This window comes from Gymnodraco acuticeps, unplaced genomic scaffold (genome assembly GCF_902827175.1).
Source record: "Gymnodraco acuticeps unplaced genomic scaffold, fGymAcu1.1, whole genome shotgun sequence".
Lineage (NCBI taxonomy): Eukaryota > Metazoa > Chordata > Actinopteri > Perciformes > Bathydraconidae > Gymnodraco > Gymnodraco acuticeps.
Genome location: NW_022990792.1, coordinates 192812 through 264331, shown reverse-complemented (window position 1 = coordinate 264331; position 71520 = coordinate 192812). Strand labels below are relative to the sequence as shown.

The 71520-nt window shown below is 41.0% G+C and overlaps 7 protein-coding genes across 8 annotated transcripts; 3 read left to right on the top strand and 4 right to left on the bottom strand.

The window, feature by feature from the left end:
- The first annotated feature begins 534 nt into the window (after positions 1 to 534).
- On the top strand, positions 535 to 991 carry LOC117557086 (histone H2B 1.2-like). The gene has a single exon (XM_034232768.1). It carries the CDS (start codon positions 543 to 545, stop codon positions 921 to 923), a length of 381 nt encoding a protein of 126 aa, XP_034088659.1. The 5' UTR covers positions 535 to 542; the 3' UTR covers positions 924 to 991.
- Positions 992 to 18549: 17558 nt separating this feature from the next.
- Positions 18550 to 24127, top strand: LOC117557083. Its single transcript, XM_034232765.1, has 6 exons — positions 18550 to 18830; positions 22347 to 22429; positions 22997 to 23131; positions 23325 to 23459; positions 23833 to 23901; positions 24014 to 24127. The coding sequence occupies exons 1-6, from the start codon at positions 18587 to 18589 to the stop codon at positions 24125 to 24127; spliced, it is 780 nt and encodes a 259-aa protein (XP_034088656.1). The 5' UTR covers positions 18550 to 18586.
- An 11627-nt stretch (positions 24128 to 35754) lies between these two features.
- LOC117557082 (histone H1.10-like) lies at positions 35755 to 36337 on the bottom strand. Its single transcript, XM_034232764.1, is given in 2 exon segments — positions 35755 to 36015; positions 36017 to 36337. Coding segments are annotated over 2 exon segments (582 nt in total).
- A 2334-nt stretch (positions 36338 to 38671) lies between these two features.
- Positions 38672 to 46152, bottom strand: LOC117557081 (histone H3-like centromeric protein CSE4). Its single transcript, XM_034232762.1, is given in 4 exon segments — positions 38672 to 39542; positions 40510 to 40842; positions 45836 to 46052; positions 46054 to 46152. Coding segments are annotated over 4 exon segments (1068 nt in total). The 3' UTR covers positions 38672 to 39123.
- On the bottom strand, positions 39883 to 40861 carry LOC117557076 (histone H2B 1.2-like). Its single transcript, XM_034232758.1, has one exon. The coding sequence runs from the start codon at positions 40850 to 40852 to the stop codon at positions 40472 to 40474; it is 381 nt and encodes a 126-aa protein (XP_034088649.1). The 5' UTR covers positions 40853 to 40861; the 3' UTR covers positions 39883 to 40471.
- A 2013-nt stretch (positions 46153 to 48165) lies between the features above and the next one.
- On the top strand, positions 48166 to 60030 carry LOC117557075. Its single transcript, XM_034232757.1, has 5 exons — positions 48166 to 48216; positions 57721 to 57911; positions 58681 to 58822; positions 59062 to 59189; positions 59637 to 60030. The coding sequence occupies exons 2-5, from the start codon at positions 57882 to 57884 to the stop codon at positions 59946 to 59948; spliced, it is 612 nt and encodes a 203-aa protein (XP_034088648.1). The 5' UTR covers positions 48166 to 48216; positions 57721 to 57881; the 3' UTR covers positions 59949 to 60030.
- Positions 52397 to 60618, bottom strand: LOC117557074 (low choriolytic enzyme-like). Of its 2 annotated transcripts, XM_034232754.1 has the most exons (11): positions 60602 to 60618; positions 56552 to 56644; positions 56367 to 56451; positions 56208 to 56232; positions 56068 to 56118; positions 55555 to 55692; positions 55329 to 55446; positions 54489 to 54667; positions 53775 to 53856; positions 53344 to 53471; positions 52397 to 53182 (listed from the first exon to the last, which is right to left on the bottom strand). In XM_034232754.1, coding segments are annotated over exons 3-11 (777 nt in total). In that variant the 5' UTR covers positions 56421 to 56451; positions 56552 to 56644; positions 60602 to 60618; the 3' UTR covers positions 52397 to 53180. The 2 variants fall into 2 exon arrangements, with proteins under 2 accessions (XP_034088645.1, XP_034088647.1); XM_034232756.1 differs by lacking the exon at positions 60602 to 60618 and having other exon boundaries at positions 56068 to 56115; positions 56552 to 56809.
- Positions 60619 to 71520: the final 10902 nt, after the last annotated feature.

Genomic DNA, 71520 nt, shown 5'->3' with positions numbered 1-71520 from the left:
CAGCTGTGTACATGAATAATAATAAACTGCTGCAGAAGAGAGAAATAAAGTTCCTTTATTTGTGATTATATTCTATAAAATATGAAATCACAAACTTTTTATCTGGGTTTCCAAACAGTCTGTAAACCATCACATCAACTTGATGTCAGTCTTTCAGTTTGTGTGAACAGAGAGATCGAAATACTGATTCCTACAATCCAGAGGAATACAAATATATATATATATACAAATGTGTATATAAATCTATTCATGTTTTCACGATGCTCATATTGCTGCTAATATAGATGTGTAATAGACTTTAATACTTGTCACTTTAAGCGTATATCAGGGTCCTTACCAATATATAAAAAGTTACCTGAAAATTAAAAAACGATGTTTTCTATTCTCCAAAACTATGCTCAAAGGGTGATTTGCTTTGCGCATGCTCAGTACCCAACCAATCCCTTGCGAGCAACAGCGCAGGGATATTTGCATACGGTGGATATAAATAGACCGCTCTGCCTTCAGTTCTCGCTATCTCTATCAGACCTCAACGTGTAGTCATGCCTGCAGACGCACCCCCCGTCAAAGCGGCCAAGAAGGGCTCCAAGAAAGCCGTCGCTAAGACCGCCAGCAAGACCGGCAAGAAGAGGAGGAAGTCCAGGAAGGAGAGCTACGCCATCTACGTGTACAAAGTGATGAAGCAGGTGCACCCCGACACCGGCATCTCCTCCAAGGCCATGGGCATCATGAACTGCTTCGTGAGCGACATCTTTGAGCGCATCGCCGGGGAGGCCTCCCGTCTGGCTCACTACAACAAGCGCTCCACCATCACCTCCAGGGAGATCCAGACCGCTGTCCGCCTGCTGCTGCCCGGAGAGCTGGCCAAGCACGCCGTGTCTGAGGGCACCAAGGCCGTGACCAAGTACACCAGCTCCAAGTAAACCCTGATAGACCGACAACACAACGGCTCTTTTGAGAGCCACCCAACCCATCCAGAGAGCTCCTCCTGATTTACTGAAACTACCAGAAATGAAATTAACTTATTACACTAATGTTGCTCACTTGTATACAGAGTGCTTGGAAGGAGCCACCCACCACTCGATCAACTATAAGATCCCTTCCTGTTCTAATATTAAGGTTTTCTAGAAAGGAAACCCTTTATCAAATGGGCCTTGTGCTTTGTTTACAGTCATAAAGCTCAGAGGAGAAGTCCCATCTCAGTATATCTAAATATTATTCACATGGCATCCTAAATATATAGTTTCCATTCATGCCCATTGTTTACAACTCTCAAATACTAAAAAAACAATCCAAGTACATTCTGAAATATAATCAAGTACTCTCACAAATGTGAATATTTACTAAAATCCTGCATTTATATAAAAAGTTATCAAAAAATTAATTGTTAAATTTCACAACAATCTCACCAAGTCTTAAAAGACGGGCTCAAATTAAACTTTAATTATGTAAGATAGTTGATGAAATTCACGTTATTTCTCATTACATTTGGGAAGCCAACACTGTGGAAAACTATTCCATTACATTTAACTTTTATTCAAAGTTAAGTTCACTTCAGAAAATCTGTTTTGAGAACAAACTAATAGTTTAAAATAGGAACTTTCCCTCCGACTGAAAAACAGTGGGATAGAGATTTAAAGGGTGAGTTGGAGTTCAACCTTTCATTTGGTTGGTTTAAACTTATTAACTCAGATATTATTATTGTGAAGGTAATCGCGCCAAGAACCATTCCTATAACAATCTGACAACAGAACATTTCATATCAACTTCCATTCCTGTAAAGCTATAAACGGTACTAAAATAATAAAAGGCCATAATATAGTTTGTTACTATGCCAATAAATAAAGTTCATAATGTTGTGATGAAGGCAAAGTGACCAAACAGATCATTATGGATTACTTGACTGTATTTTGCTTTAGTTCAATAGTTCTACCACCAAGAAGGTTTGATGCCTCAGTCACATAAGAAGGCAACTTTTAGAGTCAACAATGTCCATAAAGAATGTATATATATGTATATTTTCAAATTCAAAGTAAACTTTAATGTCAATCCTACTCAGCTTGTGTTTACAGACAGAGAGATCAAAATGACGTTTCCAACAATCCTGAATAAGAAAATAAAATTATACAATACAGATATGTATAAAATATGTATATCCTAAACACAATCAACAGACACATTTACACATATGCACACATTAAGATAGCATTAATTAATAATTCACGGTATTTACTTTGGGGCTTTCCCAAGTGTTCAAAGCGCCTTACAAACATATTAGACATGAATCCAGATGACTGAGGACAATACCCACAGGACACACGCTGCCAGAATCCACCGTGGTGTCTGATATATTGAATTAAAATACTCATCTTGGTTAACAGAAGGAACGGTGAACAAAAAGATGAAATGTGAAATACTTCTTTGTAAGTTAGTGTCCTGTTTTAGAGATATTACGTTTTATATAGTGTACACCTCTCAAGCAGTCTGACCGGCAGTGTTTAGATATTCACTGCGGACCTAAGAGAGGACGGACAGCGGGAAGGCTGCGAGGCGGGGCCAAGGCTGCAGCCTCCACATCATCCTCCAACACATTTAGTTTATTTTAGATATTGTTTATCTAATTCGCGCAGGCTTTATACTAAAGGTTTGATGATTAGAGGTTCCTTAATATGTAATAAAACCCCGAATAACATTTACAATTGAAAAAAGACAAGAAGACAGAAAATATATAATGTGTAAATACTGTATAGCCCACAGTTAATGCTTTTGACATGTCAACAGTTGCACACGGTATACACAGACCCTGAGTTAAGTTATTGTTATGAACTTGTTGCACATATTAAACCTGGAACTAACAAAGATTAAATGATTGCCTATAAAAACAACATTAAACATTAAATAATCAATTGCATTCATTTCTTATGGCTCTATCTGCAGCTTTTCCAGAGTCATTTCTTATGAGTACATTTCCCACAGGCCAACAACAGCTTCAACAAAACTATTCCCCTCACAGAGAAACCAAACATGGCCTGTTGTCCTGAGAGAGAAAGTGCAGAAGGAAGCATCCATTGAACTCAGTGTGCTGCTCTGTGATGCTAGTTCAGATACTTGGCATCTCATCTCGGGTGCAAGGTCATCAATGTTTGGGCTCAGGCTCTGAGCGGAGGAGACCCTCAGGATGGAGTGAAGGTGTGAGAGCGATATACCGGAGGGCCAGATCTAATAGTTATTAGAGATTATCCTGCGGGCCGAAATTAAATCCACCAAGGACCTGATTTGGCCCCCGGGCCTTGAGTTTGTATATTTAAGCTCTTACAAAAATAAAATGGCGTTGGTGAATTCATTATAATTTCGTTTCAGCAATTCTTGTTTAGTTGATAGTGATTTTTGACCCATTGTATTTTATTGACAGCATAAATAACAGATATACGGTGTATTTATTCTGCAGCTCAGAAAGTCAGATCGACGGAAACTGTACACAAAGATATGGTTTGTCTCACATCAGAGAGTTAGTTACTGAACTAGGGGGATCTGAATCTAACTAGACATGAATGATGAGTTAAATACAAGAGACATAACAGATGAAGAGGTGACCTGTGTGCAATGAAGCGTCTCGTGAGATCTGTAGAAATACACCTGTAGAAGGATGGAGCAAGTAGGAGCCAAGGTCCCTCCAGTGCTATTTACCGGCATGACAACAGGATCAAGTCTTGTAAAGAAATGGTCAAATGCACCTGCATGTTATTCAAACTCTGAGCTGACATTTCTCTTTGATTGCTTCCAGCAAAAACACTGAATGGGTATCCACTGAAATTAAGTCTGAGGGAAACCTGTGCTCAAAGTGCTTTAGTGCCGACTAAGTAACGTTTATCTATATATGATTGTAGGAATCGGTATTTCGATCTCTCTGTTCACACAAACTGAAAGACTGACATCAAGTTGATGTGATGGTTTACAGACTGTTTGGAAACCCAGATAAAAAGTTTGTGATTTCATATTTTATAGAATATAATCACAAATAAAGGAACTTTATTTCTCTCTTCTGCAGCAGTTCATTATTATTCATGTACACAGCTGTTTATTTCATGTTTAACTGCTTTAATATAATATTTACAGTTATTACATTATTTAACAATGATGTAAAAACACCACCAGGAGAAAGTGGAGTATGTGAGGCTCCAAGGACAGAGGGGGTTGTTCTCACATCCTGCACTAACCGAGTCCACTGAGACAAGTGTGTGATATTGGCTATAAATACACTTTGACACACTTGAGTCATGATGAGGCTCACTGCAGTCACATGTGTGGCAACCAAGCGGCAAACTCTGGGGAACAGCCAGGAAGCCAATACGGAAGTGCCACACACTGCAGTTCATATATTGGCCGCTAGGGACTGGCTGCAGAAAGGAGCAATTTCCATAGACCCCCATGTTAAAATGCCCAACTTTACAGCAGAAATAAACATGTTTCTACCCCTGGCTCCATACATTTTGTTATCGATATAGTTAGATTCCACCTTCATGATTATGGATCTGTGAGTGAATTGTTTTCTAACACGACCCTTTTATTTATATTAGGTCTTAAAGTGTTTGCATAAATTAGGGCGTGGTCACATTGAGTGACGGCTCTGTCAAGTGCCTGCCTGCCACTGTTATGATAATAATAATAATAATAAATGGTATTTATATAGCGCCTTTCAAAGGACCCAAGGTCGCTGTACATGGTGGACAAACAAAACAAACAGACAATCAACGGGCAAACCAAAGAAATAAATAAAGGAAGCCGGGGGACCAGAAAAGGGCTAGGGCCCGAAGGCCAAGGTGAACAGGTGTGTTTTTAGTGATGATTTGGAGATGTCCAGGGAGGCAGCATTACGGATCTCGGCAGGGAGTGCATTCCAGAGGGTGGGGGCCGCAAAACTGAATGCCCTGTCAGCAACTGTTCGGAGGCGAGAGCGGGGGATGGAGAGCAGGCCCGTGTCTGAGGACCGCAGACTCCGAGAAGGGGTGTAGGGATGGAGGAGGTCCGATAAGTACTGGGGGGCGAGGGTATGGAGGGACTTGTACGTGAGGATGAGTGTTTTGTATTGAATCCGGGACTTGACCGGCAGCCAATGTAGGTGGATGAGGGTGGGGGTGATATGGTGCCATGGCCGTGAAGCTAGATACAGGGACTCAGCCTGCTCAGTTCATCCAGGAAACACAACTTGAAGCCGGCCGTGGTTGTTTGTTCTTCATGCTTATATATCGGACTATTGTGACTCGCTCTGCGGTTAAAACAGACGGTGCATGCATGCGGTTTTGCGGTAAGTGAAAATCGAGTATTTATTTATGTGTTAATGATTTTAATCAGCTACGTAATAAATGTTAAGGCTTGGTTTAGTGTGTAAGCGAGTGGTAGCTACATCGGTGCTAACGATGCTAATCGTAGCCTCCAAGTTAAAATCATAGACTGTATATATAAAGGTTAAAACGAAATAGATAAGTGTTAAGTGGGATAATACTGTTGCACAAACGGCTTCTGTTTGAGGTTGATAAAATAAGGTTGCATCCTTGTAACTTAGAGATATTTTATTATGTAGGTAGAACTGTATGCATCTAAGGTTAATTTAAATTGGCTATGCTCAAGTATGTAGACAAGCTAACGTCGAAGTAGTGTAGACTGTAAAAAAAAAACTCATAAAAAAACGGTCAAAGTACTGGCAGCAGCGGCTGCCAAACAAAAACCCTTAAATAAAAGTAAAATACTTTAACTGAAATAAAGTGAAAAAGCCATTAATTTACGGGAATTGTCCTTTAAGATTTTACAGGACAATACTGTACTTTTACAGATGTATCTCCTCTTTTTACAGTCAACAACCTTTAATAAAAGTACAGCACTAATACTTTAACGTGCAAATACTCTAATTTTACAGATTTATCTCCTCTTTTTACAGTCAATAACCTTTAATAAAAGTACAGCACTAATACTTCTACGGGTAAAAAAATCGTAAAAAAACGGTCAAATGACTGGCAGCAGCGGCTGCCAAACAAAAACCATAAAATTAAAGTAAAAATACTTTAACTGAAATAAAGTGCAAAAGCAATTAATATACAGAAATTGTCCTTAAAGATTTTAGTGGAAACTTTACTCTCTTTTCAAAATCCATTGTCTTAAAATGTTACATTCAAATAACTTAAACAAAGTTCTGATGAGAAAAACTTTTTATTAGATTTGTATGATCAAACTCTAAAATAAATACAGAACCTAAAGTTCTACAGCTAGAATACTGTTATTTTACAGCTTTTTTCTAACATTTTCCAATCAAACAGGTTCAATAAAATGACATCACAAAATGTTCAGTAGGAAACAATTACTCTGAAAATTTTAAATATAAAAATATTTGTAGAATTATAGTACAAATAATGAATACAGCATTTAATATTTAAACACCATACTTATAAACAGTAGAAACAAAAAGTAAGTTTAATTTTTTAAGAGTACTTTGAAACATTCTCAACTGAAAATAACAGAAATTGCAAAATGGCGACATATGTTCACATTGTCCATTTGAAGGAGCAGTGTGCAGGATTTAGTACGTCTAACAATGGGGATGTAGGTTCCAACCAATGGATAACTTGTTCACTCACCCTCCTATCCCAAGTTTGTAGGAGAATGAATATTGGCTGCAAAAAACTTGAGGCCCAATCATGTTTCCTCTGTCCATTCTGCGCTGCTGTAGACGTGGCAGTGCAACCTAGAGGACAAACAGATCAGAATCAGTAATGGGTTTATTGCCAGGTTACGAGGAATTTTACTAGGTTCATGGTGCAAACATACAAATAAAACATCTAAATAAAAAAAAAGTACACATCCAACTATATTAAGAACACTGTAATAAAAATATAATAAGATCGCAATAAAATAAAGCAGTAATTTACATCGAAATAGAATGAAATAAATTATAGAATATAAAATATGTGCAGTAAGCAATATTTAAACATTGCATTATTTACCATCCTGTGATCTCCAATATGTAATGCATAGAGTCTGCGTTGTGGCTGAGGTAAAGTGTGGGGGGGGGGCCTTGTTGAGGTGGAGAGAGGTTTTGGTCCTGATGGAGAGAGGTTCTGGTCCTGATGGAGAGAGGTTCTGGTCCTGATGGAGAGAGGTTTTGGTCCTGATGGAGAGAGGTTTTGGTCCTGATGGAGAGAGGTTCTGGTCCTGATGGAGAGAGGTTTTGGTCCTGATGGAGAGAGGTTCTGGTCCTGATGGAGAAAGGTGTTGGTCCTGATGGAGAGATGTGTTGGTCCTGATGGACCAACATCAGGTGTTGGTCCTGATGGAGAGGTTTTGGTCCTGATGGAGAGAGGTTCTGGTCCTGCTGGAGAGAGGTTTTGGTCCTGATGGAGCACAGCCTCCTGCCAGAGGGGAGGGGGGTGAACAGTTTGTGTCCAGGGTGGGAGGGGTCGGCCACTATCTTCCCGTCTCAGGGTTCTGGAGGCGTGCAGGTCGTGGAGGGATGGCAGACTGCAGCCGATCACCTTCTCTGCAGAGCGGAGGACCCGCTGCAGCCTGCCCTTATCCTTGGCTGTAGCTGCAGCGTACCAGATGGTGATGGAGGAGGAGAGGATGGACTCGATGATGGAGGTGTAGAAGTTCACCATCATCGTCTTTGGCAGGTTGAATTTCTTCAGCTGCCTCAGGAAGAACATCCTCGGCTGTGCTTTTTTGATGAGGGGACTAATGTTCTGCTCCCATTTGAGGTCCTGGGCGATGATGGTGCACAGGAAGCGGAAAGACTCCACAGCGTTTACTGGGGAGTCACACAGAGTGGTATACAGGTGGTTTCCCCCACACCAGGTCACCAGATGGTCCATCTCCCACCTGTAGGCAGACTCGTCCCCACCAGAGATGAGTCCGATGAGGGTGGTGTCGTCTGAACTTCAGGAGCTTGAGAGACTGGTGACTGGAGGTGCAGCTGTTGGTGTACAGGGAGAAGAGCAGAGGGGAAAGAACGCAGCCTTGAGGGGAACTGGTGCTGATGGTCCGGGGGTCAGAGACGTGTTTCCCCAGCCTCACGTGCTGCTTCCTGTCACACAGGAAGTCTGTGATCCACCTGCAGGTGGAGTCGGGCACGTGCAGCTGGGAGAGCTTGTCCTGCAGCAGAGCTGGGAAGATGGTGTTGAAGGCGGAGCTGAAGTCCACAAACAGGATCCTGGCGTAGGTTCCTGCTGTGTCCAGGTGCTGGAGGAGGAAGTGAAGTGATAACTATTAGTAAACCATAATGATGTATGTTATTATCAGCAGCTGCCAATAGATCCCCTAAATCTTGTATGATGTACCTTTGAAGCGCACACACACACACCAGTAGGGATGGGTATCGTTAGGATTGTATCAATACCGGTACTGCTTATCGGTATTTTTCGATACTCTTATCGATACTTTTCAATAATTTGGTGTTCAAAATTATAGACATGAATACAAGATGTGAAGATTAAACAGTCATTGTATTGTAATTTTCTTGCAGAAATAACTGTATAACTTATACATTAGCTTCTTTTCCTTAAAATGGTACATATAATTCAATCTATATTTTCATCTTCAGTTGATGAAATCTTCATTATAAGATTTGAGCATTTTGTAACCCAGTGAGGAAATTCAAGACCAGTAAATATTGATTGATTAAACACTAAATAAAATGTTAGTGTTTTCTTCAAACTCAGACTCTCTGCTGCGGCTGTACCTCAAAGACAAAACAATTGTCTGATGACCTTTGTTGAACAAGGTCTGATTGTCCTGTACATGTACAATGTGGGGTATTTTTAAATACTTTACTAAACCACATTCAATATTATTTTAGACACAAGTTAGTTATTACTCACATATCAAAGTCTTTTCATCTGCATGATGGAAGAATAGCTGGGTGCTGCTTGGAGAGACTGATGAGGGACACAGGCTGGCTTCAGCAGCTTTCCACACAAAGCCATCACATCATCTCTTCCATAGTCCTCACTGTCCACTGGTGCTCTGTCAAAAGAGTGAACATCACAGCTGTCATGTTAACCCTTCAGGGTTTCCCACACATAGACTATACTTGGGCGGGCCGCCCAGGTATATTAACGGCCGCCCAAGTATATTTCGCGACCCATTTAGGTTTATTTTATTTTTTATTAAAAAAATTATTTTATTTTTTTAATAATTATTATTATTTATTTTTTTATTCGTCCGTGACCACGACGCCATCTGCGATCGATTAACTTGTGGACAATGATCCCTCGCTCCCTTGCTCTGATCTCGCCTCCTTCTGGCCTGTTAAGTGGCCTGCCTCACACAGGGTGACTGGCTGTCCACATGATGTGGCCTGCCGACATGATCAAATCAAAGCCCTTGATTGGTCTCTGTGTGTCATTCAAGCTCGGGATAACCTCAGCTCAGGTGAGGTAAAGGACTCTCTGAGTGTTTAGATAGTTAACTTGGTCTAAGTTCTCAGTGGGTCTCAAACGGTGTGGTCACCATTTATGTAAACACATATTTCCATTTGAGAGGGTAGTGATTGGTCTAATGCAGGGGTCGGCAACCCGCGGCCCACGGGCCGCATGCGGCCCTTTAAGCCCTCTGCTCTGGCTCCCTTGAGCTTAGACAAAAATAAGAAGGACATCAAATAAAAGTATTTGTAGGACTATTTATATTTTCTTGCACGGTTGAAAATGTTTCGTATCTTGTATTTTGAGGTGATACTGTGACACATAAATAAAAAACAAAACGGTTTTAATTAGGTCAACTAAAATATGCGTCACATCCTGCTACGGTCCCGCGCGAGCGCCTTTTCTTGGAGGCGAATAACCTGACCCCCGGCTCGATGAGCGAACTATGGATAAATCAAAGAAAAGTATCAGAGGAACACAGGATTTAATTCTGTGTGGACAGAGTTATCTGCTTTCACAGCAAACGATGCTGGTTTACCGGTATGTTTGATATGTAGAGAGAAGTTGTCAACGGTGCTGCAGCCTTTACGTATCGAGGAACAACACGGGAGAGGAAGACAGCTGACGATCTTCAGTCATCATTCAATCGGGTATGTAATTTATTTCAGAAAACACTTTTTGTTATATTCCATGGAACGTCCCAATAGCAATGAATATATTAAATGCTTTGACAATAAATACATACAAAAATGTATCTGTGGAAGCCGTAGCGCTGTAAAAAGCACGACCAATCATTTGAGCCGGCCCGGCTAAAGTAACTGGATGGCCTACCTGCCTGTCAGCCTTCCATCTGTGCACAAACTTATCTCGTGCCCTCATTGGTCATGTGCGTGTTCGTGTGTGTTGGAGGAGGGACTCTAAGAAAGTCTGAAGGAAGAGGCATATTTTTTCCGGTTGTGTACTTTCAAATTCTAGCGCACTCGAGCTGGTTTCTCCATTCTTACCTACCCTACCTTTAACTCTTTTTAGGGTGCAGCTATATGTTTTATTTATTTCAAAGTGGGCCCATTTTAATAATATTTTTTTATCCTTCAAATGTGCAGAGGACTCCCCAAGTGCTGTGTTTAATTTATTTTAAAGTAGGCCTGTGTATTCTTTTTAATTCTCCTTATTACATTTCATTTGTTAGACGCTTTTATCCAAAGCGACTTACATACAATCAGTACTGTGGACAAACCCCACAGGAGCAATTTCGGGTGAAGTGTCTTGCCCAGGGACACAACGACATGCTGACGCAGTGGGACTCGAACTTGCTACCCTGTGATTCGAAGTCCAGCACACTACCCACTGAGCCACAGCCTCCCAAGAGTTATTTGTTTCTTATTAGAGGTTAACAGTTTTATATCATGTAATAAATAGCCTAATAAATGCAAAAAAACTGTAGTTTTTGTCTGATATAACAATAAAAAACTATGAAATATGTTTTGCGGCTCCAGACAAAAAAATGTTTTGGAAAAAGGAGCAAAATGGCTCTTTTGGTCAAAAAGGTTGCAGACCCCTGGTCTAATGGATAGTGAGGTGGGCTGAAGATTGGAAGGCTGTGAGTTCAAATCCCGCCAGGAACACCAACACTAGTGTGCCCTTGAGTAAGGCACTTAGCCCTGAGTTACTCCAGGGAGAATGTCCCTGTAATCGGTCATTATAAGTTGCTTTGGATAAAAGCGTCAGCTAAATGAAATGTAATGTGATTAGTAAAATATGCATGAATAAATAAATAAAAAGTTAACTAGGTGAAAAAAGGTAAGATACACTTTTAAAACTTGTTGAGAGAAAACTAGTCTTTGCTGCTGCCTCAAAGAGGATTTGAGGTCGACCCCCACTACAAATCACATGGATAGGTTCCTAAATACATTTATAAATACATTTATCTTTTTAAATAGTAACCCATTTCCATATGTTCATGTGTGGGTAGTAGATTTAAACTATAGGGCTATCATTATAGGCCCTGCCTGTACCTGTTCGCTCTGCCATCGCGTGAAGGGTCTGCTAACAAGCGACCAACAGAAAGGTTAATGTTAATGTTGTTGCACGTCACGTCACCTCAACCCCCCGCTACCACCACCCCCCCCAAGTATATTTCAGATCTGTGGGAAACACTGGCAGTTAATGGACCAGCACCAGAGGCGTTCCCATACACACAGGCGTTGGAGCTGTTCTTCATGAAATCCCAGAAGGATGAAGTGCTCTGACAAACAGCGCCATCTTTGCGCAAAATGATTATACCGGAATGAAAAGTCAATAAAGAAACATGTTGTTAAAACCTTTTTTTCTTTTTTTTTCGGGCACCCTCCCCCCCCCCCCCACCCGCTGCAACCACCCGCCCAAGTATATTTCAGATCTGTGGGAAACACTGCCCTTTGTTACACAACATACAACCAACATGCCAAAAGTATGGATGGGTATCGTTTGAAATGTATCGATTCTGATTCCGGTTCTGCTTATCGATTCCGGTTCTTATCGATTCCCCGTTTCGATTCCAAAACTGTAAAAGAAAGAGGTCAAACGTTTAGATAACAAAAATATCTTTATTCTTTTAAGCTGTAACTGACATTTTTACAAATAAAAAATATACGTGCAATACAAATGTATTGCACGTATAACTGTGCTTTATTTTAACTGAGCTATGCCTGTGGCCAGCTATTAACAGGCAAACGCTAATTTATTTTACAATCGGGCTTTACATATTAACAGGTGGCTGCTAACGTTAGCTTACAGCTTATTGCAGTGCTGCCCCCACTGATACACGGTGCCTTGTCTTTTTCTTTTTTAGTGTAGTGGAGCCTCACTTTAGAGCGTTTACCGCGATCCATCTTTGGTGTTATGAAGTGACTGAGCTCGTGAACTGTCTACGGGAGGGCGGGGAGAGCCTCGCTGTGCGGCAACTGTGGACCTCTGTCGCCTGTCAGCGCAAGTTACATGATGCCGTTAAAAAAAATTAAGGGCGGTGCCGGCCGTCAGGCGAACCGTGCCGTTCTGTGATTCTCCAGAACTCACAGATGGCCAGTCCGCCCTTACCCTGTATTCCACCGGGTCACCGCGGCGCAGATGGACCTGGTGGAATTAGGGATGCCAGAAACTGACCATGATCAAAATCGAAAATCGGACAGCCCTGGCGAATAATAATCGATTATTCGACCCCCCCACCGGGGGGGGGGGGGGGGCGGGAGAGAAAAAAAAGGGCTGCTGTTAACGTCGGTCTGTACAACGGAATTGTGCCAAAACTACGCCAACCGGCTGCGGAGGGAGACTCCCCGCCCGTTCTAATTGATGAACTAAAATAGTTTATGCCAAGTGTGATAAAAATGCAAAAGAATAAAGATACTTTAATAATAATTGTGTTACAAATTATTATTTTAGCAGAGATTTGGACCAAGCATGTATGATGTAGTAATACAACAACTATTTTAGTTCATACACTGTTACATTAGCTAGTCATGTTAGCTTGTAATATATAGAGCAGAGCTAACTAGCAAATTAGCCGAACGTTAGCGGTTAGCTGTTTATGCTATGCTAGCTGTTGGCTACTGAACATTAACAAACTGGATTCCGCTGTAAGAAAGGTGTGAAACTTTACATTAAACTTGGCGACAACACTGTGACACCCCGCTGCATGTTTATGTGTAATTCTCCCGTGTTGGAGACGAGAGGGTGGGGGGGGCAGCACTGCAATAAGCTGTAAGCTAACGTTAGCAGCCGCATGTTAACCTGTAAAGCCCGATTGTCCCACCGGTCGCAACATCTTGCAAGAAACAGCATCTCGGGGCTTCTTAACATTTAAAAACCTATTAATGATGCTTACCCACGGGAAGAAACTTATGGGAAGAAACTCAGCTAACTGACGATATTAACCATTTTTACCTAAACGAACCACAAGTCTAACACCAAGCAAATCAGCACTTAGCGAAAACAGCTAACGGGGCTAACTTTAGCTTTAGCACATAACTGGCAAAAGCGATCTTTTCTACTTCATGCTATCTGCACAAACGTATCATATGAAAGCTGAGATTCCACAGATTCCCTTAACGTATATGTCTTATCACTGAAAACTCACTGAACTAGAAGAAGAAACGTAACCGTAAATAAAAAAGTAAACTTTCACAAACTAAGGATTATCTAAATACATGTAAAACTCCATTACAGTTGCAGGACTCACCTGATCTTAAGTCTTCCATTCTCTGTTGACGTCCCGCGAATCATATTAAACGGTAGAAATAAAATATCAATCCAAAAACTCATGGAGCAGACAGAGTGAGCAGCTGCGCATGGAGACCTGATGGAGACCCGCTCAAACTTCTTCTTCTTTGGTGTTTTTTGGCGGTTGGCAAACCGACCAGCTCAAACTGACGTGGGTGTTTCAAATTTGAACGACAGGCGCGGACAGTTCTCATTGGCAGGTTTCTTCGATGACGTTTATATTAACCAATCACATTAAAAGCAATATGTGAAGTAGCCAATTGCAATTTGTTTCTGTCAAAAGTAAAAATATCTCACATACTCACATAATGCGCAGAATTAAGTCATTTAATAAATGAACTTAAATAAATCATGTATATGTGTGTGTGTGTGTGTGTGTGTGTGTGTGTGTGTGTGTGTGTGTGTGTGTGTGTGTGTGTGTGTGTGTGTGCGCGTGTGTGTGTCATAGACGGTGTGTGTCCTTGTTTACAAATCAAATGTATTTCAAACAAGGACTACCTGAAGAATGTCTCTATGTTCAATTGCAATAAATGTAATGAATTCACCATGCACAGTCCACAAAAATGCAATATCAATCCCCATACCCCCAGTTCAGTGCTTCTCAAAGTGTGGTCCGTGGACCACTGGTTTTATAATCTGTTCTAGAAAAACTATGTGTTTTTTTATATTTGTGGAGTTAGGTGGTCCTCGAGTGTCTTTTTATTGGTATGGTCCGTGGTCCCTGTTGTGATCGGGTCAAATCTGACCGATTTACGACTTTCATCAATCATAAGTAGACAGTAGACATATGAAAATCGAACATATGAAATCGTTGATCACCACTTTCATTGAATTTTGGATGATTTGGTCAACTTTGTAACACCCATGGTGTTCCCGGTCAAAAATGACCGCCATAAAGAAAAGGAATTAGTAACCATCCGGATCAGATAAAACACACACACATACACATAAACACACACACTAGATGTGTCCCCCCACCCTTATGACACAAACACACAGTTTATGGAGAGTACGGCAAACACAAGTTGTAACAAGCAGTAGCGCTGAGCAAAGTGACGAGAAGGCAACCACACACTTGTAAAAAAAAACACACTTTATAAAGTCAGGCAATACTAACCAGGCTTCGTGTGATTCTATTTATTTGTACCTTACTTTGACCATCCGTTCGCTGTTATTGATCATTGTGGAGATATACAGTGCAATAAGCTTCTTAGTGCAATAAGAAGCTACAGGGACGTTAATCTACGTCGGTAATATTGACTTTATTTAATACAACATTTACGGTACAAGATTTAATCATACAGCCCATGTAGTATAATATTTTACAAATGATGAATTACAGCAAACATGTGCAATATATCCATTATTACAGCTCCGTGGGATGGCCGTAAGGGGTCCATTCTTATTGTGCATCCATGGGTAAAGATCATAGATAAACACATGTAGTACTGAACACATAACATGAACGTGCCGGGCGTTCATAATGCAGAGGGAAATAACTCTCAGAATAACGTTATTAGCACATTTTACAACTTGATGTCCGAATGTTTTTAACAAGGGCTATACAAACGTTCATACCGGGTAGTTTATTTAGTTTCAAAAAAATTATCCAACGATTTACAGACCACTCTTTCCCAATGTAAGTCAATAGGAAAAAGTGTTTCCGGGCCCAGCAACCTAACAGAAGTGTAGTACCGCCTATTGGCCACATCGAATATTTTCCTCCGAGTCCGGCACACTTCCTGGGGGCTTTTTACAGCAGGCCAGGGGGTTCATTTCACAACGGGGGTGCATAATTTGACACAACACCGGTACTGGAGGAGTGAAAGGCCTGAGCCAGAGGGTGTTTCTCAATGTCGAGTACGCTTGCTTGGTAGCACATGTCTTCCGAGTCACTTGCTTCAGAAGCGAGGCAAGAATACTTCCTGGCATTCGGAAACGAAGAGTGGAACAGGCGAGCAAGTGTGCAGGTGTGCGAGAGGCCCCGCCTTACAATTTCCACCACAGATTTGGGGAAATTGGTCCGTGCGCAAAGCATTGTGGGGATTTTAAGATGCTGAGTCTACACATATGCAGCCTCGAAATTTCTCCCTACGAAGTACGCCGGGCTCGGTAGAATTCCAAGTATCCTGGACATTGGAACAGTACTTCGGCGGGACTCGATGACGTACGTGCTACTTGGCCGTCGGCTGAAGTCTTTGCGATGTGTTCCAGTGCGACTGTTGGCCAAGACGCAGGAGACGTGAGGCGACACAGCAGTCGTGTTCCGTCGGGACGTGTTCTTTGGTGTCAGCTCGGTAGGGGCCTTAAGACGTGTGTGTTTGTGTGTTGTTCTTTGTGTCTCTTCCTGCTTCCATTAAGAGTGATTAAGGCTGTTTATAATCAATGACCACAGTCCGTCATCATGGCCTTTCTTATTACATTAATGAACCGAATGATCTCTAATAACTGTCTCATTATCAGAGTGACTCACGGTACCTGCTGAAAGAGAAGGAAAACACGTCATGTGATCTCTGACATCACCACTGTCAGAAACTGAGAACATCTGGACGATAAATCATAAGAAAACATGGTGTAAGATGTGCGTGTGTGTGTGTGTGTCTCTTGCATAACAAGTCCCCCGATGCATTATCTGTCAGATACAGTCCCTTTATGATAAGATATCACACACACACACACACACACACACACACACACACACACACACACACACACACACACACACACACACACACACACACACACACACACACACACACACACACACACACACACACACACACACACTCTCTCTTCCCCAGCAACCTAACAGAAGTGTAGTACCGCCGTTTGGCCACATCTAATATTTTCCTCTGAGTCTGGCGCACTTCACTTAAAATGCCCAATCACGTTGAGTTATTTCAAATGTATCATTTTTCATCTGTCCATCAAATATCCTAACTGCCATTTCACCTCTGGCTGCTGTGGAGACTGGATGTGTCAGCAGAGGAGAGTCGAACACTAAGTTAATACAGGTAAGTTATACACAAACAACACATTTTTAACAAAGTGAGCAGATATACTGTCATAATGTGAGCAAGCTAGGGGTCTAAATAAATATGTTTTAACTTAAATAAATATTTTTTGCCAATGTTGAACAGCTAAATATTGTTTGAATTTAGCTGCCTGGATGACCATTATTTTCCTTCAGGCCGTTCTTCTTCTTTTTTATTATATTTATTTTAACTTAATGTAGCTTACACTCTTTTCTGTGACCGTCATTCTTCAATCGGCATTATATTGATAGCATTAGCAGGCTAATCTAAATGTAATCTAGCTACTTTGGCTAGGTTTCATTGTTCGGCCAGACGTGGCGGGAAATTAAGTGCGAGTGAGAAGACTGACAGAAGCTGCGTTAATATACAGTCTCTTACAGTGCAAATAAGTAACTCAGCACGAAGGTTATTTATTAGTAGTAAGTGTACACTACAGTTGACCTGTTTCTGACTAAAAACACCAGCCACTACTCTATACTTGCAAATATTATATTGTGTAGAAGGGAGATTTCATATCTGCCTCTTGTCGCTACGGCAGTTGTGTATGTGAGACGCAGCGTCACTCACGCACTGCACGTCAGGCCTTCCCTTCCGATGATTTGATTGGTCGGAAGGGAAGGGCCAGCGAGCTTTCCTTCCAACCATTCGGTTCGTTACCGCGGTGAATTTAGTTTTAGGTTGGATATTCGACGGACATTCGCGGACCAGCCAGCAGCGTCAGTTTCCCGGACCCGCCAGCAGCGTCAGTTTAACGGGGAGATCTTCTCCGCGAAACGAGGCTTTCACTTAGGGACCATCAACAAATGACTTTTACAATTAGACAAGAAAACTGTTCTTTTTAATAAATCGACAGCTTCTCGATCGTGTGAATGTGAAGCAAATTGACTCTAGAGCATACATTTATTGAATACACCTCTTTTTATTGCATTTTAATACTTTAAATACGTTTTATTAATATGTTTGATGGAAACATTTGCTTATTTCTTCAATACCTTCCAGGTCATGTGACCTAATAACTCAAAATCAATGTTGGGTCAAAGGACTACACCGGCTGCATAGGACACACCTCTTTTTATTGCATTTTAATACTTTAAATATTTTGTATTAATATTTTGATGGAAAAATTAGCTTATTTCTTCAATACCTTCCAGGTCATGTGACCGATTCACTCAAAATCAATGTTGGGTCAAAGAACTACACTGGCTGCATAGGACACACCTCTTTTTATTGCATTTTAATACTTTAAATATTTTTATATTAATATTTTGATGGAAAAATGAGCCTATTTCTTCAATACCTTCCAGGTCATGTGACCGATTTACTCAAAATCAATGTTGGGTCAAAGAACTACACTGGCTGCATAGGACACACCTCTTTTTATTGCATTTTAATACTTTAAATATTTTATATTAATATTTTGATGGAAAAATGTGCTTATTTCTTCAATACCTTCCAGGTCATGTGACCTAATCACTCAAAATCAATGTTGGGTCAAAGGACTACACCGGCTGCATAGGACACACCTCTTTTTATTGCATTTTAATACTTTAAATATTTTTGTATTAATATTTTGATGGAAAAATGAGCTTATTTCTTCAATACCTTCCAGGTCATGTGACCGATTCACTCAAAATCAATGTTGGGTCAAAGAACTACACCGGCTGCATAGGACACACCTCTTTTTATTGCATTTTAATACTTTAAATATTTTTGTATTAATATTTTGATGGAAAAATGAGCTTATTTCTTCAATAGCTTCCAGGTCATGTGACCGATTCACTCAAAATCAATGTTGGGTCAAAGAACTACACCGGCTGCATAGGACACACCTCTTTTTATTGCATTTGAAGAAGACATTTTAGAAACCAGATCACATTGTTTGATCTAAAAATGGTGCGCTTCAAAAAAGGCAAAACAAAGAAAGCTTTAGACCTCTGGCAACAAGCAGGAGGTAGAGATTTCATCACCAGGTCTTTAATTTCTCATGGTTTTAGTGAAGTTAATGTTACAACTGAACAGTGGTCCTCAGTTACACTTACAGTGTTTAAAAGTAATAAGAAAGAGCATCTTAAGTGGTTGAGGGTCATCTGGGGTGAAGACCGACGTGGAGTCCGGACTGAGGTGCTTCAAGCAGGTACTGTTAAAAAATAACTTTGATGAGCCCCAGAGCAGAGTCCTGCCTCGGATACCCGGCGGATAACCCGCAAAATAGTTGTGTAACGGGCAAAACATACATGTAGGCCTATATCCAGGGGTGCACATAACTGGTACGCAGGTACGGCAACAATCTGAATTGCGTACGGTCACTTGTGTCACAAAGCGCATTTGCGTACCGACGTACTTGTGAAGCTTTTCCAGAAGGCGGTTAGATCACCGGACGACAGAGTCGGTCTCCGTGTGCACAGACAGGGCTGCTGTTAACGTCGGTCTGTACAACGGAACTGTGCCAAAACTACGCCAACCGGCTGCGGAGGGAGACTCCCCCCCTTCACTGGAGAACTGCGCTAAAACAGCTGATCACAACGTTCACACTCTGTGGTCACGAAGTACTCCACTAGCCCCCCCCCCCAAATTCACAACGGGTCGGGTCGTGGGTCTTATATCAACAGGTCGGGTCTAGATTTGACTTGAAGATAATTGCATGTAACGGTCGGTTCGCGGTAGCTACTGAGCTGCGAGGGTTCGGGTGGGTGCAGATTTGCAAAACTGGACCCATGCAGGACTCTGCCCCAGAGGCTTTTAAGTTGAAGCTTAACCCTTGTGAATCCCTTTTTAAAAACGTTACTTTGAAAACACTAATGACAAAAATGTCCTCATCTAAAAATACTGTAATAAAGATATTATAGGCTATGTTAATATTTTTGTTCCACTTTCAATTACTTACATATTTTTAACCAAATTCAGTGCTGATCATAATTATCAAATGTTCATTCATTTTTATTTTTGTCGCTAGGGATTTGAAAGTCACTATTTTGATTACACATACACTTATTAAGAACATGTTTTCAAAAAAACACATCTTTACCAAATGTCGTGCCATATTCTTAACACAATCAGAATGCTCGCAAAATTAAACAGTGGCATGGATAATACATTTCCTTAGGGAGGCATAAGGGTTAATGTGCTTATTTAATTAAATACTGCATCACAGTAGGATGTTAACAGAATTTACTGTAATTGACCCAAGGATGGCAGATTGCTTAAAGTTGCATTGTAGTCTTACGATAAGAGATACAGTAATTAAATGAGATTTTGTACTTTTGTAATGTTTGTATTTAGGAAAATATGTCAGTGAAAGAGGGAGAGATGGACAGCACAGTATCAAGAAACAGTGTTACAGCGCACCTACGGGTGAGGAAGACGAGGACACAAGTCAGGATGACAGGGAAATAAGTAACGCACAGCCACAGTCTGAGATAGACACAGAAGAGTCAGACCAACAAAGTACAGAGACAGCCACCGAAATGACAACAACAATGAACGGAAAGGGACAAACAGGCAAGGACAAGAAAGGGCCAGAAAAGGATAAAAAACGAAAAACAGGGACAGAGCCTGTGGGGAAAGATGAAGATAAGAATGATGAAGAAAAACAGTGTTACAGCGCACCTACGGGTGAGGAAGACGAAGACACAAGTCAGGATGACAGGGAAATAAGTAACGTACAGCCACAGTCTGAGATAGACACAGAAGAGTCAGACCAACAAAGTACAGAGACAGCCACTGAAATGACAACAACAATGAACAGAAAGTGCAAAGCAGGGCCAAAAAAGTTCAAAATTGCCATGACAAGAAAACAATGGAACAAAATTAAACCTAAACATGGCAAAAAAAAACTCCGTCCCCCCTGGACTGATACATTATATCAAGAATTTTTGAAAAATAATCCATGCTGCACACTTGCTTTCAAATACCAGCATGTTAAGACAAATGATAGCCGTAAAAAGAATTCGCCATTTTTCTGTGCCTCTGCAAAATGCACATTTAATGGATGCTGTCTACAGTTTCTCAAAAAAGAACAGGCCAAAGTCAACGGATAACAAAATTATTTTTAAAGTCATGCGCATTGGTGAAGTTATACACCATACAAATCAAAGGCGATTTAGACCAGCAAAATACACAAGAAGAGGAACAATTTCCAAAGCCTTAACCAGTGGTGTCAGTAATTATTATTACACTATGTTCAGACAGACACCAGAGGAAATAATGGCTGGTAACATAAGCAGAAGCCTCACCAAAGACGTGTTAAAGAAAATATCCTCTGAAGTGAAGAAAAGTGCAAGGCTCCACGATGACATGATGCTTGAACTCATGTTGACTCAAAAAATAATCAAAGAGAGCAGCAGTCATGCATCATCAAAAGGCTATCTTCAGCACATACAAATTGATCCGTTTGCTGTACATTTATACACAGATGCTGGAATGAAGATATTGACTGAGCACTTGAAAAAGCCAACACCTACGACTCTCTACCTTGATGCCACAGGCAGCGTGATACAGAACATTCCTGATCAAAATAAGCGGGTCTTGTATTATGCTTTGGTTTTGCCCGGAATGGGTTAGGATAAGCCTCCCTTGCCCGTCACAGAACTGATCACCAACAGCCATTCCATTCCATCTATTTCCCATTGGCTCATGGGATTGAAAAGAAAGTTGTCTTACATAACAAAAAGAAAGATAGCACAGGTTGAGACAGATTATAGTTGGGCTCTGATAAACAGTGTGCTTCTGTCTTTTAACAGGGAAAATATGTCAGTGTACCTTGACAGAGCATTTGAGATAGTGTCTGGACAAACTGAACTGATTCCTAACTTCACTGTGCTGCGTCTGTGCTCTGCTCATATCATGAAGGCTGTGTCACAAGCATTTGGGAAACAAACTGTAGACAGAGGCACACAGGAATATGCAACATTCTGTTTTGCGTACATCCTGAACTGCACAAGTCTGCAGGAAGCCCTTAATGTTTTTTATCATATGTGTGTGCTTTTTGATGCAGAGGAGTACACTCATTCGGTGAAACAGAGCTAAATGTACCTCGACGAGTGCATTTTGCAAACTCGGGACTTGAAACTGTAGGAAAGTGGACATGTAATGGGAGAGGAGGAAAGCAAAATGGAAACAAATGCTCATAGCATTATTGGAAAGTCCCCTTTTACACAAGCTTTTCAAGTCAGGCGGGACCAAGCAGAGTGTGACATTCTCTCTGACGATGCTGTTCAGGTAAAAAACCACTACCTCTGTCCTGGTGTCATTGATGCACTGTTCAAAAACTACATGGGGATCTTCCCATTGTGGAGTGGTTGGTTGCTTGGGGATCTGTCGCGACATAGAAAAGGTACCTCAAAAAAAGATGGAAGTCATAAAACCAGGGATACCAACTGCCATGTTGAGCTCTGGTTTGGGTTGGTCAAACACTCCATCCTTTTAAAAAAAAAGTACCTGAGACCAGCTGAGTTCGTCTCCAAAATGTATGCCTCAATACAAGGAAGATACGTAGAGCACATTGAGCAACACAATCTGCCAATGCATATTCTGGACAAAAACTTTGGGCATCCTAGCAGGCCAGATGATGACCACGAGGAACAGTGGAACACGCGGGAAAGTTCTGCTGGTCACACCAAGTCCAAGTCCAAGTACTTAAATCCACCAAAAGCACTACCCAACCCCAAGAGCCCACCTGCCACAAAGGTGAAGAAAAGAAAAGTGGACCAACAGGAACAAGACGCACAGGGAAATGTGAGTTTCTCTAAGACTTACTATGTTCAAAGTGTGTCAATTGTTCTCCAGCATTTTAATTGTAACAATGGAATAAGTAAATATTGTCAGAAAGTAAAGCATGGACTAAATTGGTAAAGAGTGAGGTGAAGGACAAAGGACATGAAGTATTATAACCCAAGATGATTAGGTGCATGTTGTAGGGGGAGAATATGAAGATGAAAAATGTAACAAACTTAGAACAGAAACTATATTTCCAAATCAGACTTTAAACTGCAATTACAGTTTCTGTTCCTGAGCAGCCTGTTTAATGTCATTTAGTGAAAACTCTAAAAGGGACTGAGGTTAAATGCATAAACATGGACAGTTTAATTATATTTTGTGCATGTAGCTTTGATGGTGCATATACAAAAACAAGGCCTTCACCCAAACATTCAAGATTGTTAACCCTCTGGTGTCATTCAAGTGCACTACCCTAATTAGTCATTCGGGACAAAAATGTCCAGAGTGATACCGGAGGGTTAAAAGATTCCTCAAGTGTCCATATTAAACAGACTGCATCTATTTCCCCTCAATCCTAACTTGCAGTTGACCTGGCTGTGGGAAAAAAAGGACACAGAGGTGGTCGTGGCAGTGCTCCCCTCACAGATGAAAGGACGCATGTTGCTTATCCGCCACTGTGAGCTATGCTCACTTCGACCCCACCAGTGGTTGACAGGGGAGGTACTACATGTTTCAAGTGTCTGAAGTTTCACTCTACACTGTGTTATTTTCTTTATCTAGCATTTAACGATTTCTCCCCAAAATGTCTAGATACTTTTGTCAGTCACAAGATTCTCAAAGTTGCAGGAAATGAAAGTTCAGTATAACTGGGAATATGCATTAATTGGCAAATTGTTATGATCTTTTTTGCCAGGTAATTGAAGGCGTGTTTCATGTTGCTGCCGACAAATTCGCCGTTCTGAACAAAATGTACTTGCTAAATCACTACACAGCAAGTGTCATTTTGTTCGGGGACAGAACTCAGCTAACATCTCACAGTTTACCGAAGGTAATGTGTGTGGTCTGTGTATGTTTATGTGTGTGGTGTGTTGTGTTTGTGCATGGTGATGCTGTAGGGGGAAGTAGGTGTGGATTTGATTTGTGGGCTCACACTCACACATTAGGTAGGCCTACATGGAGTGAAGCAATGGCTGAGGTCTTAAATAGGAAATTAGCTGAGATTATTTTACTTTATCCTCTCTGAAACTATACTCATTAGTTAAATCACCTGATACATCTACTTACTATTGAATTCCCATACCAACACTTGTTCTAAGCACAACAAATGAATGGCACAAGAACATCATTGTCAGACTAATGTTGTTGTTATTTTTACCTTAGCCTTCAAGTTTGTTTTAATCCTTTATTTGATGCCATTATAGGTCAACTTTGACAACTATGAAGCTGTCCTGTCCTTTGTACTTGTCAACAACAACCACTGGAAGTTGCTGGTTTGTAATTATTTTGTCATTGTATTATTTCTGTTAAAGCACAAGACTTACAGAGTGAAGCCAAACATCTTTTTTGATGAAAAGTGCTTTTACTTTTTTTGTTCTCTCACAGTACATTCATGCCAACACCAGCACCGTATTCCTGGTGGATCCAGCTCAAAGCATAAAAGAGCTTGATGACACCGAACATGCTGCCAAAAGAATACAGTCAATCAAAATTCAATAGATATTTGAAAATTCAAGTAAAAACTATATTTAAACGTAAAAAATGTGTCACATTTAGTTCCATTGATACTCACACACAGCATTGAACGCATTTTAAACAGTGTGATACAGTCTGTGTTCAGACAGTGATATCTATAGCTGGCCTCTTATATAAATAAATGGTCATATGCTGAATACAAACAGTATGAATTTCTCTTACATTATCTTTAGGAGCCACATCATTAGAAATGTAAAGTGTGTTAACATGATCCTTTCTCAGGGAGCACTTCAGGAGGACACGCCACAGCATAACAGACTGGGTGGATGTTAAGTGGAAGGGAGGCGTTATGGGCCACCCACTTCAAACGGATGGATGTAGCTGTGGTGTCGTTGTTGTGAAGGTGAGCTGAAGAGATTCTGTTTTCATCCAGTTAACAAGCAGAGTTTTTAATGTGAAAGACAGTTTAATGCAAGGGCGGATTAAAAAAGCTGTCAAAAGTAGTTGTTGACCGATAAAGGTTTTTTAAAGGCCGATGCTGATCCCCATCATATTTAGCAGGCAGGTTGGCCAATGGACAATATACAGTATATTGCCGATATCATGTTGTTGTTTATTGTATTTTTCACAACTGACAACAATTGGATTATGACACAACATTGCTGAACTTAAATTAACAGTTATTTAATACTAATGTAGTATTCACTTGAACACAGAAAGTTTAATTGACAAAACTTTGCTTCCAAATATCTCAAAACTCCAATAATAGGACCGGTCTATATCAATACTCAAAGGTTTTGGGAGGCATTCTAGTCAAGGGTGGATGTCTTCTATAATGTGTCTCATGTTTGTGTCTGTATCTGTATTACTATACAATAAAGAAGAAAACCCTCCATAACATAAGTGTTGTTTGTTTAGATGGCAAAGGCAGTCATGGAGTCCTTCCCTCTGATCCCGAATGTGAATTTCGAGTGTTCGAAGAAATACATGAAACGGGAGAGGAGAGAACTGGCTCTCGAAATCCTTGAGGCATCAGGTAAATAAATATGAATATGTGTATATATATATATGGGTGTCTGTATGTATATATATATGTATGTATGTATATGTATGTGTATATAGAAGCTGACATACATGTATTGTTATCTTGTTTCAGTCTTTGATGAGCACACTTATTGTGCTATGTGTGCTGCCTTAAGGCCTCCAGGATCTGGATCTCCCATCACAGACTGGGTGAGCTGTTGTGAAGAAAATGTGGAATTGTCATGTCTACATTTATGTATTCATTTATGTAACAGGGACAGTGCACATTAATGAACATTTCTGTAACTGTGCCAGAGTTAGCCAAGAGGCTATTTTTCATCTGTAGTCCCTGGACAGATTTTAAAAGTCAACCTCAAACACATAATTAATTTTAAACAACTAAATACAATACATTTAAAACATGCAACACACATTAATGGAATACTTAAATTAAAAAAATGTAAAAGATAGAAACAATAAAAAAAAACAAAAACAAACAATAGAGCATGTTAAAACACAGGCAGTGGGTTTTAAGGAGCAGATGATTGTGTCAGCTGATTCCTCACTAACACTTAAGTATTAAGACAACTGAATGGTAATCTAAGGTACAAATATATAAATACACTATTTCTTTCACTTCAACAGGTTCAGTGTGATGACTGTGAACGATGGTACCATGCCCAGTGCCTGGCAATGGACAGCAGAGACTTTAAAAAGGCAGAGACAGGATATTGGAATTGTCCTTTGTGCAAGTAATACTTGAAATGTGCTCAATGATGACGATTAGTAAAACATGTGTCCTGTGTAGCCTTGTTTGTATTACTTTCTGATCATTAATCACTGGGTCACATGACAGGGAAGCTCTAGAAAAAAAACCTGAATTTTTTAATATAAATATTAATATTAAATAGAGGATGTAATATTATCCGATATAAAGAGCTGTTTCTATTGTGTACAGACTTGTATTCAATTCATAAAGTGATTTTGAGTCATTAGTTATTGAAGAAATAAGCTAATTTTCACATACAATTATTAATATAAAAATATTTGGAGTATTAAAATACAATAAAAAGAGGTGTGTCCTATGCAGCCAGTGTAGTTCTTTGACCCAACATTGATTTTGAGTGATTAGGTCACATGACCTGGAAGGTATTGAAGAAATAGGCTCATTTTTCCATCAAAATATTAATATAAAATATTTGGAGTATTAAAATGCAATAAAAAGAGGTGTGTCCTATGCAGCCAGTGTAGTTCTTTGACCCAACATTGATTTTGAGTAAATCGGTCACATGACCTGGAAGGTATTGAAGAAATAGGCTCATTTTTCCATCAAAATATTAATATAAAATATTTAAAGTATTAAAATACAATAAAAAGAGGTGTGTCCTATGCAGCCAGTGTAGTTATTTGACCAAACATTGATTTTGAGTGATTAGGTCACATGACCTGGAAGGTATTGAAGAAATAGGCTCATTTTTCCATCAAAATATTAATATAAAATATTTAGAGTGTTAAAATACAATAAAAAGAGGTGTGTCCTATGCAGCCGGTGTAGTTATTTGACCCAACATTGATTTTGAGTGATTAGGTCACATGACCTGGAAGGTATTGAAGAAATAAGCTCATTTTTCCATCAAAATATTAATATAAAATATTTAAAGTATTAAAATGCAATAAAGAGAGGTGTGTTCAACAAATGCATGCTCTAGCGTGGATTTGTTTCACATTCACTCGATCGGGAAGCTGTCGATTTATTAAAAAGAAAAATGTTCTTGTGTATTTGAAAAGTCATTTGTTGATGGTCCCTAAGTGAAAGCCTCATTTCGCGGAGAAGATCTCCCCGTCGTAATACACACAGCAGCAGGGGAAACTGACGCTGCTGGCGGGTCCGCGAATGTCCGTCGAATATCCAACCTAAAACTAAATTCACCGCGGTCAAATCGTTGGAAGGGAATGACTCTGAAAAGTCTTAAGAGCTGTGTTGATCATCAGATTTAGCATGCAAAACTAGAAGTGTTCCCCCCCCCGTGGTTCTATTAAGCATATGAGCAGGGGTTACATTGACCATAGGACGATGCTCTGACGTCATCACCCTCGCAAAGTTAAAAAAAACGATATGTTAAAACTTTACTTTACAGATCTCTGTGACCGGATACAGTTTTTCAGCTTAGTGAAAGTGTGTCTGCTCCGATCAGGGGCAGGTGATGATTCAATCGTTTACAGTCAAATGTACAGCATATTGGCCATAATCTCGCAGCCCTACAAATGTACTGAGATTTCCACACAAATGTTCTTTAGCAAGTGTGCAGAGCAATTTTGATTTAAAATATAAATGTGAAGGTTGGATATTTGTAAACATTTTTGTGTATACATAAATAATTCAAGATGTAAATTAATTCCAATTTATCTATAGTACTTTCTATTTTTATTTTGTCATTTGGTGGTATCAATGTGTGCATTTGATACCGATAACGGAGCAGTTGCTTTGGGCCTCATATACATACAGCATAGCCCTTAAGGTCAAATCATGAGATCCCAAACCTCCACACAGAGCCCCCCCACATATCAAATCCCAATGTAACCCCTGCATATGAGTCAATATCAGCTTAAGATATGAAAATAAACTCCTCAGCCTCTGTATTAAATGGGGTGTAATTAGTTTAAGAATTTAATTAAATATAGAGTTTCTGTCAATAATTAATGTACATTTTAACAACTTATTAGTTTTGTATTTCACATGATGATTTGGAACCTCTTGTTTTGGAGACTCTTTTTCTGAAACATTGAATGCTTTTTTTTTCTTGTTACAGGTTTATGCAGATATTAAAAGCTGATTGCCACAGCGGGCCTCCGTGAAGCAGCTAGAATAGCTGAGTGTTCCAGCAGTGGGCTACAATGGAACATGTTACGTCAAACTTTGATTGCCGCTCATGTGGTATCACTCTGAAAACTGTTAAGAGCTATGTAGATCATCAGATTTTGCATAGACATGAAGCAAACACGTACTACCCATGTTGCTTCATAGACTGCAAACAAAAATTCATGAAGTACACTGCCTTAAAATCTCATGTATATCGTTCTCATAACAGACGTGTTTCACAGGTAGATGATTCACATAGATCATTTGTATGTGAGGATGTTAATTGTAAGAAGCAATGCACAGATTTACAAGATCTTCTTGCACACCTTAAAGTACATATGAGTAAGAATGAGTTAGTACATTGCCCATTCAACAATTGTAACAAGGCCTTCAAAGTGAAGTCGTCATTTACAGCCCATGTTTCAAGAACACACAGACATGAAAGTGATGTAAATACTAGAGTAACATACTCTGAGCCATCTGCGTCATCTCAGATTGTGCCCAATGAAAATGAAACTAGAATGGCCCAAAGGTAAAGTCAGTCTCAGGTTAGAGAGGATACTGATTTAAAGTCTTTGTATATGAGATCTCTGTGCCTGTTTTATATGCATCTACAGGCAAAGTATATTGTTCCATCCTCAACTATCCAAATCATTGTTGAGGAGATCAATAGTCTAAATGGCATTTGTCATCAGCACACAATAGACAGGATTAAAGAGACACTTCGACTGAGTACTAACATGTCAGATATTGAGATCGAGTCAGTTTTTGACAGTATTCAGGATTTAGATTTGCATGCCAGGTGTAGCATGCCCCTTTCCACTGAATATACCAGAAGGCAGTATTTAAAAAAAAACTTTGGCTATGTTCGCCCAGTTGATATTTACCTGGGAAAAGACGAACATAGAAGAGACTGTCATGCCCAATACGTACCTGTGTCAAACACGATAACGGCAATCCTGAAAGATCCTATTGTGTTGAAAGAATGTGTTGATTCTCAAACTCGTCCAGTTTCAGATGGCATCTTGAGTGATATTTCTGATGGTTCAGTCTTCAAATCCAAAGAGCTGTTTTTTCAAACAGGTGACACAATCTTAAAACTGATCTTATATCAGGATGCATTTGAGGTTGTCAACCCACTTGGGTCATCCAGAAAGAAACATAAGATTTTGGGAGTCTACTTTACACTTGCTGACTTTGAGCCATTTCATCGTTCTAGCATTGAAAACATGCAATTAGTACTATTGTGCAAAGAGACAGACTTTCAATACTTTGGTCAGGAAAAAGTTTTCTTTAAAATGTTGTCAGACCTGAGACAGCTTGAGGAACATGGACTTGTCACCACCTCTGGTCATGTTGTTCGAGCTACAGTAATATCTATTGTAGGTGACAATTTGGGTTCACACTGCATTGGTGGCTACACACAGAATTTCAGCACTTCCAAGTATTTCTGCAGGTATTGTGAGGTACATAGAGACCAGCTTGAGAATGTGAGCCAGAGCTTTCCTACCCGAACAGTGGATGGCTACAAACAAGCAGTGCAGATATTGCAGGAGAGTGATGTCTCTCCGATGGCCGTTATTTCTTCTAATCCTTGGCTGCTCCTGGTCTCTTGGACGCCTAGCAGGCTCATAATTATATGGTTTTGGTCCGTCATATGCATTCGAATATTTATTTTCAACCTCTTCTGTGTCAAAACTAGCATTGTGATCCATGTTTATTCATAGGTTAGACCGGCCGCTCTCCCCCATGTTACGTCACACGCTGGAGTCACGTGGGGAGGCTTTTTTTATGCGGAAGTAAAAATGTCTTACAAAACCGACGCCAGATGTCACTGTAGTGTATATTTATGTATATTTTTTGGAAAATCTAGTGTATACATAATTTTCCTACACATTTATTCACTGGTGTGTCTAACCTGCAAGTTGCTCTTTAACATCCTTTACGATCTGAGATTTGTTTTAATGCCAGAACAGGTTATCACTTTAAATCTCACACTTGAACATTCTTTTTCCAACAGATGCATCTTCAAGATCAATCCTGACAAGGGGACCAAAGTGAAGAGAAAGGAAAAGGGCAGCATGCAGTCAATCCAAGGGTGCTGAGTCTGATCACCAAAATAGCACATTTTGAGTGGACCGAATAAAAAGTCATCACAATGATATGAACTACAATCTGGATGATGTCGTTTTAGTTTTTTTCAAAATCTTTTTTTAGTTTTTTGCTGACATGGCAAGTTCAGCACATTCTATAAAAGTACAGGACAGTTTGTCTGTTGGATGATGGTTGTATCTTTAGTTTAGTTTTCCACTTTGTTATTCAATTCCACAAATGACATTGAGTCCAGTGAAGTGTTCCTGAATGTTGTTCATATATATATGCCTTGACTTCACATGGTTTGAATTTGACAGAATAAATACCACAAATGTGGATTGAACTCTGTCCTGTCTTGTTTGTTTTCCTTGTGCTAAAAAAAAAAGTAATTTAATTTAGCTTACACCATAGAAATATATGGGTGCAGCACTACAGCTTGACAATTAAAGTCAATTTAACATTACAAACTGAGAAGGTCTAAGGGGGGGTCAAAGGTAACACACGGTCAATGCTTGTTTTTGTCCCTGCAGAGATTTCTCCATTTTCTCTGTGATTTTAATTTTTTTAAATGATGAGATGAGGTATAGGACTTAATTCATCCCGAATTAAATGGTTGTGCTAGAGTTACAAAAATACAATAAACACAGCAGCATACTAATATGCTGTACACTAACAGTGCAGTAAAAAGAGCAATTCAATAACTACAGGAAACATAGATGGTCACATAATTCATGTAAATATTAACATTATTTAGTACATGATACATTATATTGACTCAGACTGTAGATGTTGACAATATAGTAAGTTAGGAATTTCATGAAAACATTTATTTACTTTTGTTTCAACATTGGATATTTTGTGTTTGTGGTGGATTCAATCGAATATAGAGAAAATGATTTATGTTAAAAAAAATTGCTTACATTTTTTTAGTTGACTTTTTTTTACAGTTTTGTTTACCTTCAAATTACAAAGAAATATCTTAATGTCTTATAATAGTAATACACTTTTATATTACGAGTTACATATTTAATTACAGATAATACTTTTTATTTTACGTACATCTGCATGTATTTTCTGAAAGTGCAAAAATACTGTAAATATTATATATTAAATTTACTGTAAAAAAAAATTAAATAAACGTTATTTGTTGTTATTGTCAAAATACTTAAAATAATGTTTTGGGTTGTTAATTTATTGTTAATATCTGTCATTTTACAGGATTTTGCAAGTTATTTAAAAAAACATGATAATTACTATAAAAATGTACAGTTATTTACTGTAAAATTACGATCTTTTTTTACAGTGTATGTGAAATCAACCTCACAAGAAGATGTGTGTATATTACAATTATTAATGTCATATTTCAAGATGATTACTTAGATATTACAATATGGTTGGTTGAGCTGGAGTTCATTATTGAGCTTACACGTTAACGTCACAGTCATCTGAAGAACGAACCCAAACCTTGTTGTTTTTATTAATTGCATTACTAAATGGGTATCAAATAAACAGTAAGCATTGGTAACACAACTTCCAAAGTTACAGTAAAATAAAAAGGACCCTGACTCGGACAATACACAATCCAACATGTTCAACAGAAGAGAATCAGTTATATTGTTTGTACACATGGTACTTTACATATATATCTGTTTGTTTAAGGTGTCCAGGTGATGCAGACAGGCTGGACCAGAGAGTGAGAGACAGAACTGGACTCCTCACAGCAGTGAACTTCAGCTCAGGTACAAAGACTCTTTTTTTCATACTGTACAAAGAATCAAGAAAGATATTGGTTTAAATGAATGAAGTATTGACTTGAATACACTGATATACATTCCATTAAACAATACTAAATACTAGATCACCTACACATCAGTTAAGTTGAGGGTTTTTTCCATGCAAAAAGTTACATTTAGACCCCGGCCACACAAGGACGAAAACGGCAAAACGCATAGGATTAACGCAAACGCAATCGCAAACAAGCTTCCGTCCACACGCAATAGTTATCCGGATAGTGTCTGTCTACACGAGACCGCTCCGTTTAGCTCCAACCGCTGGAGAAGCTGCAGTACGTGCAGGAGCCTGTACGTGGCGCTGTAACTTCCTCCACAAAAGCAGCGAAGAAGCTTGGTTGTCATGGTTGCCCTTCTGTTTATTCTCCGCGGTGGGGGCCGAGGGAAGCGGGCAGAGTTTTTCGCCAGTCAACGTGTATTAAAGTTTAAACCTTCCGACAAAATTATAAAAGTGCCGGTCAAAGGTCTTCTTTGTTATTTATTGAGCTTTAAAACAAATGAATAACGACTCTATATAATATAATAATATAAATACACGGAGCCTCTCTTTTTCCTCCCTCTCTTCGGACAGCGCCAGTGTCTGTCTCACGCAGCAGCTGATCCAGTAATGAGTGACCCGGCCGACAGTAAAATAATAAACATATGTATAACTAGGTAGTTTGAGAGGTGTCTCCGTCCTGTCAGATTAGACTTCACTCGCGTTGATGTCCATATCGAGAGAAAGATAAATAATCTGAATTCAGTGTGCAGTTTACTTTGACGCGGGGGTGAGCAGCAGAGGTGGGGAGAGGCGGGGCTATTGCGCAATCATTATCAGAAAATGATCGCTGAAGCTGCAGTACATATCCACAAAAGCAGCGAGTAAGATCCCCCCCGGATGTGTAAGTCTGCTGTAGATGTTGCACAAAGAACTGTAGCATGGTCAGTAGCGTCCGGAGCACGATAGCAACTCTGCGATCCGCCATTGTTGTTGTTGTTGGTGGCGAAACACATCAGCAATGGCGCGGGGTACGCGGAGGTGAGCAGCAGAGGTGGGGAGAGGCGGGGCTATTGCGCAATCATTATCAGAAAATGATCGTATAGGGCGTACACACGGAGCTGTTTGACCCCCCAGAGCGTTGCGTATGCCGTTCTATCCACCTTGGGACCCGTTATCGTTTCCTCAGTCGTTTAGTGTCGTATTCGGTCGTCCTCGTGTGGCCGAATGGTCTATATGACACTAAACAGTAACGCAAACGGCCGTTTTTGTCCTTGTGTGGCTGCAGCCTTAGATGTTAACAAGCAATATGACTTTGTCAGCTTTCTAATTTAATGTATTGAAGGCAAATATATTTAACACACAGTGAAAACTGCTACTATTTATCTCTCAATATTGTCTGTAAAAAACGTGGTAAAAGTGATTCTTTCAGTGAGACAACAGAGCAAGCTTCTACAGTTGTACTACGTTTTGATAAGTTAAATATTATTTTGATAATAACATATATTTCAATGTTGATGAACTTCATACTGTTCATTCATAATCTGATTGTCTTTGTAGCTCACTGTTGAAATAAAAAAAAAACATTACAATTACAAAATAATGATATCTACAGCCTAAACACACAAACACACCGCTTTCATAAATAACACACTTGTTCTACAATAATATGTTTTATGTTTCCTGTCATTTTTGTTAGGAAAGGACATGCCTGAAAGACACGACATGTTCTCCTTCTCTGAGGGTCAAGAAGAACATCCAAGAGGAACATTAAAAGCTGATGTTATGAGATGTTAAGACCAGTACAGGACATTCACTAAGAAACTACTTTTATTGTAAAAACAGTCAGCTGATCGAATGCAGCTATTTCCACATCTACACTCCATCAGCTGATTATTTCTATTTGCCTCACTTTGAGCTTCACAACATGTACCTTGTTTTGCAACGTCACAAATAAATGGGGCCAATCTTCAGTCGGATGTGAATGTGTAATCTAACATTTTCAGTAAGAATAATGGACAAAAGGAGTGCAAAGACAAATACAATTTATTGAAATGTGAACCAAAAGTTCATCAAATGTTTTAAATAAAAAGCACATATGGACAGAAGGTGTAAACCTATTAAATGTATTAAACACATTTAGTCAAATAAAGTGACCGACTAGGCCTGTGCAGTTGGTATCAGCTTTGCCCAGCATGGGATCCTCCATCAGGCCTGGTCCTCCTCGCAGAGGAAAGACCCTCAGTCCTCATCGCAGAGGGAAGACCCTCAGTCCTCTCCAAACCAACAGACAGGACGTCCATCACACGGAGGTTTCTCCCTGAAGTCTCTGCTGCTCTCTGGACACCACGTTGTCTCAATCCGTCCACACTGAATATGAGATTGGGAAAATGAAAATAATAAATGCTTTAGACAATAAGAAACATAAAGTTAACCGTTGAGTTGCTCAGTTTTTTTAGATTGTCAATACTATTACTGTATAACTAATATCTCAGGTTAAGAGGCACATTCAAATAAAGATTGGTCTTTAAATACATGTTGTCTTTTGAATTGTTTGTCTAAAGTCAAGGATCTAGAACTGGTACTTAGTTTTAATGATAGTCTGGTTATTATGCTGTTTGGAGGAGGCCTCACAGGTAAGAGCGCTAACTAGCTACCATCACATGTACCTTAGCTTGACTTAAACGTATAGTTAAGTGATATCAAAATATAAATAACTAATGTCATGCAAACATATTAATATTTGCTTGATTCCAGTGTTGAATTTAGCACAATTGCATTCAAACGTTAAGGGGTTTTAAGATTCTGAAGTATTATGCTAAAAGCTCAATAACTTAGATTATTATTTATAGTTTCATGTCCGCTTACCTTAGAAACGTAAAATGCGAAGGCAGCGTGCAGATGGGGAGCATGTTAGCTTAGCTTGGTCGCTTCAGCTAGCTCTGGAACTTCCAGCTCGGTGGCAGGAGGTCCCGCCTCTTTGCCCTTATTTGGAGCAGGCTGGAGAAGGCGGGAGTTGAACTCTGACGTCACTGTCGAGCAGGCCCGGACTGGCCATCGGGAGGACCGGGAGGTTTCCCGATGGCCTGGCCTGCTAAGTGGCCTGCTGGCCTGAGGACTTTTTTTTTTGTATGTATGTCGTGAACGCAACGCTGCGCAAATGTGGGTCTGACTCTGCCTCACAGAGCGTGACTGGCTGTCTACATGATGTGGCCTGCCGACATGGCCACTTTCATACAGATCATACTAATGCCCGTCTCTGTGTGTCATTCAAGCTCGGGAGGGTGTGTGTTATGTGTGGCGCGAGCAGTGAGATAAAGCACGCGCACCGGTTACGTGTATTGTTGTTGTTGTTAGCATCTGGTGCTAGCTAGCTGCGCTAACGGATATAAGGAGCTTTTTCAACAACAAGGTGGAGGATAGTCCTCTGCTGTCAGACTGAGAGGCTGATAACCTCAGACACCCCTATAGGATTTGAGGTCCACCCCCACTTAAAATATGTTCACATAGGTTCCTAAATAGATTTGCAATTTTTTTGAAATAGTAACCCATGTCCATATATTTATTTTTGGGTAGTAGATTTAGAGGGCTATCACAACGGGCAGCAATGCTGTAAATATTGACAAATAAATCCAGCAAAATGGCACAAAAAACTGGTAGTGGCCAGACTGGGTGTATAATTCCCGGCCTGACTTATTGTCCCAGTCCGGCCCTGCTGTCGAGCCGTTAGTGGCCGACTCCGCCTACTAAGGGCTTCACGGCAACTCTGCAGAATCCTATGGGTGACGTCACGGACCCTACGTCCATTTATATATACAGTCTATGGTTTGAACAGATGACCTTCAGGAGAGAGCTCTGGAGGACATGTGGTGGCTCTGAAAAGAGCCTTTTGATGAGGAGCTAACGTTCACTTATTCGCTGGTTTAGCAGCTTTGGCTTTAACCACCTTCTTCACAGCCTTCTTGGGAGTCGCTACCTTCTTGGGGGTGGCAGCCTTCTTGACCACCTTCTTCTTCGGGCTCTTTGTGGCCTTCTTCACGGGGGTTTTCTTGGCAGCAGCAGCGGGCTTCGTCGCCTTCTTGGGTGTTGCTACCTTCGCCTTCTTAGCGGCGGGTTTCTTCGCTGCCGGCTTCGCGGCTTTAGCTGCCGGCTTCTTCGCCGCCTTATGCCGGCTTCTTGGCCGGTTTGGCCACCTTTAAGGACCCGGTCGCCCCGGTTCCCTTGACCTGCAGAAGGGACCCCTTCTCCAGGAGCTTCTTCGCGGCGCGTTTAATGTGAGCGGTGTTGTCGTAGCCCTGGGCGGCCAGCTCCTTCTTCAGAGCCACGTAAGAGATCCCTTTCCGCTCCTTGGAGGCGGTGACCGCCTTCAGGATGAGCTCCGCGGCGCCGGGACCAACCTTCATGGCCGGCTTGGTGGCCTTCTTCTTCGGGGACTTAGCTGGAGCCTTTGCCGGGGTGGCGGGTGCTGCGGTGGGGACTTCTTCTGCCATTATGCTCTTACGGCCCCTACACACGGCGGCGTGCGTTACCGCTTGGCGTGTCTGAAGCTTGGGGATTTTTTACGAACAACGCGACCAACAACCAATCACATGAATGTCCCGCCCCGGACATACAAAGCAAAGCATTCATGCTGGCTAAATATACTGTCTATGCTTGCTAGCTGTCCATTCAAACGAAGTACACTGGATATAAACTCCCCAAACAGGCGAAAACCGACCAGTGTCACCCACTGTCTCTGCCACCTCCCCCCATGCCTGGCTCCTCCGGTTTGTATCCCTGTATGTAAAGAGGGACTGGTCATATAGTACCGGGTGATTCCCTACCGCCACGATAATTTTCTCCTCCATTTTTTGACATATGGGAAATAACTGCGGTCTGGCTCTCCCAACATACACACGGTTTGATTGGCTAGTGCTTGGAATGTTAGATTTGCATACGCAGGATTTGATTGGCTGACGCCTCCGTTGAGGCGGCAAAAGTAGAACATTGCTCTACTTTTGCAGCGAGCACCGCGAGAGAAGCTACGCTTTGCTCCCACAATGCAGTTCGGCGAATCGTGACGTCACCCCATTCAAAGTGAATGGGCAGAAGCGTTGAAGCGGCAACGCACGCCGCCGTGTGTAGGGGCCGTTAAGGCCCTGACTCACCAGGCCGATTTCGGCTGTTTTCGTAAGTCGGGAGACGAAGCGTGTCCTGTCGCCCAAACTCAATTTGGTGTGTCCCGCACCGTCGACCGTGACACGCCTTATTTGGACTGCCAGACAATCACTCTGATTGGCTGTTCAGCTAGCGAATCAGTGCATGAGAAGCGAAACGGAAGTGAGGGACGTAAACAAACGATTTAAGAAGGCACACACAGACTGATATTTATTTTCATCTCATCATGGCGATCTGGAATGACGCAAACGAAGACCTGCTCATCACTTTGATCCAGGAGAGGCCAGCTCTGTACGACATCACAGAGAAAAGGTACTCGAACCGAGTAGTGAAAACCGGACTCTGGCGAGAGATTGAAACGCAACTTGGTTTCTCGGGTAAGATTATCTTTTTCATCAATTGAGCTCTTTAGCAGATATTGTTGGCTTCTTATTGTTTGCCAGCGTACAGTGACGTTAACGTGAAATGTAATTTGTTATTTCAACCTTGTGTTTTGTTGTTATCTTGTTGCTAGCTGTTGCTAGCTGTGCAGTTTGGCACTGCATATAGATATGAATTGGACATGCTAACTAGCCACAATGGTTACATCGTTTATTTGTGTGCTTCAGAGAAAGAGCTGAGGAGGAAGTGGATTCTCTGGGAACCCAGTGCACCCGGAACAGGAGACTTGCCCCGGGTAGTTGTGGACCAAAGACGGGCAGACAGCAGTGGATCATAACCAGGCTGCAGTTTGCACACGCTATTTGTTGTTGTTTATATAATCACGCAGTCTGTTCTTCTTCTCTGTCTTCCGGTTGTTGCCTATTTTTAATGACGAATACACACTACCGCCGCCTGCTGGTAAGGAGAGTTATTGCCACTCACGCACTGAAGTCTTTGCGGTGTGTTCCCGTGCGACACATGGCCAAGACGCAGGAGAACACCGCGACGCAACAGCCGACGTCGGCGAGTCCTCTGGTGACTGCTTGGTGTGTCAGGGCCTTTAGGAACACGAGTCAATGAGACTGATGGGAAAGCTCCGATTCACAGAGAGGCTCTTAAACGCAGCATGAGAACCGTAGAGACTCAACTCAGCCCGTCTCTCCGGAGCAGCAGGAACACTGGGCCGCTTTGTGCTTTCTCTTCAACAATACATGTATACAATACAAAGCACATCTAAATGAACATTCAGAGGGTCATGTTGTATCGAACACATGGTGAACACGTTCCTCTTCGTATACAAGTCAAATAAAGTGTTTACATGTATTGTGTTTTGATGGGAAGACTATAAACCTGCTCTAACTACTGCAATGAGAGGGGCTGCACGGAGACTTTGTCCTCTAACTTCTCTCCCAAATGCTTAAATATACTTTATAACTTCATTGGTATCGTTTATATGGAGAGAGTAAGTGTTCGTTTAGAAACCTGAAATAAAATCAGACAGCTCATGAAATAGAGGTTATTGAGGTATCTGCAAACACACCCGGATAAGACTGGCTGAGTTCTTGGTGACAGATGATCACTAGAGACCAAATATTAACCTTTATCTGTTTTAAAGGAAAGCACAAGAGACACTCATTTAAATTACAAACTAAAACGAACATGGTGTAATTTAAATAGTCTAAATTTTATATTAATAACCAAAGATACCTCTTTTTACCCAGTTTTAATACAAACTTCAAATCAAGTTTGATTTATATAGCACATTTATAAACCACATGACCAAATGTTAGGCAGCAGAGACATCATATAATGCACAGCAGTTCACATTAAATACTCATTGTCCAGTATTCTTTTAGCTTTAAAAGGTTATTTGTTTACTTAAATGTGTTGTAAATACTTGTCTTTATAATACTTTTTAAAAATTCAAAATTGTGTCTTAAGAATCCTTCTATATTTTCTTTGGTCTACCTACTTTAACTTATTTAGATTAGTTTGAATAGAAACACTGACATACATGCTACATGGAGAATACACCATCAGGTGTTTACACTGACCCGTTACTCCTTTGTGAGATATATTTATGACAGAAAACTGAAGTGTGAACCAGTGTATTCATTAATATCAAGGATAGAAAGTCTTTAAAGGTGTAGGTGGCTCTTAAAAGAGCCGTTGTGTGTGGGTGTCCTGGTCTCAGTCTCTAAGCCCTCTCTCCGCGGATGCGGCGGGCCAGCTGGATGTCCTTGGGCATGATGGTGACCCTCTTGGCGTGGATGGCGCACAGGTTGGTGTCCTCGAACAGGCCGACCAGGTAGGCCTAGCTGGACTCCTGCAGAGCCATGACGGCGGAGCTCTGGAAGCGCAGGTCGGTCTTGAAGTCCTGAGCGATCTCCCTCACCAGGCGCTGGAAGGGCAGCTTGCGGATCAGCAACTCGGTGGACTTCTGGTAGCGGCGGATCTCCCTCAGAGCCACGGTACCGGGCCTGTAACGGTGAGGCTTCTTCACGCCGCCGGTGGCCGGGGCGCTCTTACGGGCAGCCTTGGTGGCCAGTTGCTTCCTGGGAGCCTTTCCTCCGGTGGACTTACGGGCGGTCTGCTTGGTTCTGGCCATTGTAGTTTCTCAGTGTTCACAGCGAGAGGAGGAGGAGAGCTGCGTGTCTGTGAGCAGCGGCTTTATGAAGGAGCTGCCGGAGCAGGCAGCGCTGATTGGTGCAGGCCGGGAGACACGTGCGCTGTAGCTGCTTTACTATTGGACAATGTAGACCACTCCTCCACAGGGGATGATCCGGGGACTCCCGAAAATAAAGGTTTGTTTATTTTAGGAAATATTATCATTCATTATATCATCTCTAACAATAATTACATGATTTAGTATTAAACATTTCGCCCTGAAATAAATGAGTAATTTAAGGTAACTTCATACAAAAGGGCAAAGTATGAATACAAGTTAAATGGAATAGTTTTCCATAGTGTTGGCTTCCCAAATGTAATGAGAAATAACGTGAATTTCATCAACTATCTTACATAATTAAAGTTTAATTTGAGCCCGTCTTTTAAGACTTGGTGACATTGTTGTGAAATTTAACAATTAATTTTTTGATAACTTTTTATATAAATGCAGGATTTTAGTAAATATTCACATTTGTGAGAGTACTTGATTATATTTCAGAATGTACTTGGATTGTTTTTTTTAGTATTTGAGAGTTGTAAACAATGGGCATGAATGGAAACTATATATTTAGGATGCCATGTGAATAATATTTAGATATACTGAGATGGGACTTCTCCTCTGAGCTTTATGACTGTAAACAAAGCACAAGGCCCATTTGATAAAGGGTTTCCTTTCTAGAAAACCTTAATTAGAACAGGAAGGGATCTTATAGTTGATCGAGTGGTGGGTGGCTCCTTCCAAGCACTCTGTATACAAGTGAGCAACATTAGTGTAATAAGTTAATTTCATTTCTGGTAGTTTCAGTAAATCAGGAGGAGCTCTCTGGATGGGTTGGGTGGCTCTCAAAAGAGCCGTTGTGTTGTCGGTCTATCAGGGTTTACTTGGAGCTGGTGTACTTGGTCACGGCCTTGGTGCCCTCAGACACGGCGTGCTTGGCCAGCTCTCCGGGCAGCAGCAGGCGGACGGCGGTCTGGATCTCCCTGGAGGTGATGGTGCGGCGCTTGTTGTAGTGAGCCAGACGGGAGGCCTCCCCGGCGATGCGCTCAAAGATGTCGCTCACGAAGCAGTTCATGATGCCCATGGCCTTGGAGGAGATGCCGGTGTCGGGGTGCACCTGCTTCATCACTTTGTACACGTAGATGGCGTAGCTCTCCTTCCTGGACTTCCTCCTCTTCTTGCCGGTCTTGCTGGCGGTCTTAGCGACGGCTTTCTTGGAGCCCTTCTTGGCCGCTTTGACGGGGGGTGCGTCTGCAGGCATGACTACAAGTTGAGGTCTGATAGAGATAGCGAGAACTGAAGGCAGAGCGGTCTATTTATATCCACCGTATGCAAATATCCCTGCGCTGTTGCTCGCAAGGGATTGGTAGTTTCCCGAGGTGGATGTAGCGTATTCTGAGGTGGACTGAGCATGCGCAGAAAATAATGCTGGGAGCAGTTTTCTGCAGTTCTTTAGCTAACATGCCTCTTACCAACACAGACTAATGTGTTTCTTCTTCCCACCAGACACCCAAAACATATATGTTATAAAAGCCAATGAATCATTCCAGAGTTTAAATGAAGTCAAAACGATGTTGTCATTAGCCCGCAGGTTATACACAGGCTGGAGCATGCACAATCAAAGACAACGTGTCTGTGGTTCTGCGTGCATGCTAACACCTACGGAGTTGACGTGAAGTGTGAAAATAAATTGATTGCGTTTCAGAGAACCAATAATGATGCTCTGAGAAATAATTTCCTGACTATTGAAAAACATGAGGACTTAATAATTCATGGTATTTACTTTGGGGCTTTCCCAAGTGTTCAAAGCGCCTTACAAACATATTAGACATGAATCCAGATTACTGAGGACAATACCCACAGGACACACGCTGCCAGAATCCACCGTGGTGTCTGATATATTGAATTAAAATACTCATCTTGGTTAACAGAAGGAACGGTGAACAAAAAGATGAAATGTGAAATACTTCTTTGTAAGTTAGTGTCCTGTTTTAGAGATATTAAGTTTTATATAGTGTACACCTCTCAAGTGTTTTATATTTGACTCGAACATGAGTGACCTTGAACGACACATAGTAAGGCAAGGCAAGGCAAGTTTATTTAAATGGCATTTAAAATCAGTCATTAAAAAGAAAAGCTAATAAAATAAACATTAAAAGAAAAAGTACATGGATAAAAGTTACAGTGCAGTCTAAGATATGAAGAGTTCAATTAAAAGCAGCGGCAAAAAGAAAAGTCTTCTTGCTGGATTTGAAAGTAGTCAGAGTTGCAGCGGACCTGCAGGTTTCTGGGAGTTTGTTCCAGATATTTGGAGCATAATAACTGAACGCTGCTTCTCCAGGTTTAGTTCTGACTCTGGGGACAGAAAGCTGACCAGTCCCTGAAGACCTGAGAGATCTGGATGGTTCATCATTTAGCAGGAGGTCAGAAATGTATTTTGGGCCTAAACCATTCAGTGCTTTATAAACCAGCAGCAGTATTTAGAAATCTATTCTTTGACACACAGGAAGCCAGTGTAAAGACTTCAGAACAGGAGTGATGTGATCCACTTTCTTACGGCCCGTACACACAGCAGCTTTTGGCGATTTGTCCACCGCTTCCAGCGCGTCTCCGCCCATTGACTTTGAATGGGGATTACGTCACTTTCCCTCGCTTGTTGCCGAACTGCATTGTGGGGGGGGGGGGGGGGGCGAGGCGAAGATTTCCAGGATGTTCAGGATTCCAAAGTTGAACAATGTTCAACTTTTGAGGCTGAGCTGGAAGCGACAGCCAATCAGATCCGTTTATGCAAATCTGACAGTTCAAGTGCTAGCCAATCAAACCGCGTGCAAGCTGGGAGAACCAGACCCGCAGTTCATTTCTATATTCCACAAAAATGGAGGAGAACTTAGTTATTAGTGTAGCAAATCACCCGGTTCTTTATGACCAGTCCCTATTTACTTACCGGGATACAAACCGGAGGAACCAGGCATGGAGGGAAGGCAGAGACAGTGGGTGAAACTGGTAGGTTTTCGCTTGTTTGGGGATTTTATATCCAGTTTACTTGGTTGCTAGTTTACTTTGTTGCTAGCAAGCATAGACAGTATCATTAGCCAGCATGGAATGTAGCATAAAATAGCACCATAGACATTAATCTCATAAATGTTCAAAATGTTAAAAGAAATAGTGGAGAAGAACCGGGGTTTTTTGCTTTGTATGTCGGGGGCGGGAGATTAATGTGATTGGTTGTTGGTCGCGAAATCCCCAAGCTTTCAGACACGCCCAGCTCCAAGATTTTCAAGATTTTTGAAAGGCTGCTGTGTGGACGTACCGTTAGTGTTAGTGAGGACTCGAGCAGCAGCGTTCTGAATCAGCTGCAGCTTTCTAATAGATTTTTTAGTGAGACCTGTGAAGACACCATTACAGTAGTCGAGTCTACTGAAGATAAAAGCATGGACAAGTTTTTCCAAATCCTGCTGTGACATTAGTCTTTTAATCCTAGATATATTCTTTAGATGATAGTAGGCTGATTTAGTAACTGTTTTAATGTGACTGTTGAAACTCAGGTCAGAGTCCATGACTACACCTAGATTTCTGGCTCTATCTGTGGTTTTGAACATTGCAGACTGAAGCTCAGCGCTAACTTTTATACGTTCTGCCTTGGCTCCAAAAACCATTACCTCAGTGTTATCTTGGTTTAATTGGAGAAAGTTCTGACACATCCAGTCATTGATTTGTTCAATGCACTTACTCAGTGTTTTAACTGGAGCATAGTCTCCTGGTGAAATTGTTACGTACATTTGTGTGTCATCTGCATAGCTATGGTAACTTATTTTGTTGTTCTTCATTATCTGAGCCAGTGGTAGCATGTAGACGTTAAAGAGAAGACGCCCCAAGATGGAGCCTTGAGGTACCCCACATGTCATATTTGTCAACTCAGATGTGTATTTACCTATAGAAACAAAGTTGTTTCTGTCCTTTAAGTAGGATTCAAACCAATTCAGAACTGTTTCCGAAAGTCCCACCCAGTTTTCCAGTCGGTCTAGTAATATGCTGTGGTCAACAGTGTCAAACGCAGCACTGAGATCTAATAATACTAACACTGAAGTTCTGCCACTGTCTGTGTTTAAGTGGATGTCATTAAAGACCTTTACAAGAGCAGTCTCAGTGCTGTGGTTTGGACGAAAGCCTGACTGGAACACATCGAAACAGTTATTTAAATGCAAGAAATTACTCAACTGTTGAAAAACAACTTTTTCAATGATTTTACCTAGAAATGGGAGGTTTGATATGGGCCTGTAATTGTTCATTACTGAAGCATCTAGATTATTCTTTTTTAAGAGCGGTTTAATGACTGCAGTTTTCAGGGCCTGTGGAAAAATACCTGAGTGAAGAGATTTGTTTACTATATGAAGTAGATCTGAGGCCATGCAAGGAAAAATATCTTTGAAAAATCCTGTTGGAATAATATCAAGGCAGCAGGAGGAGGATTTCAGAAGTTGAATAATGTCCTCTAGGTTTTTATCATTAATCTGATGGAATTGTGTCATTATGTCTGAATTGATGTTAAGTGGACACGGAGACAACACATTTGCTGTTCCTGATGCAGAGGCACTGACTGCTTGTCTGATTTTCTGAATGTTGTCAGTGAAGAAGGCAAAATCATTGCACGCCCTGGTGGATAGAAATTCAGAGGCAACTGACACTGGGGGGTTAGTTAGTCTGTTGACGGTAGCGAACAAGGCACGTGCGTTGTTTTTGTTTTTGGTAATGATATCAGAGAAGAACGATTGTCGTGCGTTTTTCAATTCCAAATTATAAAGGCCAAGTCTCTCTTTATAGATTTCAAAGTGAACCTGGAGATTTGTTTTTCGCCACCTGCGTTCAGCTTTTCGACACTCTCTTTTTTCTGTTCTCACGGTCATGGCCTTTCTCCATGGAGACATTTTCTTGCCAGTCACTTCCTTTACCTTAGTTGGAGCAATGGCATCTATAACATTTTGAATTTTTGAATTAAAATGATCTACTAGCTCATTTACTGAGATGTTAGCAGGGGCAAGTGTGGAAGAAACATTCTGAGTAAACATTTCCCTAGTATTTTCAGTTAAATATCGCTTTGTGGTTACCTCTTTCTGAACATTCTTGTGAACAGAAATAGAGCTCTCAAAGAAAACACAGGAATGGTCAGAGAGTGCAACATCAGTCACCACAACCTTAGAGATATTCAGACCCTTTGAGATAATTAAGTCCAGAGTGTGCCCCTTATTGTGCGTGGGCTCCGTCACATGCTGAGTCAGTCCATAGCTATCAAGAACACAAAACAGTTCTTTAGCCCCTCTGTCCTGGGGGTTGTCAACATGGATGTTAAAATCACCAACAATGACTAGACGGTCAAAGTCAATACACACTATAGACAGCAGTTCAGTAAAGTCATCAAAAAAGCTTGCACAGTATTTGGGTGGTCTATAGATATTTAGAAACAGAGCTCGAGAGGAGCATTTCAGCCGAAGGGCCACATATTCAAAAGAATCAAAGTTTCCATATGATGTCTTCCTGCATTGAAGGGAATCATTGAACAGAATAGCAACTCCACCCCCTTTCTTATGCATTCTTTCCTGACTCATAAAACTAAAGTTGGGAGGGGTTGATTCGATAAGAACAGCTGCACTGTTATTTTGTTCAATCCAAGTTTCTGTTAAAAACATAAAATCGAGATTGTGCTCAGTGATAAAATCATTGATTAAAAATGTTTTCCTGCCAAAGACCTGACATTTAATAAAGCTAGTTTAAGTTCGTTAAACACACTATCAGTCATGTTTTTTGTAACAAGCTGTGGCTGACATGGAATCACTGCTAAATTAGATAAACTCACACAAACGTTTGAGCGCTTCCTGTGTCTAAGATGATTCACCGCTCTTAATCTATTACCTATCAACACAGATATCGGCAAAGTTACTGGCAGGCAGGGCCCCGACATGTCCTGGAAAGAGTTGAGAGTGCCATACGCCCTTGAGCCTGGACCCATCACATATCAGTAAGAGTTTGTTGTGTTTTGTACACACACATCCTTATCAGGCTTTGAAGGGGAGGGAGGACCCACCACCCTGCTCCTCTCATCATAGGAGGGCAGGGTGAGGGCTACACTGTAGAAAGGGGGGTTTGGAAATCTGCTTCCATCTTCCTTTCCTTTCCTAGTAAAGGAAAGTCTCCATGTAATGTAGGTGGCTCTTAAAAGAGCCTTTGGTCGGTGGGTCAGCAGCTGCTTATCCCCCGAAGCCGTACAGGGTGCGGCCCTGCCTCTTCAGAGCGTACACCACATCCATGGCGGTCACCGTCTTCCTCTTGGCGTGCTCGGTGTAGGTGACGGCATCACGGATCACGTTCTCCAGGAACACCTTCAGCACACCGCGGGTCTCCTCGTAGATCAGACCGGAGATACGCTTCACTCCGCCGCGGCGAGCCAGACGGCGGATGGCGGATGGCGGGCTTGGTGATGCCCTGGATGTTATCACGGAGCACTTTGCGGTGCCCCTTAGCGCCTCCTTTGCCGAGTCCCTTGCCTCCTTTTCCTCGTCCACTCATTTTGGAGTTTTGGTAGATCGGGTCGTTCAAAGCGAATGAGTGGAAGCAGTCTGACCGGCAGTGTCTTTTCTGTGTTCCTTAACTGACACAGAAAAGATGCAGTGAGTGGAATGAAAGGAATCCATGGCTTTTCAAAAAAACTAAAAAATGTGGATGTGAGATTTGCAAAGAGGCAAAAAGTATATTGATCTCCCTGCCGCTCGCAGAAAGATCCACCTGAGTGCACCTTTCACAAGAATGGATTCAGGGAAAAGTCAGCAGTGATCAACAGAATAACCTGCGGGAAAATATTTATAAACACTAAGAGCCAGGCACACGAAAAAGAGATCGAGATTTCGGAGATGAGAAAAAAGATGTCCTACCAAACAAGGTAGGCCTATTGGCAATCAATGTTGATCTAATGCAGGAACCATATATCTTTCAGGTCTGCTATATGATTGCCAACAAAATAAATAAATAGGGCTCCCCGAAAGCCAATGGGTAATTTGAACACTGGTTATAAACCTTGTTCTTATTCAGTATCAAGCCACACTTATTGTTCTTACTTTGGCTGTGAGTGTTTGTGTGTTCAGGATGAGTTTCGCTTGTTCTCGCTGTCCAACACGGAAACCTGTCCGCTCCTCAACGTCCCGACCAATCAGAGCACACTGGGCTCACAGGGAGGGGGGGCAGGAGCTCCAACAAGCCGTTTAGGACAGAGAGTGAATACACAGACTATACAGAGATGCTGTGAGAAACCAATGTGAGTTTGGAACATTGAACAATATACATATATTCTAGTAGACCTCAACAATGGAACTATGATCAGGAGAAATGGCCGTGACATGGGACCTTTAAATTATTTGTTGGTAAACTGGGTTAACTCGTACAGTGTTGACTTGTCTGAAAAAACATCAGCAACACCATCTAATTTTGAGTCTGAGACAACAAGTTATTTACGGTTGTATGCTCGGCTAAATCCTTAGAATCGTTACAAGGTGTGTTTTTTGCATTTTGTAAATTGTGTAACTTGCTGCTGTTAAATACCATCAAACTATGTGCAATATATTTAAGCAATAGCTCACGACAGGCCGTGGTATATGCTCATTATATCACAGCTAATGGGCGTGGTTCGGCCCGACGCACAGCACACTTGGTAATCTTTATAAAACGGTTAGTGTGGCAATATGAAAGAAAAGTACACACTCTAATTTAAATAGTTTTTATTAGTAAATAATGACGTTCAAAATAAAATAGTCCCTCCGTTGCCTTCTGCACGAAACAAAATGCAAGGTGGTTGCTAGGCAACAACACTAACAGCTAGCGATCAGATTAGACGGAGAACGTTGATCCATTATTTGGCTATTTATTTACATTCATGTGTTTGTTGCCGTTTATTGTGCAGCCACTGAAAAACTGTCCAGCATCAGCAGCATGCTTACGAGGTTACTTGTATAGGTTGAGGTTGTTCTAGGTTGCTGCTTGGCGTGGTCAGAATATTGCTCCACTTTCTCCGGTCCCCGAGATTCGGCTTCCAGTAGCTCTGGAGAGAGCTTTCGCACCTGTGGCCACTAACGGTCATCATGTCCCTGCTTTGTTTCAAGACCCGCATCAGAAAGCTTTTGAATGGTGCTACTTTTCCAGTTGGTCTACCTGCTCTTCACGTAGCTCTGCATGTCGTCCTTTAGGTGCTTTCTGGAGATAGGCACTGCCATGGGCGTCGCCTGGGGTAGGATGTTTTTTCTTTAGCCCCGGACAAATTCTCCCTCAATAATATAATACATTAACCTACTTTACCTATAGGATGGACGGCAGAATTGTAATTTCCCATGTTCAGTGAATGCAACACAGAGGCAAGACGACGCCACCAGACCAATCAGAGAGTTGCATGGAAATAAATGTGTTTTATTGGCTGACAGGTACGTACCTCTCCTCTGTGACAATGTTTACACTTTAAACTGTCAGCCCCGGACGCGGAGTTTCTGAAGATGGACATTAGAAGTTTTTTTAATAAAAAAGACGGCAATTCTCAAGTGGTGGCTCACACAACAACCCCAGAGCCACCACCTGAGCCAGGTGAACAAGGTATGTACCTGTCAGTAAACTTAAAAGTTATGCGAACATGTAAGCAAAGCATAAATTACAGCTACGTTGACGTTACTTTGAATCGCGCGGGTAAGCTAAACCGTTAACAAGTAGCTTTAGCTAGCCAGATTAAATAAACACTTTGTCATACAATCTAAATGTTGTGTTTTTTAGCGTTACCTGGTGATTTCAAAGAAAGCTCTCTGGGAAATGTTGACTTACTGTCAGTGTTCGACATGAAGCTAGAAGCTACCTTACAGTACCAGTAGCGTGGCGTGGGGAAAAATGTAGGGGAAGCCCATTTTTTGGGTCGGGGGGGGGGGGGGGGGGGGTCAATAACGTAACTAGATGAGTGATTATAGCGCCCGGTATCGTTTTACACACATTTGTATCACACAGATGCAGGACTTGCACACGCCTGTTATCTAACCGACAGGTCCGCACGCACTCTCCAGCTGAAACTCTCTCCTTATTAATTTAAGCATTTAATTATTAATGTATGCAGACAATCACACAATCTATGTGATGTTTGGATTTACCGTGCCTCTCAATTGCCCGTGGCAGGTTGGCAAGGTCGATGAATCCTGAAGTTGCCCAAGGATTGTTCAGGGAGCACGAATCCTTGTCAAAAAGAAGACATGGCCAGCAAAATAGACGCTGAAGTTTAGCGCTTCCAGTTAGCCACTCCGTGCGGACATAATTGTCCTCATTGAACGTCCGATTCTCTCCCTTTTTCCTCTGTGTACACACAGCTCGAGTGCGGGCATTGGCCTGTCATCTGATTTAATTTTTAGTTGCTGCTGTAGCGGAAGTTTAGTAAAGTTATGTTTGATTAAGTACGCCAAATCTCCTCCCTCCATAATGCTTCATTTGCTTGATAATTTCTAATGGCGGTGATGACAGTTACAGTATTAAAACTGATGTTGATGTGATTTGATTGGATGGCAGTGTCCAATCAAATCGCCAGCCGCCAGCCGCCTCTGAAGGGAAGCAAGAGGCGGCTGGCTTCCCTTGGCATGGCCCTGACCAATCACAGGTTGGCAGGGGCATCACGTGGGCCTCATCTGATTGGTCAATCCCTCCTTTTTTTTCACCAAGGGAAGCTAGATTCGGCTGGCCTCCTCTCGCAACATAGAGTGCAATCTACTGTTTCACCATAACATCTAGAGGGGCGCTGTTTCACTCTTTGTAAAATACTCAATGAGAATGGGGGAGAGTCGGGCCGGCAGCAAAACACAGCAAAGGAGAATTATCGAGTGTATTTATTTATTTATTTAAATTATAACTACAATCCGAAAAAACAGGGGAAGCCTGGCTTCCCTTGGCCTCCGGGAGAAAACGCCACTGTACAGTACACAGTTGATCCGGAGTCCTGTCAGTTAAGGTGTTTCATAGTTAGCTTAGCTAAGCATCAACCTAGCACTGAAATATATGGATGTTATGTGATAGTATTTCTGAGAAAAAGTCAGCTGAAATGGTGGCATAGTTGCCACTGCTTTACGTGTCGACAGCATGTTTGAACGTATTTGCAGCAGTAAATGTGGCTGTCGGGTCACTGACGTTGCCATAACAACACCTGCATTTAAATGTGCAACCTCTTTTTGTGACAGATTTTACATGAAATTATAATTCTTCTGATTGATATTTCCTATTGACAGCTAGTTTCTATGTGAACATTATGAGATGGACAGCCAGCTTTTTATACAAATATTTCAGATCAAAGCCAATCCAGTGGGGCTCCTGAAAGGCGGCAAGGGACACTATGCTCCCAAATATTAAGCCTTGACCCGCATCTTAAAATTGATATGATCAAAAAATGATCTGCATTGTCGGAGGCCTTTTTTCCTCATTATCATGTCAAATTGTACAGCTTTCCTTAGTGTTGAATGCAGAAAGATGACTATATTAGAGTATTAAGTGAAAATGACTATATTAAAGTTTTAAGTAAATATTAGGGCTGTCAAACGATTACAAATTGTAATCAGATTAATCACAGCTTAAAAATTAATTAATCATGATTAATCACCATTCGAACTATGTCCAAAATATGCCATTTATTTATGTATATTGTTGGGAATGGAAAGATAAATGAAAGAAGGCGGATATATCCATTTAACATACAGTATCTATGTTTATAAAACATTTCTGCGTGTCAAAATGAAAGACAACCCACACACCTATCAATCATCAAACCGTGGGGTTTTAATTCATTACGTGTTGATTTCTATCAACGGGGGAGTACTTCAGGAAAGTCGACAGAGGGGGGGGGCGGCGGCTAGTGGACTACTTCGTGACCACAGAGTGTGAACGTTGTGATCAGCTGTTTTAGCGCAGTTCTCCAGTGAAGGGGGGAGTCTCCCTCCGCAGCCGGTTGGCTTAGTTTTGGCACAATTCCGTTGTCCAGACCGACGTTAACAGCAGCCCTGTCTGTGCACACGGAGACCGACTCTGTCGTCCGGTGATCTAACCGCCTTCTGGAAAAGCTTCACAAGTACGTCGGTACGCAAATGCGCTTTGTGACACAAGTGACGGTACGCATTTCAGATTACGCACATAACCTGCATAACTCGAGGGAAGGGGGCGGGGGTCAGAGGGCCTAGGTATAAGTGCACGGCTCGCCACTGCAAATAGCCAATCACACAAAAAACATGTTGCTGTGACTGTGAGCATTAAACAATTAAAATTAAACTAACACAACAGTACGTTATTGTCCTTATAAAATAAAAACATACATTTTGTCCACCGATATAATACAGGCACCTTACCCTCAAGAGATCCTCACGTGCTTTGAGAGTCTCCCACAATCTATCGCCATAACAAAGCTAATGCAGGCATACGTTTGTGACACTAGATGGCGCAATTGTGTATGTGCGTGTGGGGAGTCTTGCAGTAGAACATTTGACTGTAGTGCCGCCACTGTGGGCTAAGCCCCGAATGTTTCCAGGTCCAGGCGACGCCCCTGGGCACTGCTCAATCCACTCCTCCATAGTAAGATGGAGTTCATCTTAAATGTTTCCATCTTAAGCTTTGTAAGTTTGTTTCGCAACGGAAGAAATGTAAATATATTTATAAAACTGACAAGTCAAATCAAGCAATCTGATTGGTCGATAGCGTTTTTTGCGGACTTCTTTGATTACAGATTTGAAAACATCGTTGCTTGCTTTAAAAGTAGCACAATTCATGATGTCAAGCCTTGGGAAGTATCTAGATATCCCTGCCCTAATGCCAAAGGAACTGCACACTGAATATGTGTTGCAGTTTGATGTCTATGTCTGGACCGCTGCGTAACAAGGAGGGTTTCTGCCCCGTTGCTTCTCCGCTGCTTTCTTGTTCCAGTTTGCCCAACGGTATACTGTTTTTCTCAGACGCGGAGGGATACTGACTTGTTGTGAAAAGTAACTTACAATTCTACCCGTGTTTTATAAACATTATATACATATGCCATTAATAACTGTGTAATATATACCTGGCTGCTAAATCCTAAGAACTGTTACAGGATTTGTATTTTGAGAAGTATTTTGTTTTACTTTTTTTTTGTATTATATTTTTTATTATATCATAACTTAGTTCTTTTTTTAATATATGTAACATTAAGCTGTCTGTGGCTCTTTCCTGCTGTAACGATGCACATGTCCCCTCTGTGGGACTAATAAAGGTCTTCTGATTCATTGATATTTGGATATCAAGCCCCCTCAAAAAAACCAAGATGGACCTTCATTAGAGTAAATATATATTTTGGTCATATGAAAGTTATACTACAATACACATCCATACACATTAGGGTAGTGGACATTTAAAAGGGTAATAAGGGGGATCCCCATTTTGTAAATATTATAATCATAGATTTAAAAAAACGTGGAAGCGTTTGACTGAAACTGTTGTTTATTGAAGCGGGTTCAGGGTGTTCTTCTCGGTCTTCTTGGGCAGCAAACATGTTTCTTCCCACATAATACCCCCCCAAAAAGTAATGTTCGGCTCTGCTTCCTCGGAGGCTCTCGCGGAGGAGCAGACAGGAGTGGGGAGTTGCCAATAGATGGCAGAATAAGCCAGCTAATCGAATAAGCCAGCTAATCTCTTTTTTCTCTCTGTTTTATTATGTGTTGAGGTGGAGAAGCCAAACTTTGCTTCTTGCATCTGTAAGAAATTAAAATCAATACGTGAATATTAAATGAATGCACCGTTTTATTTTGAAAAGCTTTATTTTGAAGGAAAACCCGAATGTTTACATTACGTCACTTCCGGGTTTACTTAACTTTGTTTTCCGCGGTTAGAATGGATCAAATAAAAAGTCCTGAATGAGAATATGAGGAGGGAAGACCCTCCAGATGTACTTGCTTTGAAACCACTGGACTAATCGAGCATTTGTATGTGATTTATATAACTATATATCATTATATATGACATATCAGTCAGAGGTCTAAGATGTTCGATAGTAACGTAGTTTTAACTGAATAGAGAATATTTACTCGCACAGTAATATGTCTTACACATTGTTCTGTTGGTACTTGTTCTGAGTATTTCTTATCCATAGTTAGGGATTCAAAGTGAGAGTAATTACAGCTTCATTTCTAATTAAAATAAATATATATCTAAATATTTATTGAACAAATTGTTAACTTCATTGCAAAGATAAAAACAAAGTCATTAAAATCATCAGTACCAATCAGCAATTCCATCAACATGTTTTTCATCATTGTCTCTTTAATCAATTCATTGTTGAAAATGTTTTAAATGTTCTTCCCCTGGACACATCATTAACAATATAATGTGTCTTTAACCCACTAAGTAAAACCATAAGCATATCGTAAAGAGTATATTTTAAAACCAATAAAGAGAGGAAATGATTTAAATCCATTCACAAATGATTTGAAAGCCAGCCACTGTTAAACAACAGATCTGGACCTTTGGTGGAATCATAGAAAGCCGGGAGTTGAATTATCTGGAGGCCGACCCTTCACTTCCGTTTCTGGTGAGGAAAACAAACAATGAGATTTTAATTCATTTCTCAGATAAACAATATTTCAACCCTGTTTTCCTGTTCTCCTGTTGCAGCTATATTGGTAGTTGGATGTGTCCGCTGCGTTTAGGTTTCCACTTTTGGAGAATAGAGCATTATTTCCCACTCACATGTACACTCGTAAAGCTTGTTGACACGGGCAATGTCATTCTTGGTCATCGTAAGAGCAGTCTTAAAGTCACGACTCGGATTGCTCTTGGCGAGGATGGTTGGTTTGCCGTTTTTGCTGAAGCCGTGTCTTGAGGATCAAAAGAAGACAACATGTTTGGCAAACACACATCACAAGCACACAGACACTTGCTTCTTCACTAGGCAAGTTAGACGTAAGACCTACAACTGATTTAATTCAATATTGGATGAAATTTGACTTCACAATACCCAACATTGAAGAAAGAAAACCGATGAATAATAATGAAACGTTTGATTTTGAATGCAGGACTTTTACATGTAAAATAATACTTTTACAACCTAGAATAGCTATTTTCACTACAGTAAAAGATCTGAGTATCATATACACACATACAGTCACACAAACACTCACTTTCCGTAGTGCATGACAGAGTCGAAGTCGTAGGGAGTACCCAAGTTGTTAGTTTCCTTCTTCTTAAAGTTATGTTCTTTTCCTGCACAGGAAGAGAGAACAAGAGAGCATTTATATTTGAGAACAGTTTTTTATAAACGCTGGATTGAAAATGTGGGAACAAAACTTGCTTAAAAGCATGCTGGAAGACTTCACAGCCAACTCCTTTATTAGTAACTATTGGATGGATTTAAGCCAGACATTCGTGAAGCTCACAGGATGTTTCCCTGACTTTTCTTCTAGAGCAGCAACTTGGCTAAAGCTTTCACCGATCCAGTCAAATATCTCAACATCTAAAGATGGCACAAAACTCAAAGATAATATATTGTAATCATTTAAATCTAATGCCATCAGATACAAATCTAAATGTGTCCAATACTTATCTCTGCAAAGCTAACACCTTCCCCAGCCTCAGATGTCCTTTGTGTCGACTTGTAATGATCAGATGTTATCATTCTAAAAGACTAAACACAAGACAGGGCTTTTCCAAGTGGGATGGAGGGTGTACAAACTGGGAAATGGGAAAGACCCTCCAGAGCTGCTATCATGGCAATGACTTTGGTGGCTTTTCAGACATAAGGCATAAACTCACCTCTCTGTAGATCGCATCATCTTTCATACAACACATACTGTACAATCAGGACTGTGAAGAAGAGCGTTTGTGTGTGAGCGGACCTGTCTTAATGTTCTGGGAGAGGATGGTGACGTATTCGTCTCTGTCGGAGCGGACTTGCTCGTGGTTGAAGCCCAGAGCGTGGAGAACCTCGTGCTGCACTGTGGATGTGCTCACACAACTATTTTTCTTCAGGGAGACGCGCTGTCCTCCATCCTGTCGGCCCAGGGAGGACCAACACCTCACACACACACACACACACACACACACACACACACACACACACACACACACACACACACACACACACACACACACACACACACACACACCACACACACACACACACACACACACACACACACACACACACACACACACACACACACACACACACACACACACACACACACACACACACTCACTAAGAATAGGTATTGTTGATACATTCCTGGCCTCTTGTGTGAAAGAGGGATCTGTTGTTTTTTTACATTCCAAAGTAACTAATTCATGGCGCATTTCCACAACGTGCCCGTTTTTTTTATTGCGTTTCCACTTGGCGTAGTTCCAGCTACTATTTCAAAGTTTTTCTGGCCCCATAAAATCGAGGTTCTTTCCGGGCCAACAACCGGGCTGAGTCGGGCTGAGTATGCTAAACTAGAGAGAATCGCTGGCAAGGGGGCTACAACTACATCCCCCATCAAGAATAAGCCCCTTTAATTCATATTTGGTGACCCTGTACAAAAAGTAGTGAAATTAAGCCCCTCCCCTAAAGTATGATTTTCTTCAACACTGACATGAAGCAACATCACGACCAACCACAACAGAAACAGATTCAGACTTAAGTTCAAATGTAATCACAGAATAGTGAGATTTCTTTGTGTTACAATGTGTGTTCTTACCCAGATCCAGAGAAGAAGTCGAGGTAATCTCGCTGGGTGGTCTTCGGGACAAAGCGAATGCAGGTGGATGCGTGGAAGGTCACCAGGGCTCTTCTGATGGTGCTGCGCTCTGTTCTGGCTGCAGAGACAAAGAACAGGGTGCTGAGCACTGTTCTCACCAAACCTGGTCTGCCTTGCAGCATAAGATCTCACTTTAGGTTGAATTTTAGGGTCAATGTGTATTTACTGTAGTCGGGGGAGATGGAGAACGGTACGTTTACGAGACTAGATTTGGGCGATTTGGGCCATTTGCAGCCTTTCGCCGTGCAGCTATCTGCATTCCTTCTTAGATTTGGCACAATGTCGCCGTCGACCAGGGGCGTAGCTGCAGAACAATAAGTTAAACACATTTGTTCATGAATATCTGTACCAGGAGTCTGGAGTTTCACAAATATCATTTACATTTACACATTTGCTGAGGCTAAGGGTTTTTCCCTTCGTGAAAAATACATTTTAACAAGTTACAAATCACACAAGCATGTCTGAGCAACAATGAGACACCTTAACATGTCCTCAAATAACACAAGCTGAACCCAACAGGTGTTTGGAAAAGAATCCTTAATAAATGTCTTCAATGGTAACTTTTGAAAACTCATATTCTGTTGTTCGACTTTGACGAACAGAGATGAGATCTATACCAAGTCTTATTGTCATTTTGCCATCATGTTTTTGGATAGAAAATATGAAACTTGTGTCGTACTTATGTGAGCATTAGCTCTCTCGATGATGTCAGAGGCGTCCAAAGACTCTTCTGAAACAACAGAGAAAACAAATGATACCAGAACATTTAAAAGAGAAACTAAATGTCAATATACAGTCAATTCTTCATTTCCAACTCACGTCTTTCCCCGTTATCAGTAGCACCCTGCAAAGCGAATGGACACCATTATAAATATAAAAAACATGTTATTTCTCTTCAATGTTATTCATACAAATAAAATAATGTATTCCCTTTTTCTTTAAATAAAAAATGAACATTTTGTAAAGAGTCAGACTCACCGGAGGAATGGCCGACAAAGACATGAAGAGGACGAAAAGCAAAACTGGAGTCATGACGGCGGTCCTCTGAAGTCAAACCTCAAATCTGAAAGTGTTCGGTGGTTAAGGAAAAGGTTTGGTATACATACGTCCTAAATGATTTCTGTGAGAACACAAATAGTGAGAAGAGGGTCAGTGGAGCTTACCTGCTGGAGCTGACTGCGATGCTCGATGCAGCAGGTTCTCAGATCTTATAGAAAGCTGCGTGTCAGAGGATGGAGTCAGATCTGACGCCTCAGCTTTCAGTAAAACATGTTATTTATAGAATAATACTCAAGAAGAATTCAACAGAAATGAGTCATTATCAAGAAATACATGGCCAATAGGCGCATTCACACTGCGGTACTTTTCCCCACAAAGGTTCACATGAACTTAGTTCATGTGAACTCTTTAGTTCATGTGAACTCTTTAGTTCTCATGAACTAAGTACAGATCGCGTTCACACCGGAATAAGTCCCTGAGGGAGGATTAGGCAAATGAAGCCGCTGACGTCACTTGTTCTTCTTCTGCTTTGGGTTTACTGGCAGGCCGCAAACCACTTCACGGCGTATACTGCCGCCCAAAGTCCCCGGCCGGAAGTCCCCGGAGTTGGGGACTGGCTTCAGTAGAAGCTGCTGGGACTCCCAGCAGCTTCTACTGAAGCCTTCCGAGTAAATCGCCAGAACGCCGACACCTCCTCATCTCCACTGCTCCCATGTTTTATTTTGTGTTGCCATAAGTTAGTCTCTCTGCGTTTCTGCGCTGGGCTAATGCTAATAATGCTAATGCGAGGATAATAAAATGGCGGCTTCACAAAACTTTTTGGGAGTTTTGCGGGGCGTGGTTTGCAATCCGCCCAGCCAATCAGACATATAGCTCTTTACTCACAAGAGAGCCACTCGAAAGTCCCTGCTCTCTAGCAGGGACTTTCGTGGGGGTAAAAAGGTTCACATGAACTAATTTTAGTACCGGCTCTTTTTGGTGTGAACGCGATAAAAGAGTTCTCATGAACTAAGTTCACATGAACCTTTGTGGGAAAAGTACCGCAGTGTGAATGCGCCTAATGGTTCCTCTTTCAAAGAAACAGAAGTTATGAAAACCAGGAAACACTTAAAGGTGGGGTAGGTAAGTTTGAGAAACCGGCTCGAGATACACTTGTTATATTCCATGGATATATATTCAAGTGTTTTTATTTATTTATTAATATTATAACTACAATCCAAAAAAAACAGGGGACATAAGAAAATAGTGTATAGCACATTGAGAGATCACCGGGGTCGCATGGCCTGGTGTAATATTTATATTTGACAACAGTGTGATCTTTTGTATTTTACAGCAGCCACCATATCCGAAGAGCGAGCTGTGCAGTTTGCAGAATGGTTGAAGAATAACTCACAGCCCCTCGCCCAGGTGGAGGCATATATTCGCGACAGCTGCCAGTACAGGGCAGGATGGATACGGGCCGAGCACTCGAAGTCCATTCCCGAAGTCCTGGCCATGTTCCCTCGTCTTACTACTCCAGGCATGGTATGTCAAAACTCAAATATACGTATAGTAGCCTGGCGCCTATTTGCTAGAGCAGTTTGGTAAATAGAAGCCAGGCTCTCCTCCAGGAGGAGACGCGTTTAGCCATTTTGTGAGAATGGAAACTACTCATTGCTTATTGGAGAATTAGGACAGAGCGATACAAAATGGAATATATCGCTTCTTTTGAAAGAAAATCACCTGGACCATGTTTTTGGGGACCTGAGGAATAACTATACCTTTCAGGACAGGAACCCCTTTTGGCGTTCCTGTTGCTATGTACAGTATATAGCAACATACATTTTTTGTAATTTTTGAATAAATATTTGAAGTTTTTCAGAAAACTTAGGTCAGGATTTAGAAGGCGTTTTTAGAATCGGCCTCAGGTCTAAATGGGTTAATCCAATAGTATACACAGGACATGCTGTATAAAGCCCACTTCTTTTCAGAAGTAGTAGAGTTGGTGCATATAATTCTTGTGCACATACAGTAGCTTGTGCACATTATGTTATGCATTGTCACTACTCGTGAGTTTGGATTCCTACAGGCTAAATCTTGGTCATGCTTTTATTAACCTTGCTTCTTTAAGTATTGGAGCTCAGCCATCATAGGTCTTGTCAACTTGCCCTGAATTATATCAATATCTTTATTTGTCCTGTATTTAACACTTTATGGTCAGGAAAATGTACTTTTTTACTATGCACTAGGAATAGTGAGTGTATTGTCATATTGTCTAAATGACCATGTTTCTCAATTTGTCTCCATCTTTTAGATTGCACAAGATTTTTCGATCCTCTTCGCAGAGCCTGCACCTAAACTCTTCGAAACGTGGGTTCCTCTTTACGCTGACAAGATCATTCGTCTGGCGAAACGCGAAGGGAAACTCGCATTGCCAGAGGAACAGATCAATCTGGGTAAGATAGTTATTTTATAACAAACTTAGCAAATGTAAAGAATACCTTACTAATAATAATAATAAGGAGTTTGTTTTTATATCATGCTTTTCTGGATACTCAAATATACATAAGAACTTAACAAAACACTCAAACAAGAAAGACATTTTTTTTGGTGATTTGATTGATGTGGAACTTTATTTTATTGTATTATACGACTATTCAAGTCTATATTGACACCCATAATTGTCCTCCTACAGATGCCAGGGGAGAAGTAGCCCTGATGCTGCTGCCTGTCATGCTCCCTCCGCCTGTTTATAAACAGGGCAGAAAATTGGTCCGTGCCAGTGTGGAAGAATCAAAGAGATTCTTCATCGATGTTAAGCCTGTAAGTAATTTACCTTTGAACAGAAATTCAAATATAAATTCATAGTGAAATGACTCCAATTATTCTTTTATACTGTTGGAAAGCCTGATTCCTCTTTACAACGAGGTGCAACTTGTAAAGATTGTATTCGTGGAATGAGTGACACAGCTTAACGTTTGTCAGAATACTCATTTCATGAAGCACTATTCTTACAAGTTGTAACTCGGTGTAAGTTGTTACTCCATATCGACGTGGGATGTATAAACCACAGACCACACATAAGTAGACTGGCCACGCACCCAGAATAAATGGTTTAAGACCACGCCATTGAATTTAGGGCTGTCACGCTTCTTTCTTAAATCAGCTGATGGGGTGGGAGGGGGTTGAAAGAGCTTCAGTAGAGAGCTGATGACAATTTCTCTGCACCGGTAGAAATACTTATCTTTTTTCTTTTCTTTCTCATCATAGGTCGGAACTAACATGGTGGAGTATTTGGAGCAAGCCAAATCGTCCAGGTCGTGCCCGTTCGTGCTACTGCTTGAGGATGGGATGCTGTGCTCTCAAGCCTTTGTTGTGATCTCAGGCAAGGCTATTGAGACTGAGACGGCTCTCGCAGCAGCTGTGGATACCTGTTTTAAGAGTTTTTATGTCTTTGACATAAACTATACAAATCAGTGTTTGCCTACTTGGCAATTTTACCAGGATGTTGTTTATGAACTCGAGGGAACTGTTTCCCCAGCAGTGAAGTTCCTGAAAACGCAAATACATGCTTGCAACTAGACTGGCCTGCACCCATCTCTTCCTTTCTCTCTCCTCTCCCTCTTGTTCCACATCTCTCCATAGTATCAATAAGCCTTGTGTGAGGAACTGGGAATTTTATTTTTTGATGTGTTTTGATTCTGTGATATGAATTTTAATAAATCATTATTGTTACATTGGTGTGAGAATATATTTGATCAAGAAAACAACCGAAGGATCAGAGGTGAGTAAATGCCAACAAGATGTATCACACAATTGTGATAATGTGATCATTTTGTTAAATTGATGACTATCAATTGTGCCAATGAAATGTCAATTATAAAAGGGAACAACCCATTATAATTAGTAATAATTAATTATACATTAACAACTAAACCCAGCAGTGTAGTCAATGTGAACCCTTCATTGGGTTAAAAAACCAACCCAATTTGTTGGGTAATATTATATAACCCAACAAATTGGGTTGGTTATATAACTTATATAACCAACAAATTGGGTTGGTTATATAACTTATATAACCAACAAATTGGGTTGGTTATATAACCAACCCAATTTGTTGGGTTAAATTAACCCAGCGTGTGTTCTGTCCAATATTTACCCAGCGCTGGGTTGGGAAACTACCGAAATTGGGTAGTTTTTAACCCAGTAGTTTTAAGAGTGTAAAGTGTTCTTACCTTTGTCGTTGTTCTCTGAAGATGAGAAAGCAGAGAGCAGGGAGCGTTTTTTTAATACCAGAGGGAGGGGCAGGATTCTCTTTGGTCACATGATTTCACAGAAACAGACTGTTTGTGAAATCATGTGACCAAAGAGAATCCTGCCCTCCCTCCATAAACTGTTTTATCTTAAAACCTATTTGTTAAAGATGTGATTGTGTAACAGGCTCAACAAGCTAGTGAGGAAAACACCCTTTGAGAACATTTCCCCACAACATGAACTTGAAAGCTGAAGAAAAATATCTCGTAATTATTTAACACAATATTGTTTTCGGTATTTAGCAGGTTGCTGTACCTGTGTCTGTTTATTCAATCAAATGTTATTTATCAAGTCTATTATCAGAAATGACACATAAGTCTCAGGGTCTTTACAGCATACCCTCTGACCTTAGACCATTACAGCAACAAGAAACCCAACAGTTAACGGGAAATGGAAGAAACCTTGGGGAGAGCAACATGTATACTGTATCATTATAAATGATTATTATAAACCCACACAGTTATCACTGCTAGAGCAGCAGCTGTTACCTGTTTAGCACACATGATTAACACCCTGTCTTTATGCTGTGCCTTAAGGCCCTGACACACCAGGCCGATTTCGGCTGTTTTCGTAAGTCGGGAGACGACGCGTGTCCTGTCGCCCAAACTCAATATGGTGTGTCCCGCACCGTCGACCGTGACACGCCTTATTTGGACTGCCTGTCCCGATGCATGGCCGATTCAACATGTTGAATCAGCCATGCATCGGGTGTGGCAGTCGGTCCAAACAATCACTCTGATTGGATGGGAAAGTCACAAGGGATAGGTTTCTCAATTCAGAAGGCATCAGTACGGTTAAGAACCTTCTCAGAAAATGATACTTGCCTTTCAACACTCTGCTTGATTCCTCTCCATATAATCTCCCCCGTGGTGTTTCTGGAGCTGAAGGGGGTGGGATGGGTGCTGCGGGGTCAGGTGAGCCAAGCACGGTGCGCTGAAGTCAGCTAATCTTGAGCCATGTGCATAGCTGGCACCGCCGTCTAAAAGATAAGACACCATTATTAATTGTTTATAAGTAAGCCATGAGACCCATTGGCCCATAGGAGCCGATATCCTGTTTCCGCAGCATGATGTACAAGTACACCCCCTGGACATGATGCTAGTATGTCGCAGGGACTTAACCCAATCCAACCCTTGATACTGAGTGCCAAGCAGGGAGATATCGGGTACCATTTTTAACAGTCTTTGGTATGACTCGGTCGGCGATCAAACTCACAACCTCCCAATCTCAGGGCGGACACTAACCACGAGGCCACTGAGCTGCTATTCATTCTTTATATTGAACATGAATTTGGGAATTTTCCAAAAAAAACAACATTTAAGATGAGAAATGCATACCATTCCTTGCTTTCTCTAATGGCATAGCGTGGGAGGGGCTGGAGTTATATGTTGGCAATCCTAGAAAAAGAGAGAAATAACTAAATAAGGCAAATGAGCACTATCAAAGTTGTTATCCATGAGCACCATATAGCAATTGCACCTAGCTATTCCCATATGGTTACTTTCCAACTTTAGATAAAGGAGACCTGTGGGATGAACACACTTGACTACCGAGTGAGTGATTAAAGAATAGTTTCCCACCTAAGGTGCTGATAATTCCTGTGATCCAAAGATAAAAAAAAACATAATAGCCTATTAGTCTACTTAATAACGAGGGGTGCACTCAAGTGGCTGCCGATGACCATTTATTCAGGATACAGAAAATATGACCAACGTTTCGGACAGACTGAAACATTGGGTCATATTTCCGGTGTCCTGAATAAATTGTCATCGGCAGCCACATGAATGTGCCTGACTTTTACACCATTAGTTTACTTACCATCATTACAGTGGTCCATTGACTGGTCCAACTCCGCCAAATAGCTTCCACAAAAGCCTACAATTAGAGAACACAAAACATGAACTATGAATGCTGTAACTCGGACAAAGCACATTTACATACTGTCCGCCCGGAAGTAGTAGTATGAAGTAGGGGTCGACCGATTATCGAGGCCTTTAAAAAAAAAAATCAAATTGCCGATAAAACTTTGAATCTGATGCGGCCGTTTCTCTGGTTGCAGTCACCACTCTGTGTTCACGAGCAATGTCCCGATCCAATTCTATCAGTTTCCCAGTTACACAGGGTAGCGTCTCGCAGCGGATAAACTGTGAGGGGGGGGGATTGCTAGTGGAGCCTCGCAGCAACTCTGCACCACAATCTGGTGCTGCTGAATTGGGACTACTAAATGAGTGAGACTCAAATATCAGAAGTTCAGAACAAGTTTTAGTAATTTTTATTTTATTTCTATTTCATTTACTTTACTCAGGGTCACTGAGAGGAAACCAGTTTTAAGATGTTGAAAAGTTCATCAAACATAAAAAGGCATTTCAAAGAAGTTGTGTTGGAGTTTGTGTTATTCTACATTTTGAGACCAAGATTTTCTGATATTACTGCAAATGTATATCGGTTCCAAATATCGGTTATCGGTCTCGTTGATTACTAATAATCGGTATCGGCCTTGAAAAAGCCTTATCGGTCGATCCCTAGTGTGAAGTGGTTCACTTACCATTATCAGCCTGGTGAATTGACAGAACATCCTCCGAGTGGCTTCCTCCAGAGGCTAAAAGGGAACAAAAGACAGGAATAATGGATGCTGTAACTTTTGAACACATATCACATGACTGATGTTTGAATGTATTGATGGAGGAACTAAATGCTTGTAAATTAAAGCTCACATGCAATTACATATTGTTTCTGCCATTTTAATAAGTAATGACATACCACTGCTTGCATTTGGGGTTGGTCCTGAGGGGTACTGGCTGGATTCTGGGAGCACCGTAGGACAATGAACATCAGGTGGCTTGGCAAATGTTCTCTTCACACAGCTGGTTTCTGACTCCCCATCTGACTCCATGTACACAGGATTTGGCCTGGAAAATAAAAATGAAACATTCAACATTCCCATTAATTGAACTAATTTGCCCCATGGCCCATTTCTGTAGAATGAGGCCGCTTGATGTACAGGTACACAGAGATGACACTAGTCTATCACAGGACTGGAGGTGGGGTTTTTACTTATTGTTTACACAGAAACCAAGGATTATATATTTCAAGAGGGAGCCCTCTTGCTCGCTCGCGGGAGTATCAGCCTCGCGGAGTCTGTCTACGCGCGCGTGAAACGTTTCTGGCACTTTGGGGCGGAGCCACTGGACTTTGATTGACAGCTGCCAGGAAACCCGGAGTTGCCAGGTTTGATAAATGCCTGAACTACCAAGAGCCGAGGAGTGACGGCAGCAAAATCAGTTGGACGAGATTGAATGGTAAAGTTGTCCATAAAAACTATTATATTCGTAAAGTGTACAGCTAATATATATATATATCAATTAATTTTATATAAAACAATATATTTTTGAGTGGGCTGTATGTCGAAAATTGCATATATATATAAATTAATTTTTATATAAAACAATATATTTTTGAGTGGGCTGTATCTGTCGAAAATTGCTAGCTACTGTCTGCTATACACTCTTAGAAGGGATGTGTCAAAAATGACACAACGTGTTGAATTTCAACACACCTACAGAGTGTGCTCAGGGACAACACGTGTTGTGTTTATTTATGTGTAAATCATTTTTACACACAAAATGTGTTGCATGCCCCTAACACACAATGTGCACATTTTACACATTGTGTGTCATAAATGTGTAACCAAGATGAACACACTCATTTGTTATTTCTGCACATTTTGTGTTATACTTCTTTAACCAGAATTAACATTTGATTGTGTTATATCTGCACATTGTGTGTCAATGACGATTACTGGAAATACCAGGTGGTGGATATGGTTTTTATTCAAAAAATCGAATGCAAGAATACATTCATTGGACATTTATTTACAAGGATTTAATTAGCACAATATGTCATTAAGAAAATAATTGTTAACATTTAAAAATATTAATATTTTTCTAATTCATCAAATGTTGACAGAATAGATCATTCATAAAATCACACCTCAAAAAACCTTATACCTTGGTTAAAACAAACTTAATCTTCAGCAAACTATTGTTGTAAATGACTTTCAGCTGAGGGAATATAGTGATGAGATTCTTCACAAGGACCACCTTTTCAGTGTTAGATGGATAATTAAGGATACAAATCAATGACAAGTGAGCTATTTATTTTTTATTTTTCAAAAAGAATACAACAGTTCTAGCACAGAGTCCTGCATCGGGTCGGGTACCCGCGGGTACCCGACGGGTGACCCGCAAAAAAGGTGATTCGCGGGTGGTATTTTTTCAAACGCTTTTTTCCGGGTTCGGGTCTGGGTAAAACAAAGATGATGCGGGTCGGGTCGTGGGTATTGCATAATAAATATATTAAAATAATAATAATTTAGTTTAATGTTTAAATCCTCAGACCTCTCCCCCGCGGGACCGCGCATAATCATAACCTCTGCAGCGCATCAATCTGCTGCTGTGCGCGCCACATTCGAGATGGCTGAGCTGAAGCTCAGAGAATACAGCATTTACAATAACACTTCCTCAAGAGCGAAATCCAACGTCTGGAGGCTTTTGATTCCTAGATGGAGAAAATAACCAACATCCCACGCTTTCTGAGACAAATATGCAACTGCGTGTGTTAATAATTGCACGTTTTCACTGCTCATATATATGCGGGTTCGGGTCGGGTTGCGGATCTTGTGCCGACGGGTCGGGTCGGGTTGCGGAACTAATTGGCAATATGTGCGGGTAGCGGGGCGGGTTCGGTATTGCACGTCGCGGGTGCGGGGCGGGAGCGGGTCTTGAAAATCAGACCCGTGCAGGACTCTGTTCTAGCATACAAATATTACAAATGCGTGATAATAAAGCAATTGGTTATAAAGAATGTCCTTTTGTATCAAACAAATAAAAAAACAATTTTTACAACCAATTATATTTATATATATATATATATATATATATATATATATATATATATGCAATTTTCGACAGATACAGCCCACTCAAAAATATATTGTTTTATATAAAATTAATTGATATATATATATATAAGCTGTACACTTTACGAATATAATAGTTTTTTATGGACAACTTTACCATTCAATCTCGTCCAACTGATTTTGCTGCCGTCACTCGTCGGCTCTTGGTAGTTCAGGCAATTATCAAACCTGGCAACTCCGGGTTTCCTGGCAGTGGCTCCGCCCCAAAGTGCCAGAAACTTTTCACGCGCGCGTAGACAGACTCCGCGAGGCTGATACTCCCGCGAGCGAGCAAGAGGGCTGTCTCTCTCGCGAGCGAGCGCAGAGCCGCTCGCGGGGGTTTAATCTGCGCGCGAGGGTCATTTTATGCGCGTGTAAAAGCACATTTTCCGCTCGTGAGTAGCTTGTTTTACGGGCTAGAATATTGACCCAAATCTGACTCCATAGCTGTGACCACTTTTCCATTGCATCTTATGAGCGGTTGGGTTCTTTTGGTTCCAGCCTATGCACGCATACTGGTTCTTATCAATGCGACGTTGTCTGATAAGGGTTAAAGTCAGGCCAGACATGGAACCTGGCCTCCTACAGGAATTCAACTGTACCTTACTCTTCTTTTCCCACGTTCACCTGCTTCGTCCTCAGAGCTCAGATCAGTGGTTGGACATCCAGTAGTCACATACTTTTCTTCGTATCGTTTGGCCTTTTCCAATGAGTCTGTAAAAGAAAAAGCATAAAATAATAGGATGACATTTTACTGACTAGTCTCACTTGTGACAGATATGTCATATGTGGTATGGCACCACACACATTCAAACTGCCATCCATAAAACTTGTGGATACCTATATACTTGAAAATAGACAATAGTAATGCAGTGACTACTTACCACAAGTAATCAAGAGCCGGACATTCGCATATGTGGTCCATCCTTTATGGGCCGTCATGTGTTCTTTAAGGGCCTTCAAATACATGTTTTTTGGGGGCCATAACAATTTACCTTCCTTTAGACTGAACCAGCTGGCAAGAACTGTTGCAGCTCCACCATTTGGAAAAAGTACAACGGCCCAAAGCACCACCTCCCTTTCCATTCTGTATACAATAAAGGAAATAATGTAAATGATTAAAAAAAAAACCTGCTCATAAATCATAAGATGTAATTTACTCGCCCAGCAGTATGAGCGGTATGCTACTGCATATGAGCTATTGGAATAGCTATGAGGCCATTTCCTTCTGACTCTGGATACAGAACACATTTACGTTTGATACATCCAAGTTTACCAACCCCGATATTGTCACACAACTCTCTAACCTTGTATGTACCTATGCATGAGGACTCGCAGGGATAAGTGTAATATGATTCTTGGTGTCTGAACCTTTTGTAGATCACATATACCTCATCTTCTTCCTGGACTATATTCTGCACTACTGCAATACTATGTCCCACCTCAATACAATTATCCCCCTGCTTTGTAGACAAGGTAAAACGACTACTGGAGACCTTTGTGTACTGTACAGCAACACCGAAATGTTGAGGGAGTGGACCATCAGTGTGGATTTTCTGTAAGACTGGTTCATCTGTTGGTAATGGAACCTCACAACGTGGCTGTTCTGACAACCTTTTGACCACCTGTTGTAGAGGTTGGTGTGGCTTGCGTAAAAGATGCTTTATTTGGCCAAGATAATTCTCAAAAGGGAATCCTGAAACATTATCTAAAGGTCCAAATTGTTTGTATTCATCGGCTAAATGTATAAGCTGGTGTACACTGAACACAATCTGATCCCTGCCATACAACTGTCCAAAGTGTTCCACAAAGGAAATCATCAATCTATGCGCTAATTCAACCTTTTGGCCAGAAATTCCAGGAGACAAAAACAAATACATGGCCACTGAAAACAACATAAAGTTGTCATAAATCTCACTGGGAAGGCAATCCTTCAGAACTACAGGGCCCCAGTACAGTATGAAGGATCGGAGCTCTGTAGCTTTCCAACGATCCAGCTCATTCAAACCCCTTGGCTTGCGATTGAATTCACAAGGGGTGTGGGAATGTAACCCCAGCAGTTTGCTTGATATACTGTTAACAGTTTGTGAAGGAAGCCTAGTGGCTAGATTGCCCTTTAACCACATATTCAACAGTTTTCTCATCACACCAAGACAACAGAGGTGCATATAATCTATTGGGAATGAAGAAACCATCTTTACTGTCCCTGTTAAAGGACTGAGTGTCTGTTTCAAGTGATGTTCTTCATCAATCATATCACAATAACTTGAGTCTGTCATGAGCCTGACATTTGTTTCAGGATAAGTCATGTTCTTCCTCCACACACCATGTTGATCACACTTGTCACACCCTGAATAGCCATTATGTGACTTGATATTCTTAACGTAGGCTCTGGCTGGAGCATCACACACAAATGAGGAAACCAGTACTTTCAATCGGTTACCATTATGAACAACGCCATTAGCCAGTACATTTTTAAGGTCGCTAATAAATTGCTGCAGATACTCAACAACACACTTGGGCTTGCTTAAAGCACAAAAGATACCGACAATAAATGGGGACTTAGTATAATCACATTTCAGAATTGCAAGTATAGGCCAGAATTGAAGTCTTGAACTCTTAAAGAGAGGGAGACCATCTATGTTGAACTGTAAAGTAAGAGTTCTGAGGCTCACTGGTAAACTCAAACATTTCAATCGTGAAAGTATCCCTTGCACCAATCCAAAATGGTAGTACTCGCCACCTTGCATTTGAGTGGTTGCAACATCATGTTGTGTTCTAAGCAGAGTTCTTCCATCCTTAGGGAGCATAAGGTGAAAAAGCTTTAAGATGGACAGCAGAGCAGACAAAGCAACCAGACTGATTGAGTAGGATGTTGCCCAATATCTTAGGCTCCTCATAAGCAGATCCTGACTAGGCTGATGCTCGTCATGGCTGTCGGAGTCAGAATCTGATTCAACATTCCCAGCCACACTACCATCAGTATGATCATTTCCCATTTGTACATGATCTGATTCAACTTCATCATCTCCAGCTAAACTACCATCAGTATGATCATTTTCCATGTGTACATGGGAAGCTAGTGGTGTATCTAGTTGGGAAACGTGTGAGATTCTGAAGGGTGGTTCCCTATTCACACAGGGGTCTAAATGTGACTTGTTATTATAAAGAGTTTCCTCGTATTCCATAAGGATATCTTTCTCCATGTCCCTTACAGTTCTGATGACTCTACGTCTTTTAGACCAATAAGAAGCCATCTTAGGTAAAGAGAGGTGGCACTGCTATAATTACTTTACTTGGCCTTGTGTATTGCAGTGATCCCCTTGACTCGTCTTGTAGTATAATCCTGAAAATGGAGGAAAACAAAGCAGATTAAAAAAAAGTATGCATAAACTAACAGTACAAATATATATCAGCCTCCTGGTGCAATGCAAATTACATTACATTTAGCTGACGCTTTTATCCAAAGCGACTTACAATAAGTACATTCGACCAGGAAGACACAACCTTGAAGAAAACAGAATCATATAAGTACATCGCACAGCAAATATAACTGTACTGACGAAATTCCCTAGAATTACACGTTTTATTCCATGGGTCTTCAACCAGGAGTCCAGGACCCCTGGGACATACATTTTACCCAAATATCCTATATGATGCTTTAGCTTGACTATATCAGACCCAGGGCTCGAAATTAACTTTTTTCCTCAGTGTCCCACAACTGTCCCGAATTCTACTTTGTATTGTCCCGGATATAACCAGCAGTGTCCCAAATTTAAATGTGTATCGTCGCCCCCCCCATACATATAATTTGATACTTTTTTGTCACTTAATCATCACACCATAGACTCTGGTCCACCATGTAAGTTTAAAATAAATCTTTTAAACATATGAATATTAGTCTGATCTGTTGCCTCTCCTAGAGTAGAAGGGAAGAGAGTTGTTTTAAGACATGCTTTTCTATTGTTTCTCAATATCCAGACTAATTTATCATTGTCATGTCAACATAGAAGAATTCTGATTTGTATTTTTCAATTCAATATGGTATGGCTGCATGGTCTCTGTGTTTTATGATCGGAACCCTCCATCTGGCAATAAAAGTGGTATGAATGACAGAAGTTCCATAATACAGTTTAATAAATGTATCTGTTTTCAGTTCCAATTACAAGTTATCCTCACAAGTCAGTAGTACTATAGGAATATAAATTGATCTTCTATCTTCATTCATGAATGTCAATCATCTTGCTCTCACTCATTCACCCCCCCCCCCCCCCCCCCCCCCCCTAGGCACAAAAACAACTGGAACATTACTCTCTCTTAACATGACACATTATTCTCATACCAGAGTTGATTCTTGACAAACTAAAATTACCTTGCGACCCCCTTTCTAATCGTCCCCCAATCTGACTGACGTTCTTGACCCAAAAACTAAAACACTAAAAAAAGATGAAAAGCTAAATGATTAGCTAAATGCAGCTAAAGATTCTAGCCTGGTCACTGACTGGCTGACAAAGAAAATACAAAAATGATCGGCTACACCTCTTATTCTGATCAACTGTATTTCACATCATTTTCACAAACTTCAAAAGAACACCGCATTTTAGGACGTTTGTATGCATTGTAAGGCACACTTCAGTTGCTTCAGTTAGCGCTAGCTAACATTGACACTTAAGACAACTAACTTACCACAGTGGAAGACGATGCATCATGACCAGGACTTGGGATGTTTTCGTTTCGGGAGTCGGCAGAATTGGGGCTTGCATCAGGGAGCTGTTTATTCAACCACCTCAGCATTTCTTTCTTATTCTTGGCGCGAGTCCAGCAGCAGTCAGCAGCAGAGTGGATGACGGAGAATGCATTCTATGATTGACAGCCGAATGACTTTGCAAATAACACCCATTTTGAAGTTTACTTTTAATTTTTTTTCCACTGTCCCGAAATAGTCCCAGACAAAATAGATGTGTGTCCCAGTAGGAATTGTTATGGTCCCCGGGACATCGGGACATCGTTAATTGCGAGCCCTGATCAGACCAACTTTGATGTAATTTCTGTAGGATGTAGGGATGCCAGAAACTGACCATGATCAAAATCGGCGGGGTCGGTGTGTAGCAAGCTGCAGCAGCAGTCTGCGCAGGGCAGCCTGCGCTGCTGGCTTCCTCCAAGTTTTACAGTCAAAACTGGTGGTGTGACCAATGGCCATTTACAATGATTAATACTATTACTATTATTAATCTATATTGTGGTTGAAACTAAGCCAGAACAAAAAACTTAAATAATAAAAATATATATAAATAAAATCGAATTTTAAAAATAATCTTCGATTATGGAGACTGTAACGAATAATAGATTAATCGCTGGCATCCCTAGTAGGATGGTAGTTTAATGTCAGATTGTGTTAGCTAGTGTATCTGCTGCGTTAGCTAGGTGCTAGCCAGGGCAAGATAATATCAACTGCGTCATGCGATGAACTGTTTAATTAATTTATGATATAGGCTATATTATAAAAAAAGATATGCACAATTTCACCCAAATATCCTAAATAATGCTTTAGCTTGACTGCATCAGTGGACACTTTATGTAATTTATGTAGGATGGTAGAGTTTAATGTCAGATTGTGTTAGCTAGCGCTGCGTTAGCTAGGTGCTAGTCAGGGCAATACAAATATCAACTGCGTCATGGGATGAACGACGTTAAATTCGTTGATGATATATATTATTATAAGTAATTAGTTCCCACTTTTGCGCTCTGAATAGCCTAAAAAAACATAACAGGGTGTAACTGAGGTGAACATATAGAGTAGGCATGCACAACGGTCACGTTACATTTCTTACCGATTTGTGATATCTGTCTCTTCTCTTCAGGCGGCTTGGCGGCAACTGAACT

Excerpts from the sequence above, each read along its gene's own strand:
- LOC117557086 (XM_034232768.1), top strand. The coding sequence starts at position 543 with ATGCCTGCAGACGCACCCCCCGTCAAAGCGGCCAAGAAGGGCTCCAAG.
- LOC117557083 (XM_034232765.1), top strand. The coding sequence starts at position 18,587 with ATGGTGCGCTTCAAAAAAGGCAAAACAAAGAAAGCTTTAGACCTCTGG. Across the intron at positions 22,430-22,996 it reads AACAAGACGCACAGGGAAAT|TTGACCTGGCTGTGGGAAAA; the intron begins GTGAGTTTCTCT and ends CCTAACTTGCAG. Across the intron at positions 23,460-23,832 it reads CATCTCACAGTTTACCGAAG|GTCAACTTTGACAACTATGA; the intron begins GTAATGTGTGTG and ends ATGCCATTATAG.
- LOC117557076 (XM_034232758.1), bottom strand. The coding sequence starts at position 40,852 with ATGCCTGCAGACGCACCCCCCGTCAAAGCGGCCAAGAAGGGCTCCAAG.
- LOC117557074 (XM_034232754.1), bottom strand. The coding sequence starts at position 56,420 with ATGACTCCAGTTTTGCTTTTCGTCCTCTTCATGTCTTTGTCGGCCATT. Across the intron at positions 55,447-55,554 it reads CTCCATCTCCCCCGACTACA|CCAGAACAGAGCGCAGCACC; the intron begins GTAAATACACAT and ends TTGTCTCTGCAG. Across the intron at positions 54,668-55,328 it reads GACTTCTTCTCTGGATCTGG|GTGTTGGTCCTCCCTGGGCC; the intron begins GTAAGAACACAC and ends TGTGTGTGTGAG.
- LOC117557075 (XM_034232757.1), top strand. The coding sequence starts at position 57,882 with ATGTTCCCTCGTCTTACTACTCCAGGCATG. Across the intron at positions 58,823-59,061 it reads AGAGGAACAGATCAATCTGG|ATGCCAGGGGAGAAGTAGCC; the intron begins GTAAGATAGTTA and ends GTCCTCCTACAG. Across the intron at positions 59,190-59,636 it reads TCTTCATCGATGTTAAGCCT|GTCGGAACTAACATGGTGGA; the intron begins GTAAGTAATTTA and ends TTCTCATCATAG.